The sequence below is a fragment of the Scyliorhinus torazame genome, chromosome 21 (genome assembly GCF_047496885.1).
Source record: "Scyliorhinus torazame isolate Kashiwa2021f chromosome 21, sScyTor2.1, whole genome shotgun sequence".
Classification (NCBI taxonomy): Eukaryota; Metazoa; Chordata; class Chondrichthyes; order Carcharhiniformes; family Scyliorhinidae; genus Scyliorhinus; species Scyliorhinus torazame.
The window spans coordinates 109,906,299-109,978,387 of NC_092727.1; positions in this window are offsets into that span (position 1 = coordinate 109,906,299).

A 72,089-nucleotide genomic window follows, 5' to 3' on the forward strand; every position below is an offset into this window, starting at 1 on the left:
GTGGTCTGTTGTAAAATGAAAAAGAGAGCAGCCACGGGTCTCAAAGAGCCGGGCTTGCCTTCAGAAATCCTTTTCAAAAACTAAAGCTACAAAGGACCATCTCTGTTATTCAGGTGACTTTATTGAGAGAGTTTGGGTTGAATGTTTTTTCTACAGTGGAAAACAGAAGTAAGGTTTGTCATGCAACAACAAATTGGCTCTTTGGTTCCGATGCCTGTTTATATCGCCACCTGATTTTACATTCATTGTCTTCAACCGAGCATAGAATCGAGCCAGCTGTAAATCAGGGGTCCGACCAGAACCAGGACCAGCCTCATCGGGTGACTTAGGCTTAAATCACAGCTTCAATCAAAGTAAAGTTACACATTGCGCCATGTTGAGCAGAAAGGCTAATTTGACAATCCAGCAGAGAAATCAGCAAACCTGATTTATAGTCATGCATCCAATCTCCAGGCATTACAACGAGGAACAATGAAGTGGGAAATGCTGTTAAGCAGGTGTGTTATATGACTTCTAAATTGGCTCTTTGGGGATAGGTTGCTTGTTGGTGATGATTTGGACCCTTTCAGACATATAAACGACTCATTCTTTTTTACACTCAGTCATCTTCCCCCTGCCTCATTGCTTGCTCTTTCCCTACCACAGTAGAATAAAGGAAACGGTACAAACAGGCAATGCTATTGGAACACCACAGGGGGATTTAAAAGTTGAACCAGTTCATGTTACATAAGGATGGAGATATAACAATAAGAGACAGCTGAAATAATCTGCAGAGTTGAAAAGACAAGATAATTGAGGCATCCTCGTTATAGTTTGAATTGAAAAAGTTAGTGCTCCTGGCAGAGACCCTAACTCTATTAGATAATAGGGTACTAAGGTCAGCACACCCAATTAACAGCACTTCCTGTTTCATGGTTAGACATTTTTGATGCCTTGAGATTAGATGTACAATTGTCTAATTTACCTTTATGAACCAGGACAAATAACTGCTAAATATGCATCTGTATCACTACTAAAATCTGATTTGTTCCTGAAGGATAAGGATCACTCCCATATTGGGAGTTATGGCCTTGCTTGCCTCAAACCCTTTGAGCAGGTGCCATTTTAGTAGCATTCCAGAATTTCTTTAATCAGAATTTGCATCTACATGCAGGTCAGTTTTTTTAGAACATCAGCTATCTTCCATTTATTTCTTACTGGAGGATGTTTGCATTATACCTGGATTCCTGTGGAAAATGTTTGTCATTAAATTGCGTGTAGCTCCCTCAAAACAGCAGTGAGTCATCATTTTGTAGCGATGCTAATTTGAGTGTAAATTCATGTCAGAATTCAAAAAGCATTAAAAAAATATATACCAGCTTATTACTGGATGGAAGCATGAGATTAGTTACAACTGTTCTCCAATAACTATTGCTACAGGTAGCCCTGCATTGCCAACAACTCTCCTTATTCCCCGATACAACACAGCCCACATTGTACCTTGTAACCCCTTGCCTTTGATGTTAGCACTGGTGATTTTTCACCATTCTTTCTCAATCATGAAGGATAAAAGGGTCAAGTATTTTCTCTTAAATAGATGCTAGTAAAAAAACAGCGCCAGTTCTGCTTAACTGCTTTTTTTGCTAAAGGAGATAAATGGGTACAATATGAAGGAATGAAAACCATAATTGTATCTATCTCACAGGGAGAAACATTTTACAAGTTTGTCTTCATGGTGCTTCATGGACATTCAGTAGGAATAAGGTTGTCAACTCTCTAGGGGAGACAGTGGCAGTATCACTGGATTAGCAATCCAGGAGCCCAGGGTAATGATCTGGGGGACTTAAAATTCAATTAACCAATCTTGGATATAAAGCTAGTCACAGGGATCGCGACCATGAAGTTATCACCACTTGTCATAAAAGGCACGCCCTTTAGGGAAGAAAATCTGCCTTCTTTGCTTGATCTGGCCGGCATGCGACTCCAAACCCACAACACTGTGGTTAACTCTAAACTGCCCTCTGAAATGGCCTAGCAAGCCATTCAGTTCAAGGCCAATTAGGGATGAGCAACAAATGCTGGCCTTGTCAATGACACCCACTTCCAAAAAGGAGTAAAACAAAGCAGCGTCTCTTGCCAACACAAGATTGTCATGTTGGGTGTTCACTCAGCACATGGTGTATGTCTGAGTGGTGTGCTCTGAGCCATCTCCTGGTAGAATGAGCAGGAACTGTGGTGTTCCCTGTTTTATAGTGCGTGTGCTCTCACTGGTGATTGGCTGTGATGTTGTGTGTGTGTTGGTTGGTCCAACTACCTGTCCATCAGTGTGTGTGTGATTGCACCATGATATGTTATTGTGGATATCATGACAAAGATGGCCACTGATACTTATCTGCACCTATGCAATTTTCCGCAAAAAGAAAAATTCATCCTCCTAAATTAATCTCCTGAAACTGCTGCAAGCTACTAAAGCAAAAAGTAATTTGATGATCTGAATCATGTTGAAAAAAAAATTGGTTTCAAACTCGGGTTTCAAAAGCAAGCGAAAAAAAGGCCTTCAAGGTCATGATGGTTAACACAGGGATGGGAGTCATAAATAGTAATCAGAATCGCTGCAGGACATGAATCACGAGTAGAGATATGGAAGTAACGGCAAAGTGGATGGAAAAAGTAAAATATCTTGGTGTTATCAGTTATTATCGCTCTAATGAACAAAATTGTCCTCTTCATGCACGGTTGCTTAGGGCTACGAATCTCCAGAGCACCTTGATTACAATGAAACAAGGATGTTCATTTAAATCCTGGAGTTTAATTATGGATTGGAAAATTTTAAAACAGGCACGAGTATCTGTTTATTAATGATTAGGTCTGGAAACATGGCCCTATTACCCAACCATAATTCAATTTTTAAAAATTTGTCTGGTCCCAGTTTATTAGATTGAGAAGCCAAGTTTAGATTGTAGTTATAAAAAGTTGCTTTTGTTCATTTTGATGAAAATGTTTTAATAAATATAGCTGGAATTCTCCAGCTATCCTGTTCCACGGAAGTGCACTCCCGCCTGTGAGTTTCCCGATGACGTGGGGTGGCTTCAATGGAGATCCATTGACAAGGGATGGGAGGAGTGAATCTCGCGCCAGTGAACGGCGCGCCGCCAAGAAACATGTGGCTGGGGGACCAGAGAATCCAGCCCTTACATGCAGTTGTGTTGGTGCAATGTAAACACCATTTTTAGTTTGTTGTAAAAAAGGTTGTGGTAGAAAATAGCTGTGGAAAGATTCTGACATTAAATTGAACACAGGTTTTAAATGTAAAGGGCGTTGATTATAATTTCAAAAAGGGAAGAGCTGATAAGAATCTAGAAATTAGGCAGCTGGGGGACCGCAGAATCCAGACCAGTATTTTTGTGCCAAATAGGACACTATAGGCGGGATTCTCCGGAATCGGCACGATGGCCCGACGCTGGCGTCAAAAACGGCGTGAACACTCCGGCGTCAGGCCGACCGGAAGTAGCGGGATCCTCCGCACTTCCGGGGCTTGGATGGACGCCGAAGGGACTGCGCGAGTCTGCACATGTGCCAAAGGGCCCGCGTGATCCCGTGCATGTGCGGAACGCCGCCATAGTCTGCTACATGCACAGGGGGGTGTCTTCTCCGCGCTGGCCATGGCGGAGCCCTATAGGGTCGGTGCGGAAGGAAGGGACTGCCCCCATGGCACAGGCCCGCCCGCAGTTCGGTGGCCCCGATCCCGGGCCAGACCACAGTGGGGGACCCACCCGGGGTCGGATCACCCCGCGCCCCCCAGAGGACTGCCCCAGCTGACCATGTCTAATCCACGCCGGTGGGACTGGCCAGAAACTGACGGCCGCTCGGCCCATCGGGGCCCGGAGAATTGCCGGGGGGCCACTGCCAATGGCCCCCGACCGGCGTGAACCTCGCACCCGCCCACAAACCAGCGCTGGAGAATACGGCAGCCGGCGTCGGGGCGGGATTCCCCGTCGCTCCCCGGGGGATTCTCCGACCTGGCGGGGGGTCTGGGAATCCCACCCTATTTAGGGGACATTTGAACATTAATGATGCCCCTTAAGATTAACGCTGCTCTTGTATTTATGCATTTGTGGAAAGGTGACTGTCATTCCTGGTTGTAAAGATTGACCTGAAAAGAGTGAGTGATGACGGACAGTCTAAAAGGTTGTGGATTTCGGGTTATTAGTTCACCATGTGAATGTCACATACGGGCTCTGACATGAACAGGGAGGCACGGAACATGGCGGGACCCCCAGCAGCACATGAAGAACTCAGCAACGTCGGAGAAATGCAACAATTGGGGAAGATTCCTGCCTGACAGTTGAACAGATTTGCTGCCCGGCCATCCATTGGAGAGTGTCATGAGAATGTCGCTTTAAGAAATGGTTAGCTGCTCATGTTACTGCAGTAATGTCAGAGTGTGGGTGGAGCTGAGCTCCGGTTCTGCTTTTTAGTTTCACTTTGAGAAAAAGCTTGGGTGTGTCTGGGTTTTCCAGTGAGCTGCAGCTCAAGTTAAACAAAGAGCTGTCCTGTTGATCTCTGCCATCCAATGACTATCTCTGGATCATTTGGTGAATTCAGAATTATAAATGCTCTCCATAGTGAATGTGAACCTAATGTGCTCCTATTTAAAGGTTTGTTACGTCTTTTGGATGTTAAAAGGACAGCTTAAAGGATTACTTAGTGTTGTATTCTTTGGGGGTTATCTTTGAATTAATGGTTGTTAAGATATTCACTGTTTGTTTTAAAAAGGTTAACTTGAGTTCATAGAATAAACATTGTTTTTTTTAACAAACAATTTTATTGAGGTATTTTTTGGCATTGTAAACAGTTACAGATAACAGAAATGTGCAAACATCAATATAAAACCAATACTTCAATCAAACCATACTGCACATGCCCGCTCCTCTCCCCTAGACACCACCCGCCTATTTATCCCTCCTACTCTACTCTAATCTCTCCCCTCCCCCCCCCTCTTCCTCCCCCCCCCTCCCCCCCTGCTGACGTTCACTCTCCCGCGAAGAGTCGATGAATGGTTGCCACCTTCGGGCGAAGCCAGTACAGATGCCCTCAAGGCGAACGTAATTTTTTCCATACCCAGAAGACTTGACATGTCCGAAAGCCATAGTTCGGACTTCGGGCGGTTTTGAGTCCCTCCATGCCAGCAGTATTCACCGCCAGGCTATCAGGGAAGCAAAGGCCAGAACATCTGCCTCTTTCTCCCCCTGGACTCCCGGGTCTTCTGAAACTTGCCACCCCTGGACTCATCACCACCCTTGTTTTCAGCACCCGGGACATGACCCCCGCAAATCCCTCCAGTACCCCCTAAGTTTAGGACATGCCCAAAACATGTGAACATGGTTCGCTGGTCCTCCCGCGCATCGAGCGCACTTGTCCTCTACCCAAAAGAATTTGCTCACCCGAGCTACCGTCATGTGGGCCCGGTGAACGACCTTAATTGAATCAGGCCGAGCCTGGCACATGCTGCGGTTGAGTTTACCCTACTCAGAGCTTCCGCCCACAGCCCGTCCTCCATCTCCCCGCCAAACTCCTCCTCCCATTTGAGTTTCAGTTCCTCTGTCTGGGACTCTTCCCCCTTCATGAGCACCTTGTAGATATCCGGGACTCTACCCTCTCCTCATTCTCCTCTAGAGACTATTCTGTCCTGGATCCCTATTGGCGGGAGGCGTGGGAAGGATGGACCTGTCTGCGTACAAAGTCCCGCACCTGTAAGTACCTAAAGTCATTTCCCCTTACCAGCCCAAATTTATCCTCCAAGCCCCTCAAACTCGCAAAGCTCCCCTCCAGGAACATATCGCCCACCCTTCCCATCCCCACCCGCCGCCATGTTCGAAACCCTCCATCCATGTACCCGGGGGCGAATCGATGGTTATCACATATTGGAGCCCAGACAGATGCACCCACCACCCCCACATGCCTCCTCCACTGGCCCCATATCCGCAGGGCCGCCCCCACTACCGGGCTGGTGGAGTACCTGGCCGGCAACAGCGGTAGGGGAGCCGTGACCAGGGCTGCCAAACTGGTGCCCCTGCACGAAGCCGCCTCCAATCGCTCCCAGATAGCCCCCGTACCCACCATCCACTTCCTTATCATGGCTATGTTAGCCGCCCAGTATTTGTTGATCAGACCCGGCAATGCCAGTCCCCCCTCGCTGCGGCTCCTTTCAACCTTCGCCTACTTCACCTGCGGGGATTTTCCCGCCCAGACAAAGCTCATGATAATTTTGCCAGTCATTTTGAAGAAGGACCGTGGGATAAAGATCGGGAGGCACTGGAAGATGAACAGAAATCTAGCGAGGATTGTCATCTTTACAGTCTGCACCCTCCCCGCCAGGGACAGCGGGAGTGCATCCCATCTCCGAAACTCCCTCTTCATTTGTTCCACCACCCTAGTCAAATTTAACTTATGCAACCTGCCCAGTCTCGTGGCACCTGTATCCCCAAGTACCGGAAACTTTCCTCCACCAGCCAAAATGGCAGCTCCTTCAGCCTGTTCTCCTGGCCCCTTGCCTGCACCACAAACATCTCACTCTTGGCCATATTTAATTTGTGCCCTGAGAACCGGCCAAACTTCCTCAATGTTTCCAGTATATTTTCCATCCCGGCCATTGGGTCTGACACGTACAGGAGCAGGTCGTCCGCATAGAGAGAGACCCTATGTTCCACCCCCCCCCCCCCCCCACCCCCACCCCACCCCCCCCCTAGTCATTCCCTTCCATCCCTTCGCAGCTCTCAACGCCATCGCCAATGACTCTATGGCCAGCGCGAACAGCAATGGGGAGAGTGGGCACCCCTGTCTGGTCCCGCGGTGTAGTCTGAAATAATCTGACATTATCCTGTTCGTCCTACGCTAGCTTTTAGGGCCTGGTACAATAGTCTGACCCAATTAACTAGTCCCTCCCCGAACCCAAACCGTCCAAGCACCTCCCACAAATAGCCCCACTCCACCCGGTCGAAGGCCTTCTCAGCGTCCATTGCCACCACTACCTCCACCTCCTTGCCTGTCGGGGGCATCATAATCACATTAAGCAATCTTTTCAAGTTAGCTGTCAGCTGCCTGCCTTTCACAAACCCTGTCTGATCGTCCCCAATCACCTCCGGTACGCAGTCCTCAATTCTAATCGCCAGGACTTTGGCCAGGAGCTTGGCATCCACATTGATCAGGGAAATTGGCCTGTATGACCCGCAGGATTCCGGGTCCTTGTCCCGCTTCAGTTTCAGCGAGATGGTGGCTTGCGACATCGTCGGTGGCAGGGTCCCTCGCCTCATTAAAAACCCTTGTCAGGACCTGTCCCACTATCTCCAGAGCTTCTTGTAAAACTCTACTGGGTATCCATCCGGTCCCGGGGCTTTCCCCGACTGCATGGCCTTTAGGCCCCCCCAATACCTCCTCCGCTCTAATCGGGGCCCCCAGCCCGTCCACTAGTCCCCTGCCTGCTTTTGGGAAGGTTAGTCCATCCAAGAACCTTTTCATCTCCTCCGGCTCTTCCGGGGGTTCTGAAGTGTACAGCTTACTATAGAAGTCCCGAAATACCTTATTCAGTCCTGCCAGGTCCTCCACTCTGCTCCCCTCCCATCAACCACTACTTATTTCCCTGGCCGCCTCCCTCTTCCTGAGTTGCTGCACTAACAATCTGCTGGCCTTCTCCCCATGCTCATACACCACTCCCCTCGCCTTCCTAAGTTGTTCCACGGCCCTACTCGTGGATAGCACCCCCTGTTCCGCCTGCAATCTCCGTCTCTCCCTGAGTAGGTCCTCCCCCGGGGGACCCCGCATGCTCTTCGTCTATCCGGTGAATTTCCCTAACCAATCTGTCCATTTCTGCTCTGTCCGCCCTGACCCTGTGAGCCCGAATTGAGATCAAGCTCCCCCCTCACTACTGCCTCCTTCAGCACCTCCCACAGGACGCTGCTGAAACCTCCCCCGTATCGTTCACCTGCAAGTAATTTTGCATAGACTTCCGAAGTCTCTCACATATCCCCTCCTCCGACAACAGTCCTACGTCTAACCTCCATTGCGGGCGTTGGTAATTCGCCCCCCCGACCTGCAGGTCCACCAGTGCGGGGCATGGCCCGAGATAGTGATTGCCGAGTATTCCGTATTCTTTACCTCCCCTACACAGTCCCTGCTCACAATAAAAATCCTAGAATATACTTTATGAACATGCGAATAAAACGAGTAGCCCCTTCCCGTCGGCTGTCTGGCTCTCCATGGGTCCACAGCCCCCATTTGCTCCATGAACCCTTTCAGCTCCCTTGCCATTGCTGGGAGCCTACCCGTTCTGGGACATGACTGGTCCAGCCCCGGATCAAGGACCTATTAAACTCCCCCCCATTATCAACTTATGTGAGTCTAGGTCCGGGATCTTCCCCAGCACTCTTTTGATCAAGTCAACGTCGTCCCAGTTCGGTGCATATATGTTCACCAGCACCCCTCATCTTCCCCTCCAGCTTGCCCCTTACCATAAGGAATCTGCCCCCGCCGTCTGCGACTACGCCCTCCGCCTCAAATTGAAGCCGCTTATTGATCATAATTGCTACCCCCCTGGACTTAGAATCCAAGTCCGAGTGGAAGACCTGGCTGATCCAGCCCTTCCTTAGCCTAGTCTGGTCAGACACTTTCAGGTGTGTCTCCTGCAACATAACTACGTCCACCTTTAGAGCCCGCAAATGCACGAACACACGTGCCCTTTTAACTGGCCCATTTAGTCCCCCGACATTCCAGGTGATCAGCCTGGTTGGGGGCATACCCCCCCCCCCCCCCCCCCCCCCCCGCCGCCTGTCAGCCATAACCTTTCTTGGGCCCGCCCCCGGCCCATGCGCCGTGCCATTCCTGGCTCGCCTCTTGGCTGCCTCCATCCCCGACCTTCCTTTCCATTATCTACTTCAGAACCCCCCCACTGTCAGCAAAATAACTCCCCCCCCCTCCCCCCCCCCCCCCCCACCTGACTCCCTTGACTAGCCAATCTGCTAGCCCGGTGACTCATCGCTCCGGCGCCCACTTGTCTCACTCCCATTGTTTCCCCGACCTCATCTCCCCACTCCCCAGCACACCGTCCCCCACTCCGACCCAACTGGAGCAGTCTCACTGAGATGGGAAAGATCAAACTAGATGTAAACATCAAACAGCAACGCGAGGCTGCTCCAGGTACAACACAGTTCCAGCTGTTTACACAGGAAAGTGTTAACCCACGTCCCTTACTGAGCACCATAAAAATATATATAACACCGCAATAACCCAGTACCCGTACATACCCCCATCGAAACAAACATAAAAACCATAGACATAAATGAAACAAAAGCCCCCAACCAACATCTTTAATCCCCATTGCTGACCGGCCACCCTTTTGTTACCATACAGGCTCCAGCGGTCTCGGAGAGCCCAACAAAAGGTACCCACCACAACAGAAAAAAACATAAAAGAAGAGAAAAAAAACACAGCAGAAAAAAGGAAAAAGACCATTCGAGAGGGGAGGGGGGTTACCCTCCCCCCACATCCCCCACAGGCAAAAACTGCCCACAAAAAATACACCTGAAGGCACCTTTAAAGCAGTAAACAGGCGACCTGCAGTCCAGGCACAGTAGGCATCCCTTCAACCAGTAATTCGCGGACCCTAGCTTGCATCCGTGGGTCCTTTTTTCGAGACCAGCCCCTGATCCCTCACAAAGTCCATTGCTTCTTCGGGCTCGGAGAAGTAGTGGTGTCGGCCCTGATGCGTAACCCAAAGACGGGCAGACCCAAAGGGGGAGCAGACCAAACATCACGTGCTTTTTGAACAACATCTCCTTAACTTGTTTAAAGGCTGCTCGCCGCCTGGCCACCTCCCGGCTTAGGTCCTGGTAAATGCAGAACACTGTTATTCCACGTGCTGCTCTTAGCGCTCTTTGCCCACTGCAACACCCGCTCCTTCTCCACAAACCTGTGGAACCTGATCACCATCGGACGGGGGGGGGGGGGGGGGGGGGTGGGGGGGGGGGGGGCGCGGACGCACCTGTCTCACCTGTACTCTGTGTGCCCCCACCAGCTCCGGCGGTCGCGGACAGGCTTCAGCCCCCATCAGCTGCATCAACAGGTCCACCACGAACACTGTGGCATCAGCTCCCTCCACCCCCTCCGGGAGGCCGATGATCCTCAGATTTTGTGTACGGGACTATTTTCCAGCTCCTCTACTCTGTCCAGCAGTCTTCTCTGTCTCTCCTTCAACCCGTCGACTTCTAGCGCAGCAATCGTCTGCACGTCCGCCTGCTCCTCCACCGCCTCCCCCAGCTCCTTAACTTTTTCGTCCTGGGCATCCAGTCTCTGGTTCAGCTGATCCACTGCCTTCTGAAGTGGGTTCAAGTTATCCCGCTTCAACGACTCAAAACTGCTCTTTATCACCTGCAGTATGTTTTGCAGCGCCTGCTGGATGGCCGGGTCCGAGGTTACGCAGGTCCGCCATCTTTTCTCCCGGGTCAGCTTCCCCTGCACCTTGCCTTTGTCCCTTCCTCTCCCGTTTGCGCTGCTTTCTGCTCTCCCGCAGTTCCATGCAGCTCTGCTCGCTCCTTAGCCCCCCGTGGCCGTCCTTTCACAGCCCCGCAAAACCAGGGAACCAGGTCCTCAAATCCCGCCGGAGTGAGCGCCCCCGAATGTGCAGCTCACTCACTCATTGCCGCCACCGGAAGTTAGAATAAACATTGTTTAGTTTTTTTAAAAATACTGGTCCGTTTCTGCTGTACCATTCCTGTAGAGTGAGACGTGTGCACCCCATACCACAATCTATTAAAAGTTGTGGATCAGGTGAACTCCATGATACACTTTGGGATTCTCTAAACCCTGCCCATAACAATTGGGGGCTCATCCAGGCTAAAAATCTATCTATTGGATTGGCTTAGTGAACTTAAAGACAGTGAGGGGTGAGCATATTGTGGTTGCTTTTCAGGTGTGGTATTTTAGTTTAAGTGGGGAGTGTGTTGTGGGCAATGGCTCTTTCAGAGGCTCAGAAATTTTTGGGGGTGGAGACGGTCACACGCAGTACCTTACGGACAGAGACTAAAAGCAGACTGTTAGATTTGGCAAAAACATTGCAGTTAACATTACCTGACAAAATGCGAAAAGATGAGGTGATTATGGCAGTGGTTAAGCATTTAAAGTTGCCTGAGATACAGTTTGACTCATTGGAAATGGCAAAAATTCAGTTACAAATTAAACAAATGGAACATGAGAAAGAAAGAATAGCCCTAGCAGAACAAAAAGAAAAAGAAAGGGAGATACAGATCAGGGAAAAAGATAAAGAGGGAGAGTTTGAACTTCAGAAAATGGCCATGAAACATGACAGTCAGTTAAAATTGGCAGATGTAAAGGGAAACGTAGAGTTGGATGATAGTGATAAGGATAGTAAGAAAGAACGTCATAGTCAAAGGCATGGTGGGGATCTATTTAAATATGTCCAAGGATTGCCAAGGTTTGACGAGAAGGAGGTAGAAGCCTTTTTCATTTAATTTGAGAAGGTAGCTAAACAAATGAAATGGCCACAGGACATGTGGGTATTACTGATTTAAACAAAGCTGGTAGGTAGGGCTAATGAAGTGTTTGCATCACTACCGGAGGAGGTATCTGGGACGTATGAGGAGGTGAACAAAATCCATCTTAGGTGCATATGAACTAGTGCCGAAAGCTTACAGACAAAGGTTTAGAAATTTAAGGAAAGAATTTGGTCAAACATACATGGAGTTTGAAAGGCTCAAACAGAGTAATTTTGATAGGTGGATAAGGGCTTTGAAAATAGACCAAACATATGAAGCTCTCAGAGAAATTATACTTTTGGAGGAGTTTAAAAATTCAATTCCAAATGTAGTGAGAACTCATGTGGAAGAGCAGAGGGTTAAAACTGCGAGAGTAGCAGCAGAAATGGCAGATGATTATGAATTAGTTCATAAATCAAAGCTTGGTTTCCGACATCAGTTTCAGCGTGTGAGGGATAGAAACTGGGTACATGAGAAATATTCAAGTGGTAAAGGTAAAGCTGATCTGATGGGAGATAATAAGGAGAGTGTGCCTCAGATTAAAAAAGAAATCCAGGGAGGTGGAAAAGAAATGAAAAGTTTCAAATGTTTTCACTGTAATAAACTAGGCCATGCAAAGTCACAGTGTTGGTGGTTGAAGAAAAGCACTGGGAAGGCTGATGTGGTAAAACAGGATAAGACAGTGGGGTTTGTTAAACTGGTAAAGGAAAGCCCAAGGGAAGCGAAGGAGGTGCAAAAGATTGTACAGACTGTTCAAGAGGTGATTGATAAGAAGGTGCCAGATGTCTTTAAAGAATTTACTTGTGTGGGTAAAGTTTACTCATGTGTATCAGGAGGAGCAGGTAAAGAAGATGAGGAGTTATGTAGGTTGGGAAGAATGTTGCCAAAACGGGGTAATATGTGGAATTCAGAGTGAGAGGAGTAGCGTTCCATTATATAAGGTAAGCTTGGAAAGTCCAGTGAAGAGTGGTGAAGTGGTAATAGGAGTAATAGAGAAACTATCTTGTCCAGGAATACAGTTTATCTTGGGTAATGATATAGCTGGATCGCAAGTGGGTGTGATGCCTACTGTGGTTGGTAAGCCAGTGGAAAATCCGACAACTGAAATGTTGAAGGATGAATATCCTGGGATTTTTCCGGATTGTGTAGTAACAAGGTCGCAAAGTCACAAGAGGAGAAATCAAAGAGTGAAGATGAAGTTGAAGTGCAATTATCAGAAACGATTTTTGATCAGATGGTTGAAAAGAACAAGAACAGGTGGAGGATGAGGCAGATATTTTTAGTTCAGGAAAATTAGCGGAGTTACAACAGAAAGATATAAAAATAAAATGGATGTATCAGAAAGCATATACGGAAGAGGAATCTGAGTGCATCCCAGAGTGTTATTACCATAAAAGGGATGTCTTGATGAGAAAATGGAGACCTTTACATATGCAGGCGGATGAAAAGTGGGCGGACGTTCATCAAGTAGTATTGCCGGTAGGGTATAGAAAGGCGGTGTTGCGAGTTCCACATGAGGTACCAGTGGGAGATCATTTGGGGATAAGGAAAACTCAAGCTTAAATCCAGAAACATTTTTATTGGCCTGGACTACATAAAGATGTAGTTAAATTTTGTCAATCATGTCACACATGTCAAGTGATAGGGAAACCTCAAGCAGTGATAAAACCAGCGTCCTAAATACCCATTCCAGCATTTGTGGAACCTTTTACAAGGGTCCTAATTGATTGTGTAGGACCGCTTCCTAAAACAAAAAGTGGGAATCAATATCTTTTGACTATAATGGATGTGTCTACTAGGTTACCAGAGGCCATTCCAGTACGTAATATTACAGCTAAAAAGATTGTGGAGGAGTTACTTAAATTCTTTACTAGATATGGACTACCCACAGAAATACAATCGGATCAAGGATTAAATTTTACCTCAAGGTTATTCAAAGAAGTTATGGATAGCTTAGGAATAAAACAATTTAAATCAACTGCGTACCATCTAGAATCACAGCGAGCGTTAGAAAGGTGGCATCAGACATTAAAGACAATGTTGAGGGCTTATTGTCAAGATTATCCAGAGGATTGGATAAAGGAATTCCATTCGTACTGTTTGCAATTAGGGATGCACCTAATGAGTCAATCAAATTAAGTCCTTTTGAACTAATTTTTGGTCATGAGGTAAGAGGACCACTTAAATTGATTAAGGAAAAATTGGTGGGTGAGAAATCAGAAATTACATTATTGGATTACGTGTCAAATTTTAGGGAATGATTAAATAGAGTGGGTGAATTGGCTCGGCAACATTTAAAAGTTGCACAAAATGTGATGAAACAGGTTGCGGACAAGAAAGTCAAAGTTTGTAGTTTTGCCAGTGGAGATAAAGTTTTAGTGTTATTACCAGTGGTAGGTGAGCCTTTACAAGCTAGGTTTAGTGGACCATATCAGATTGAAAGGAAATTAAGTGAGGTGAATTATGTGGTAAATCACCAGATAGAAGGAAGACTCACCGAGTGTATCATGTGAATATGCTTGAAAGGTACTTTGAAAGGGAAGGAGAGAAAAAGGAGGAGGTTTTAATGATTCTAACTCAAAGTGACGAACCAAATCCAGATGACTGTGAATTTGACATACCTCAAGTTAAATTGGAAAATGAGGATGTTCTTAGAAATTGGGATAAATTGTTGAGTTAACTTCCAGAGGAAAAACGAACTGACCTGAAAGAGTTATTGATATCACATGGGCAAGTTTGTGGAGATAAATTGGGACGTACTAAAATGGCTATACATGATGTAGATGTGGGAAATGCTGTTCCAATCAAACAACATCCATATAGACTTAATCCTTTAACATTGGCACAGGTTAACAAAGCGTTTGAGAGTATGCTTAAAATGGCATAATTGAAGTGGGTTGCAGCCAATGGAGCTCACCCATAGTGATGGTACCTGAACCAGACGGTACCCAATGGTTGTGTGTGAACTATAGGAATCCTTTGTGAGCAGGATAAAGAGTCCCGCATGGTATGTTGCCTGCCCGGTGCTAGGGTGCGGGACATCTATGACCGGCTTGAAAGGATACTGGAGAGGGAGGGGGAGGATCCAGTTGTTGTGGTCCATGTCGGTACCAACAACATAGGCAAGTCTAGGAAAGAGGACCTGTTTAGAGATTATAAAGAGCTAGGATTCAAATTAAAAAACAGGTCCTCAAGGGTCATAATCTCCGGATTACTGCCCGAGCCACGTGCAAATTGGCATAGGGAGGCAAGAATAAGGGAAGTTAACACGTGGCTGAAAGAGTGGTGTGGGAAAGAGGGGTTCCTTTTCATGGGACACTGGCATCAGTTTTGGGACAGGGGGGACATATACCGTTGGGATGGTCTCCACCTGAACCGAGCTGGGACCAGTGTTCTGGCGAAAAGAATAAATAGGGTGGTCAATAGGACTTTAAACTAAAGATTGGGGGGGGAAGGGAAAGTCAGGGAACCAAGAGGTGAAGTAATCAGTGGGAAGCGTAGCTGCTTAGGAATACAAAAAAGCACGAAAAGACAAAACTCAGGAGAGGTTACGATAGTCCCCATCCCACAAAATATGACACAGTGTATGGAAAGGCTCAGTAAACCAAGGTCCACCACACTAAGAAAACAAAAAGGGACGGTCAATAGAGAATTAAAGGTGCTATATTTAAATGCGCGCAGTGTACGGAACAAGGTAGATGAGCTTGTGACTGGCAGGTATGATGTGGTAGGCATCACAGAGACATGGTTGCAGGGGGTTCAGGACTGGCATTTAAACAGACTCACAACCTATCGAAAAGACAGGGAGGTGGGCAGAGGGGGCGGGGTTGTCTTGTTAATTAGGAATGAAATTAAATCAATAGCACTAAATGACATAGGGTCAGATGATGTGGAGTCTGTGTGGGTAGAGTTGAGGAACCACAAAGGCAAAAAAACCATAATGGGAGTTATGTACAGGCCTCCTAACAGTGGTCAGGACCGGGGGCACAAAATGCACCACGAAATAGAAAGTGCATGTCAGAAAGGCAAGGTCACAGTGATCATGGGGGACTTCAATATGCAGGTGGACTGGGTAAATAATGCTGCCAGTGGACCCAAGGAAAGGGAATTCATTGAATATTTACAGGAGGGCTTTACATGGAGCCCATGAGGGAACAGGCCATTCTGGACTTAGTGTTATGTAATGAGCCAGACTTGATTAAAGATCTTAAAGTAAGGGAGCACTTAGGAGGCAGTGATCATAATATGGTAGAATTCAATCTCCAATTTGAAAGAAAGAAGGTAGAATCAGATGTAAAGGTGTTACAGTTAAATAAAGGTAACTACAGGGGCATGAGGGAGGAACTGACGAAAATCGACTGGGAGCAGAGCCTAGTGGGAAAGACAGTAGAACAGCAATGGCAGGAGTTTCTGGGAGTAATTGAGGACACAGTGCAGAGGTTCATCCCAAAGAAAAGAAAGGTTATCAGAGGGGGGATTAGGCAGCCATGGCTGACAAAGGAAGTTAGGGAATGCATCAAAGCAAAAGAGAAAGCCTATAATGTGGCAAAGAGTAGTGGGAAGTCAGAAGATTGGGAAGGCTACAAAAACAAACAGAGGATAACAAAGAGAGAAATAAGGAAAGAGAGGATCAAATATGAAGGTAGGCGAGCCAGTAACATTAGGAATGATAGTAAAAGTTTCTTTAAATACATTAAAAACAAACGGGAGGCAAAAGTTGACATTGGGGCGCTCCAAAATGACGCTGGTAAATTTTGTGATGGGAGACAAGGAAATAGCTGAGGAACTAAATAAGTACTTTGCGTCAGTCTTCACAGTAGAAGACATGAGTAATATCCCACCAATTCCGGAGAGTCAGGGGGCAGAGTTGAATATGGTAACCATCACAAAGGAGAAAGTGCTAGAGAAACTAAGAGGTCTAAAAATTGATAAATCTCCGGGCCCAGATGGACTACATCCTAGAGTTCTAAAGGAGATAGCTGAAGAAATAGTGGAGGCGTTAGTTATGATCTTTCAAAAGTCACTGGAGTCCGGGAAAGTCCCAGAGAATTGGAAAATCGCTGTTGTAACTCCCCTGTTCAAGAAGGGAACAAGGAAAAAGATGGAAAATTATAGGCCAATTAGCCTAACCTCGATTGTTGGCAAGATTCTAGAATCCATTGTTAAGGATGAGATTTCTAAATTCTTGGAAGTGCAGGGTCAGATTAGGACAAGTCAGCATGGATTTAGTAAGAGGAGGTCGTGCCTGACAAACCTGTTAGAGTTCTTTGAAGAGATAACAAATAGGTTAGACCAAGGAGAGCCAATGGATGTTATCTATCTTGACTTCCAAAAGGCCTTTGATAAGGTGCCTCACGGGAGACTGCTGAGTAAAATAAGGGCCCATGGTATTCGAGGCAAGGTACTAACATGGATTGACAATTGGCTGTCAGGCAGAAGGCAGAGAGTTGGGATAAAAGGTTCTTTTTCGGAATGGCAACCGGCGACGAGTGGTGTCCCGCAGGGTTCAGTGTTGGGGCCACAGCTGTTCTCTTTATATATTAACGATCTAGATGACGGGACTGGGGGCATTCTGGCTAAGTTTGCCGATGATACAAAGATAGGTGGAGGGGCAGGTAGTATGGAGGAGGTGGGGAGGCTGCAGAAAGATTTAGACAGTTTAGGAGAGTGGTCCAAGAAATGGCTGATGAAATTCAACGTGGGCAAGTGCGAGGTCTTGCACTTTGGAAAAAAGAATAGAGGCGTGGACTATTTTCTAAACGGTGACAAAATTCATAATGCTGAAGTGCAAAGGGACTTGGGAGTCCTAGTCCAGGATTCTCTAAAGGTAAACTTGCAGGTTGAGTCCGTAATTAAGAAAGCAAATGCAATGTTGTCATTCATCTCAAGAGGCTTGGAATATAAAAGCAGGGATGTACTTCTGAAGCTTTATAAAGCATTAATTAGGCCACATTTAGAATACTGTGAGCAATTTTGGGCCCCACACCTCAGGAAGGACATACTGGCACTGGAGCGGGTCCAGCGGAGATTCACACGGATGATCCCAGGAATGGTAGGCCTAACATACGATGAACGTCTGAGGATCCTGGGATTATATTCATTGGAGTTTAGGAGGTTGAGGGGAGATCTAATAGAAACTTACAAGATAATGAATGGCTTAGATAGGGTGGATGTAGGGAAGTTGTTTCCATTAGCAGTGGAGACTAGGACCCGGGGGCACAGCCTTAGAATAAAAGGGAGTCACTTTAGAACAGAGATGAGGAGAAATTTCTTCAGCCAGAGAGTGGTGGGTCTGTGGAATTCATTGCCACAGAGGGCGGTGGAGGCCGGGACGTTGAGTGTCTTTAAGACAGAAGTTGATAAATTCTTGATTTCTCGAGGAATTAAGGGCTATGGAGAGAGAGCGGGTAAATGGAGTTGAAATCAGCCATGATTGAATGGCGGAGTGGACTCGATGGGCTGAATGGCCTTACTTCCGCTCCTATGTCTTATGGTCTTATGGTCTAATGCAGTTACAAGAACGGACTCTTATCCTATCCCACGTTTGGAGGATTGCATTGAGAAAGTGGGACAGTCTGCTTTTATTTCCAAATTGGATTTACTTAAAGCTTACTGGCAGGTATTTTATCTGAAAGGGCGAAGGAGATTTCAACTTTGTGACTCCAGATGGTATGTACCAATTCAAAGTTATGCTATTTGGCATGGAAAACGCCCCAGCCACATTCCAACGGTTAACTAACAAAGCCGTTTCAGGATTACCCAATTGTGCGGTATACATCGACGATCTGGTAATTTTCAGCCAGAAATGGAAAGCCCATTTAAAACTTCAGAGGGAGTTATTCGATCGACTTCAGGAGGCGGGTTTGGTGATAAACCTAGCCAAATGTGAATTTGGAAAAGCCCAAGTCACTTTCCTTGGCCATACAATCGGACAGGATCGAATGGTCCCACGGGATGTGAAAACAAAAGTTATTGGGGAGTTTCCAATACCCTCGCACGATGGGGAATAATGCGATTTCTTGGTATGAGTGGATTTTACCGGAAATTTGTACCAATTGTTTGCAGTGTGGTCGCTCCACTGACGGACTTGCTCAAGAAGCGTAACAAATTCCAGTGGACAGCGGAGTGTCAACAGGCATTTGATGGCCTGAAGGCTGTGTTAACCACTGCTCCTGTGTTAGCCATCCCAAATTATACCAAACCATTCAAAGTGGCTGTTGATGCGAGTGATGTGGGTGTAGGTGCGGTGCTTCTACAAGACGACGATGAAGGGCTAGAGCGGCCTGTTGGCTATTTTTCAAAGAAATTGAATTCTCACCAGAAGAAGTATTCAACGATTGAGAAGGAGACTTTGAGTTTGGTGCTGGCTTTGCAACATTTTCACATTTATGTAACCAGCAAGCCGTCTGACACCATTATATATACTGATCATAATCCGTTGACGTTTTTGGAGTGATTCCAGAATAATAATGCAAGGCTGTTTCGCTGGAGTTTATTGTTACAGCCATTTCATTAAAAATAGTACATGTGGCAGGACGGGAAAACGTGATAGCCGATGCTTTGTCACGAATGTGATGAACAGAAGGGTTTCAGTTGGAGGAAGAAGAACAAAAAAAAAATGGACTATTTTGCTACCTGTTTGCGTGTGTTGTTTTTGCAACGATAAAGTATATTTACTGTTTGCATTTCTTAAAGGATGGTGAAAAGGTGAAAAATGAAACCATCTTGAAGTTGATGGTTTATTTCTTTTTCTTGGGGGGAGGTGTCATGAGAATGTCGCTTTAAGAAATGGTTAGCTGCTCATGTTACTGCAGTGATGTGTGGGTGGAGCTGAGCTCTGGTTCTGCTTTTTAGTTTCACTTTGAGCAAAAGCCTTGGGTGTGTTTGGGTTTTCCAGTGAGCTGCAGCTGAAGTTAAACAAAGAGCTGTCCTGTTGATCTCTGCCATCTAAAGACTATCTCTGGATCATTTGGTGAATTCAGAATTATAAATGTTCTCAATAGTGAATGTGAACTAAATTTGCTCCTGTTTAAAGGTTTGTTAAGTCTTTTGGATGTTAAAAGGACAGCTTAAAGGATTACTTCGTGTTGTATTCTTTGGGGGTTATCTTTGAATTAATGGTTGCTAAGATATTCACTGTTTGTTTTAAAACGGTTAACTTGAGTTCATAGAATAAACATTGTTTTAAAAAAATACTGGTCCATTTCTGCTGTACCATTCCTGTAGAGTGAGCCGTGTGCTCCCCATACCACAATCTATTAAAAGTTGTGGGTCAGGTGAACTCCATGATACACTTTGGGATTCTCTAAACCCTGACCCATAACAAGAGACATAAATTGTGGTCGAAGGCCACTACTAGGGACCTGTGGGAAAGTTGCCAAGAGTAGAAGGCGAGGCTATGATTGAGGCTGAGTGGGAGGGGAAAAAAACAACATTGTGAGGCCTGAGGGAAGCACTACCCCCCCCCCCCCCCCACCCCTCTCTTGGCCCACAAGAAGTGCTAAATGTGCTGATTTTCAACACTTCCCTCCAGGACTCAGCACTTCCTGTGTTGGATGTGTTACTGAAAACATTGGGCAGAATTTACCGGCTGTTCACACTGGTGGGATATTCCGGTTCCCCCGACGGCGCACCCGGCGATGAGTGGTGCTGTCAACGGGAAATCCCCTTGACAACGGCAGGACCAGAAGGTCCCGCTGGCGGACCACCTCCGCCGCCGAAAAACATGCGGTGGGTTCCTCGGTAACTCCCGCCCAACATCTTTACCTACATATTTAAAGCTAAGGCTGCTGTATCCGTGACAGTCATATGTTGGGACCAATTGCTTCTGGGGCAATTATAGAGTCCCTGCATGAAACAAAAGCAAGCTACTAATTACTTATATAATTCCTTAATTAAGGAAATGTCCAGTATTCAGGGCTCCCTGTAACGTATCACTGATACTATCTGCCCCCAGAAAGGAACTCAAACATGAAGTCCTCCGGTAATTGTGTAGGGATGAACTTTATTGAACTTAAACTAGTTATTTTGAAGAATACTTCCAAAGCATACTGAAAAATATGTTTTGAAATGTCTTTGACAAGAATGTGGAACATTTCCTTTTCGAATTTATATCAGCTCCTATTCTGCTATAGTCACAGACACAGCAATGTAATTATTATGGGGAACTGACTTTCAGTGTGCTCAAGGGTGAAGATTTGACCATTGAAACAAATTACTATCTTGCTGCAGGGACACTCTCTCTGGAACACATTAAACCTTTGCCCTGCATCATGTGTCTTTCACTAAAAACCCACAGCAACTTTTTTCAATCAGTGCACAATTTGGAGAATAATTCTAGTTCATTCTTGCTTCCATGTCAAAGAGTAAGGGGCGGGATCCTCCGACACCCCCGCTGGGTCGGAGAATTGGCGGGGGCAAAAATCGTGCCGCGCCAGTTGGGGGCCATTAGCAGCGGGCCCCCACCCCCGGCGATTCTCCAGCCCGCGATGGGCCGAGTGGCCGCCCGTTTTCGGCTGGTCCCGCCGGCGTATGTTATGACAGGTACTTACCGGCAGGACCTGGCTCCGCGGGCGGCCTCCAGGGTCCTCGGGGGGGGGGGCTCGGGGGGATCTAGCCCCAGGGGGTGCCCCCATGGTGGCCTGGCCCGCGATCGGAGCCCACCGATCCGCGGGCGGGCCTGTGCCCTGGGGGCACTCTATTCCTCCGCGCCAGCCAGTGTAACGGTCCACGATGGCTGGTGCGGAGATGAATCCCCCTGCGCATGTGCTGGGATGACGGCAACACACGCTGGCGCTCCCGCGCATGTGCCAACTCGCGCCGGCCGGGGGAGGCCTTTCGGCGCCGGTTGGCATGGCGCCAAGCACCTTCCGCGCCGGCCGGCGTGGCGCAAGCCACTCCGCCGCCGGCCTAGCCCCTGAAGGTGCGGAGGATTCCGCACCTTCAGGGCGGCCCAACACCAGAGTGGTTCACGCCACTCCGCGCCAGAGTTGCCCTCCCCGCCGGAATCCGAAGAATCCCGCCCAAGGGGTGAAATTCTCCCCCAACGGCGGGATGCCCGCCGACTGGCGCCAAAGCCGGCGCCAATCAGACGGGCATCGCGCCGGCAAAAAGGTGCGGAAGTCGCCGCATCTTTGGCGGCCTAGCCCCAACATTGAGGGGCTAGGCCGACGCCGGAGGGATTTCCGCCCCGCCAGCTGGCGGAAATGGCGTTTGTTGCCCCGCCAGCTGGCGCGGAAATGCGGCGCATGCGCGGGAGCGTCAGCGGCCGCTGTCAGTTTCCCAGCGCATGCGCGGGAGCGTCAGCGGCCGCTGTCAGTTTCCCGCGCATGCGCAGTGGGGAGAGTCTCTTCCGCCTCCGCCATGGTGGAGGCCGTGGCGGAGGCGGAAGGGAAAGAGTGCCCCCACGGCACAGGCCCGCCCGCGGATCGGTGGGCCCCGATCGCGGGCCAGGCCACCGTGGGGGCACCCCCCGGGGTCAGATCGCCCCGCGCCCCCCCCCAGGACCCCGGAGCCCGCCCACGCCGCCTGGTCCCGCCGGTAAATACCAGGTTTGATTTACGTCGGCGGGACAGGCAATTCCTGGGCGGGACTTCGGCCCATCCGGGCCGGAGAATCCAGCGGGGGGTCCCGCCAACCGGCGCGGCCGGATTCCCGCCCCCGCCCAATCTCCGGGAGCTGAGACTTCGGCGGGGGCGGGGGCGGGATTCACGGCGGCCAACGGCCATTCTCCGACCAGGCGGGGGGTCGGAGAATGACGCCCAAGATCTTTCATTTTTCCTTGTGTGTCTTCAAGGTGACTGAGATCATAGGGGTAATTTTCAGTCCACGTTAGCCATCGGCGAGAACAGCGACATGGGCGCACAATACAGCGAGAGCCGAGAAACGTAATTCTCGCCGGCGAGATTCTGTTTCCGATTTTCCTGGCCTCTCATCAGTGGCATAACGAGAATCCCACCATGAAGGTTGGGAACCTCATGTAAATACATTGCTATCTTATTATCAAACCGTCTGCCAAGACTTCCACCTCTCTGAATATTCATCGGGCGCCTGCATGATGTCACACCAGCACGATTTGCAACAGCCATATGAAAACGATAACCTGGCGACCGCACTTCCGATGGAGTTATCAGAGGAGCACTCAAGTCGCCATCACCCTCCAGAGTACCGATTGGAGAGGGATCTCCAGAGATGATGCAGGGAATCCAGATAAGTTGAACCCGAGGCCTGGGTGGGGAAAGGGATTCGGTCTCGGCATCTCAGGGGAGTGGTCACTCATAGGTCTTTGTGGGTCTTTGTGGCTGTGAGCCTCTAGATTTAAAGAGCTCAGGCGATTGGTGTGCAGGCATTGCTATCTGTAACGTTCTTGCTGGGCTTGTGGCGATATCACCACTGAGGGATTGTCCTTCCAGAATGGCAGCTGGAAAGTGGGTGGGAGCAGGAGAATCCACAGGGTCAGCACTGAGGGTGACTGTGAAAACCCTGGGCGGGATTCAGTGAGATGCCAGGCTGCATAAACAGAGTGAGGGACTCTGACAAGCGGTGGTTCCCAGCAGGGGCGGGGGGGACTGCAGAGGATCTCCACAGATGCTATCTGACCTACTGAGATTGCCCAATATTTTCTGGGGTGGGGTTTCAGATTCTAGCATCCACAGTAATTTGCTTTGATTTTTTTTTAGAAAATATTTTATTAAAGCATTTGTAATTTTCACAGTTTAACACATTAACATCTCTTAAACAACCGCGCGGGCCGACGAACGTAAAGAAAGAAAAAAAAGTAATTTGCTTTTATATCCTATTTGTCGGCAGCCTGTAATTTAAAATACAGAAAATAAATTCCCCATTTAACGTTAAGCACGATTGAAAATCTTCCGCTATGGTTATAAGTTACATGGGGCGGAATTCTCTGACCCTGAGGCTAAGTGTTTCTCGACGGCGTCAACGTGGCCTCAGGATCAGCAATTCTGGCCCCTACAGGGGACCTGCACGGCACTGGAACGACCCTCACCGCTCCAGCTGCTGATCCCGGCATCAACTGGGCGCCGCGGGGTCCGCGCATGCGCTGTGGGACCAGCGCCAACGCGCGCATGTGCAGTGGCTCCCTTCTCCGCGCCGGCCCCGACGCAACATGGCGCAGGGTTAAAGGGGCCGGCGCAGAAGAAAGGAGGCCCCCAGCCCGAGAGGCTGGCCCGCCGATCGGTGGGCCCCGATCGAGCGCTAGGCCACAACGAAGGCCCCCCCCCGGTCGAACCTCCCCTCCCCCCCGCCACAGGCCGCCCCCGGACCCTTCCACGCTGAGGTGCAGCCGGCTAAGAGCAGGTTAGAACGGCGCCGGCGGGACTCGGGTTTTCTGTTACGGCCGCTCGGCTCATCCCGGGCGGAGAATCGCCGGGAGGTTGCCCTGTAGAGTGGCCTCCGGCCAGCGCCGCGCTGGCGCCAATGGCGCCGATTCTCCTCTCTGCGGAGAATTGCGTTGGGGCAGCGTGCCGCGATTCGCGCCGGTCGTGCCGATGCTCTGGCCCGGCCCCGGGCTGAGAAAATCGTGCCCACTGTCTCTTTAGTGGACAGGATGATGAAAAGCTAATCTCTTCTCCCATTTACTTGCTTCCATTTTCCTTTCCCAGCTGGGGATCTCTAATCCCAGAACTACATTTCACTGCAAGGGTTACACAGGAGATTCTAGTTCTTCAGCTAAAACCAAGCACCAGCTTCCTTTAAATCTTCATGAACTCAGTCTCTTCAATCTGAAGAAGAGTTTCCACCAGCATTCTGTGTGGTGACAATTGGGGTCAGCATTTTCTGTGTCACAGAGAAGACGTTCATGTCTCATGGGGCGTCATTCTCCGCCGGTGGGAGTCTCCGTTTTGCCGGCGCCCGGGGGTTTCCCGACGGCGTGGGGCTGCCCCACAATGGGAAACCCCATTGACCGGCCGGTGTTACGGAGACTCCCGCCGGCCGGTCGGGGCAGAAATGTGGCGGGGCGGGTAGGAGAATTTCGCCCATGATCTGTGTGGCTCAGATGACTCCAGATTGACTTATATCCACCAGTTTCAGAGGTGTCTCAAAAACCCTGTCACTGCTCTAGTGTTACAGTAGCAGTTGGCTGCAGAAGGCTTCGGTTAAGGGTCACTGTTAAGACCTGTAGGACGAATCATCTTTCATCCAAAATGTGCTATTCCTGTTCAGGGATTGGTTAATATAAGTGCCCCTTGATGATTCTTTGCCATTCAGCTCAATCATGGCTGATTTCTACTTCAAATCCATCAATCCATCTTTATATCCCTTAGTCGCTTATTTGAAATATCACTGGGAAAAATCTTTTAAGAATTGTGTTTTAATCTTGTGTTTTACTGCAAAAGTACTAGTGTAAAAAGTGTCATGATCATATGACTTGTGCATGTGTGATATTAATCTTTAATTTAATATTCTGGTAAAATATATATTGAACTGCTTTAAAAGGACTTGTAAAAAGCAAGCACAGACACTGACTTAAGATAGCTGCCACATGCCACCTGATATTCAGTATTACAAGTTGGTCAATTTCTGAAAGGTTCCAATGTGCAATACAATTAAGATCTGATAAGAAATACTATGGCATTTCACACCCACTGATGTCAAGAATTATTTCAAAGATTTATTGAAACTGTACTGGAACTCGTTATCTATATTTCTCGAATGCTACTTTGCAAATAGAGAAAAAAAGGCAACTGGCACAATGGCTATATAGAAGCTGTTGTTCCTATCTCATCAAAATAGAGGATGGATCATTCAAGAATTAATGGCTGGGACATTAAATAAAGTAATCACCTATAGACCATGAGAATACCCAGGGCTGTGCAGACAAAAGCTAATTAACGTTGTTTTAAAATCATTATGGGGAGAGAGGTCATGTAGTCAGAATAATCAGCTTGGCAGGTCTTTTAGTGCAACATCCAAGCTTCTCAAAACAAGAGTCTGGAAGAAATCTGCCAATGAAGCAGCAAGACCATGATCGCCGGCAGCGGACCTCGGCCCATGGGTTACCCGGCAACGTGGAGTGGCTTCAATGGAAAATCCCACTGACGAGCGGTGCGCCACCAAGAAACACATGGCTGGGGGTCCTGAGAAGCCAACCCCATATCTCTCGTCTCTGTGTCTTTGTTTTTCTCTCTCTCCCTCCCTCTCTCTCGCTCTCGCTCTCTCTGTTACATTTTTGGAGGTTACAAAATTCCATTGGAAAAAATGTCTCCAGAAGTTGCAATTTAGGTCAGCCTCAACTCCAGCGGAAATTTCAAGACTTTGGGCAGCACGGTAGCATTGTGGATAGCACAATTGCTTCACAGCTCCAGGGTCCCAGGTTCGATTCCGGCTTGGGTCACTGTCTGTGCGGAGTCTGCACATCCTCCCCGTGTGTGCGTGGGTTTCCACCGGGTGCTCCGGTTTCTTCCCACAGTCCAAAGATGTGCAGGTTAGGTGGATTGGCCATGATAAATTGCCCTTAGTGTCCAAAATTGCCCTTAGCGTTGGGTGGGGTTGTTGGGTTGTGGGGATAGGGTGGAGGTGTTGACCTTGGGTAGGGTGCTCTTTTCAAGAGCTGGTGCAGACTCGATGGGCTGAATGGCCTCCTTCTCCACTGTAAATTCTATGAAATCTATGAAGACCATCATCAAAAAATTGTGCTTCAGCCACTGATACCAGTGAAGGGCTCAAACAGTGAACTCTCTATTTTTAAAAAACTTTCATCAGTGAATTTTAATTTGGCCAAAAAGTAACCTCCTGCTGTGGAAATTCTAATTGTGCATGCTTGTGTATCTGTGGGTGTGTACATATAGGGTGCGATTCTCCCAGCCCCGCGCCAGACCGGAGAATCGCCGCAACCGCGCCACGCCGCCCCGGTGCCAGCGCACGATTCTCCGAGGTGCAGAGAATCGGCGCCATTTGCGCCAGCGCGTTTGGTGCGGTGCGGCACCGGTCGCGGGCCGCTGACTCTCCGGCCCTAATGGGCCGAGCGGCCGCGCGGAAACGGCAGAGCCCCGCCGGCGCCGTTCACCCCTGGTCGCTGCCGGCGGGAGCTCTGCGCGAAGGGTCGGGAGGCGGCCTGTGGGGCCGGGAAAAGCGGTCCCTCACCGGGGGGGGGAGTCTCCGATGGGGTCTGGCCCACGATCGGGGCTCACCGATCGGCGGGCCATCATCTCTTCCCCCGGGCCTACTTTGTTCCGCTTCCAGCGCCAGAACCCCCGTGCCATGTTGCGTCGGGGCCGGAGCACTGAAGAAGTCCGCCGTGCATGCGCGGGTTGGCATGGTGCCCATTTGGCACCGGTAAGGGAAGCTGGAGCGGCATGAACCGCTCCAGCGCCATGGGGCCAAAATCGGTAGTCCCCATGCCCGTTTCACGCCGTCGTGAAACGCAACAGCGTTCACAACGGCGCGAACACTTAGTCTCCATTTTGGAAAATCGCGCCCATAGTGTGCGTGTGTGTGTTGCGAAGGTCGGGACATGGGTTTACATTTTGAAAATATCTTTAAATATTTACCTGGGTGGGTCGTTTGCTCAGATAAAAATTAGCCTGTTTTGTTTAAACCCAAGAATGCTGACTTCTTTATAGTCAGCATGTAAATGGTTAAGCACAGAGACTGAATTGATACACTGAAAAATAAGTGTTGCAATCAATCAAGGAAAATAAAGGGCAAGTCCTGACATGTGTCCTCCCTGGTCGGAACAATTGACAATTGATAAAAAGAGGCATAATTGAATTTGAGTTTGCAACAACCCGAGCTGCATCAGCAAGAGACAGTGAGCGAGGACATGGTTTCACGGTGTAATACTGAAATATGACACATGATGTATAAAGAGAAAGTGAATAGCTTGGATGATTTAATCCGATGAACAGTTACAAAACTTATTTCAAGTGAAACACCAAATTGATCATAAAATCAATATAGCTTCATCTTTATGATGTATGTGGTGAGGCGCAGCAGCATGGTCTTTGTGCTGCAAAGAAGCCTATCAATACAAAGAACAGTAGCACAAAGCAGTGCTATGGAAGAAACTCCCAAACTACATGACCACGGTTAGCTCATTGCTACTAAAATGCAACAAAACTTTTCATTGAAGTAGTAAATGGCACTGGGTAACAATAACATCAAGAACAGCAACTTGCACTTCTATAGCGCCTTTAGGATCGTAAAATGTCCCAAAGTGTTTCCCAAGAGTGTTACCAAGCAAAATTTGACATTGAGCCACAAAAATAGGTTTAGGGCAGCTGACCATAAGCTTGGCTAGAGGGGTGTTTGTTTTTCATTCATGGGATATGGCGTCGTTGGCAAGGCCAGCATTTATTGCCCATCCCTAATTTCTCTTGCGAAGGTGATGGTGAGCTGTCATCTTGAACACGGCAGCCATGTGACATCGGTACACCCACAGTGCTGTTAGGGATGGAGTTCCAGGATTTTGACTCCGCGATAGTGAAAGAACGACGATATATTTAAAGAGAATCTTAAAAAGGAGGGGAGAGAGATAGAGTGAGATAGAGTGGATGCAATGTTTCAGGAGCAGATTTGAGAACTGAGGAGTGTAGAAAGCCAAGGGTACAGTCATCATTGGTGGAGCAATTATAGTCACAGTTTCCCAAGGGTCCAGAATTAGAGGGATATTGTCATCTCAAATGTTGTGGGGCTAGAGGAGATTACATAGACAGGGAGGGGTGCGACGATGGAAGAATTTGAAAACATCGATGAGAATTCTAAAAATTGAGGCATTGTCAGACAGCGAGCTGAAGTAGGTTAGAGAGCACAACGAATGAAACATTCAGTGATATCCAGGAAAGAAAATACCTGTTTGGAGGAATATGGTTGAGAGGGCGTTTTGGTTGGTGGTGCTGTTGCTGGGATCCCTTTTGTTAAATTAAGGGCATGATCTACCAGTCGCGTTGCACCCGAAAAGCTGTGACGCGGTACAACATGATCGATAGATGCCGGGAGATGCCACTTGCGGGATCTACCCGGCTCGCCATGCCTCGCGAGGTCTAACGATCACTTTCTGGCAAATCTGCATATTAGAGTGAGACAGCTAGTTTCACTCTAATATGTGCTCCTGATGTCTAATCAACGCGGGGGATCTAACCCGCTCACTTTGGAGATTTTGGGTGAGTGTTGTTCAGTTCAGGTCTCCACAAATGGGGACAAAACAAAACACCACTTGTGGAGGTCGCCTAGGGGATTGGAGGCCCTCAGGTGCATGTCCTCTGGCAGTGTGGTACGCTGGGACTTCTGGTGCCACCTGGGCCTGGCAGTGCCACCTGGGTGCCACCCTGGCAGGGGCACTGCCAGGGTGCCAAGTTAGCATTTTCTGTGTGGCGATGATCAACCTGAGGACCCACTTATAGTGAGTTCTGGTCTCCACAAACGGGGATTAGACTGAACGGCACTTGTGGGGGTCTCCCAGGGAATTGGAGGTCCCCAGGTGCATGCCCTCTGGGTAGGGTGGTGCACAGCTGTTGCCTCCTGGGTGCCAGCCTAGCACTGGCAGGGGGCAGTGCCAGGGTACCAAGTTGGCATTTCTGCGCGGTGATGATCGGGCTGGGGACCCCCTTATAGTGAGTTGAGACTTGGGTGGGGGGGGGGAGATTTGTGGATCTAGCCAGGGGCTCGAGAGTTCGGGATGCCATTTAAAAATGGCATCCTGATCTCTCGCTGCACTGAGGAGTTCTGTCAAGTGGAGCTCCTCAGTGCAGAAAACGGGGCTATGTGCGGCCTCGCTGGGAGGTTTCCCCACTGAGATTCCGATCTATCCGGATGGGCGTTAGATAGCGGGGTGTTTCTCAGTGCCCAAAGGAAACACCCGGCTAATCTCGTGCTATGGGACTCTGTCCCCAAGGAAAATATTTTTTATGTTACCCTTTTCAAATAAAAAAAATATTATTTTAAGGTATTGTGAAATTACTATTGTGAAAGCAAGAGGAAGATTGCATAATAAAAATAGAAAATGCTGGAAAATCTTAGCAGGTCTGACAGCATCTGTGAAGAGAGAAACACGGCTAATAGGCTGAATTTTATGGCCCCTTGCCAGGTGTTCTTTTGGCAGTGGGCATGGACAAGATGGGCCGAAGGGTCTCCTTCTGTGCTGTAATGTTTATACGGTTCAATGGGGGCAAGTAAAATACAAGGGGTCGTTAGCCCACCAATTTCTCGCTCACTCCCCAGGCTGTCCCCATTAATAAGGGGGTAGGCGGTTGCCAAAATCGGCCGTCTGCCTACCATATGTTAAAAAAATAAAATAATTAAGGGTTGATTGAGCTTGCTTACAAGCCATTTGACCTCAACGTCACACTGCCATACCATCAGATGCGCATCTGAGCCCGATACCCGGGCAGTGTGCACGACGCCTTCATCCTGGCACACTGGATGGTTCCTGGCCTCTTCGAGGCCCACCCTGGCTGGGAGGTTGCCTCCTGGGTTACAGTGGCTATCCACTGATGTGGCTGATGATGCCTATTCGGAGGGCACAGACCAAAGCTGAGACCCGCTACAACAACTCCCATGCAGCAATCAGGGTTGTGAACGAGCGGTGCTTTGACATCCTGAAGATGCAGTTCAGGTGCCTGGGCCGCTCTGGAGGGTCCCTCCAATGGTGGGTCGCCCGCCTATATTTCTTCTCCCCAATGTATAGGAGACTGAACAGTAAATAAATTGGAGGAAGTACAAGTAAATTGCTGCTTCACCAGAGGATTACATGGTCTGAAAAAGGTACAATCAATTGAACTTGAATGTCACATGGTACATTTGACATACTGTACGTTACAGTACTATCAACGTACTGTTACTGTCAGTGTTGTTCTAGCAACAAAAATACTTGCCCCAGGATTTCTGACACAATTAAAATGGAATTTGTCTGATTTGTAACCATGCATTCTGGTTCCCCAGCTTTCCTGAAAGAAAAGGTAGTTACATTTCTCCAGTGGAATTTCAGCGAATGCCCATTAGGAAGATCCCAGGAAGCACACACCAGGAAATGGCCACAAAAACAGAAAATGCTGGACAATCTCAGCAGGTCTGACAGCATCTGTGGAGAGAGAACGGAGCTCACGTTTCGAGGCTGGATGATTCTTCATCAAAGGTAGAGAGAACTGGAAAGAGGATGAGATAGCTGGCTGTACCAGAGGAACAGGAAGAGGCCATTTATGCCATTGAGCCTGTCCTGCCCTTCAACCGGATCATTGCTGATCTGTGGCCTAACTCCATATAACTGGAAGAGAATTGGAGACGGCACAGTGGCACAGTGGTTAGCACTGTTGCTTCACAACGCCAGGGCCCCAGGTTCGATTCCCGACTCGGGTCATTGTCTGTGCGGAGTCTGCATGCTCTCCCGTGTCTGCGTGGGTTTCCTCCGGGTGCTCTGGTATCCCCCCACATGTCCCAAAAGATGTGCTGTTAGGTCATTTGGACATTCGGAATTCTCCCTCAGTGTACCCGAACAGGCGCTGGAATGTGGCGACTAGGGGCTTTTCACAAAAATCTATCTCGGATTTAAAATTAACAACTGTTCTGGTTTTAACTGCTGTTTGTGGGAGAGAGTTCCAAGCTTATACCACCCTGTGCGTGAAGAAGTGCTTCCTAACATTTCCCCTGAACGGCATGGCCCTAATGTTTAGAGCAGGGAAGCCGAGGATCACAGAATCATCCTAAGAAATCCAAGAGGAGCCAGAGCCCATGAGTTGACTGATAAACATACACACGGGTTTTGATTCAGAGGGCTGTGTTCATTGGGCCTGATTACGAGTGTAAAATTAACACACTGACGCGTTCTTCTGCTAGAATGATGTTGCTGCTGCAAATAAATTAAGCTTCCAATCAATCGGAACAAGTGAACAAGAAAAAGCAAATTATTTAGCCTTTCTCAGTGTGCCTATTGTCTCCACCAGGGAGAAATTAGAGGGAAAACACCATCAACGTGCAAACCTTGTTTCAGGCTAGTTATTTGGAGGATAATCCCCAGGAAGCTCGTGAGGAGTTTTGAAAAAAAAGGAGAAAACCGTCAACTGAAAATGAATTCAAATTCAATTTTCTCACTGCGACAAATTAATGGGTATCGACCCAGATACCTTAGTCTGCATTCATTTTCTACATTCAGCACTGATGAGAAGGTGTCAAAATACTCAATCATTATGTGCCCCCGTCAGGTATTTTTTTGACTGGGGGCACATAAAATAGGGCAGGTTCCTGCCTCACCATCTTCCCACCCATTCCACATTATGGGGCATGGGAAGGTACCAAAATTAGCAGCCCACCTGCCTGATGTACATAGATAATCAAAGGTCAATTAGGCTTGTTACCAAGCCAACTGACCCTGATAATACATTGCCCACGCCATAAAAGGGTTTGCGAGGAACGTGTGGGAACTCGAGTGGGCAGCCTGATTTTTAAAAATAATTCTTCAAGGGGTGATAAGGAAAGGAGGAATTCTATCTTTGGGGACTTCCCTTTGCGGATCAGGAGATACAACTCTACCCTCCACCCCTAGATAGACCCCCCTGTTCTGCCTACACCTGCTGCCTTCAACCCTTCTCCTGCACCTTCCTCAATATCCTACCCAAACCCGCCCTGCCCAAGACCCCAGACTTACTGTTTCCAGGCATTCATGGGTCTCCTTTTGCGACCTCATTACAGTTCAGAAGCACCCACTAATACGCTCTTGGTTCTGCTGGAACTGATGTACCTGCTGTCAATCAGATTGGCCGACAACTCCAGAGAGCAGGGCTTTCTCCGCAGTGAGTGGTGGATGTCCCACACTGGCCCTATTTAAACCCACCCACAGAGAGTTAGGGCTGCGTGCAGGACAGAGTGGAGCGGAGAGGCTCCCCACCGACTGTACTTTGGGGAGCCAGGGGGTTGGGGAGGGCATGGGCTATCTGCAAGCATCCCCCCCCCAATAGCACACCCACCCTTGGTAATATCAGTCCATGTGATTTCATTCCTCTCAATTAAAGGTGGAACTAAATTTGAGAAAGAACTCGAAAGTCCCTTGCGCATTTCTCTTGGAATTTTTACAAGTTCTTTATTAAACCTTGAGAATATTTATTAATTCAAAGTCTTTGCACATGCAGATGATAACAAAACAGCCTGTCTTAAACACTGGCACTAGTGCCAGACTGTATATTCAGCTTGAGCATCTGTGCTGTCTGCTGCAGAAGTATACAAACTACTTTCCGGGTTCAATACCAAGACACATTATGGTCTTTATGGCCTAGAAATGTTCAGCAATAAATATAATCAACAGCCTCAAATGCAACTTCATACTGTTCACCACATCATGATGCCTTTCCCTATATACATCCTGGTCAAATTACCTTGCAAGACATTTTAGCAGGTAATGCAAATCAGTCTGGAGCCGTCCCTGAGCCAACAGTGCTTTTCATTTCATTGCTGTTTATGGGACTTTGCAAATTGGCTGCTGTTGTTTGCTGAGCTGACAGTGCTGATATTGCCCAAAGTAATTAATTACTTCTGAAGTATCGGAGACATTTGGAAGATGAGCTAAGGCTGTATGCAAAGACAAATTGTGTCTATCTGTAGCAAAGAAGGTTAGGTGGATTGGCCACGCTAAATTGCCCCTTTGTGTCCAAAAGGTTCAATGGGGTTACTGGGATAGGATGGGGGAGCGGTCTAGTGGGGTACTCTTTCGTAGGGTCGGTGCAGACTCGATGGACCGAATGGCATCCTACAGAACTGAAGGGATTCTATGAATTTGATTATGTCAATGTAATCCGGAAATCGTTTTCGCTTCGCTGCTACAATAACTACAAGCTTACCAAAAGAAAGAAAATAATAATGAAATGAACTCGAATTACACAACATCAAAGAAAATAATCATTGTCAATTTTTACAGGAACAACTTGCATTTTTATATCAAAATGCTTCAAGGTGCTTAACAGGAACAATTATCAACCAAAGTTTGATTCGTAAAACAGATGACCAATGTTTGGTAAAAGAGAGAAAGTTCTGGAAAAATTCAGCATGTTTGGTAGCATCTGAGGTACAGAGTTAATGCTTTGAGTTGAATGACTCTTCTTTGACAGATCTGCTGACTTTTTCCACAATTTCTGTTTTTATTTCAGATTTACAGCATCCGCAGTATTTTGATTTTATTTTAGTTTAGTCAATAATATCTTAAAGGAGTGGTATACATGGCATAAGTGGGCGTTCAGACAAACTTTATGTCTTGCAACTGAAATGTAGCTTCTAATTACCTAATATGAACTTGCTTAGAAGTATCTTAGAACAAAGAACAAAGTACAGCACAGGAACAGGCCCTTCGGCCCTCCAAGCCCGTGCCGACCATGCTGCCCGTCTAAACTTCAATCTTCTACACTTCCTGGGTCCATATCCCTCTATTCCCAACCTATTCATGTATTTGTCAAGATGCCCCTTAAATGTCACTATCGTCCCTGCTTCCACCACCTCCTCCAGGCACCCATGTGTAAAATACTTGCCTTGTACATCTCCTCTAAACCTTGCCTCTTGCTCCTTAAACCTATGCCCCCCTAGTAATTGACCCCTCTACCCTGGGAAAAAGCTTCTGACTATCTACTCTGTCTATGCCCCTCATAATTTTGTAGACCTCTATCAAGTCGCCCCTCAACCTCCGTCGTTCCAGTGAGAACATACCGAGTTTATTCAACCGCTCCTCATAGCTAATGCCCTCCATACCAGGCAACATTCTGGTCAATCTCTTCTGCACCCTCTCTGAAGCCTCCACATCCTTCTGGTAGTGTGGCGACCAGAATTGAACACTATACTCCCAGTGTGGCCTAATTGAGGTCCTATACAGCTGCGACATGACTTGCCAATTCTTATACTCAATGCAAATAGGTGGATTGGCCACCATTGGTTATCCCTATGTGCTATGTGCTGGTTATATGCTGTGAATTCCAGAGAACAACGCTAAAATGGTGGCAGTAACCTGGTGAATGGTATGTTATTGAACAGGGATCATCGGCAAAACTAATTGGGTAGGCTATAAACAAATGAGTGCCCTACACTAATCCTTCTGCCATAAATTATTATTGTCTATCCCCTCCAAATGCCAAGTCTTGCTATAATCCTTAATTCACTCCCTAACCCTCTACATGTATATACCTATGAGAGGTGGGAAAGATCATGCCCATTCACACCTTCTCCTTTCAGATTTTGTAAAATTGCTGCTTTTATTCAATAATAGATGGGCAGCACGGTGGCGCAGTGGGTTAGCCCTGCTGCCTCACGGCGCCGAGGTCACAGGTTCGATACCGGCTCTGGGTCACTGTCCATGTGGTGTTTGCACATTCTCCCCGTGTTTGCGTGGGTTTCACCCCCACAACCCAAAGATGTGCAGGGTTAGTTGGATTGGCCACGCTGAATTGCCAGTTAATTGGAAAAAATGAATTAGGTACTCTAAATTTATTTTCAAAAATAATAGGTTGTGTATAATTAGCAATTTCAAACATCCCACTTGCTAAGTAAAAGGAAAGCTGTTCCCTTTGATGGCTCATTCCCTGTTTCGGCTCCCTGAGGGTGTGCTGTTGGGAAATTGCCAGCCCACAGTGAGTCATAATAGACGATGCACCTTGGGGAATTGTTATTCCCCATTGGCACTGTTGAATCTGTTGCATCACTGGTTGGAGAATCAACTGTTGGATGTTATCCATTACGCAGTCATTTACGGTGTAATTAATGCAATGCTGCTTTCCACCATGACGCTTTGGTCCATAGTCCCAAGCGGTCATGGGTTACTATTGTTGCTCTTTCTAGCTTTATTCTATTTGCTCTGTTTAGGTCACCTTTGCTCATGAGTCGCCAGGTATCTTTATGATACCGCCACGTGGTTCAAGTTTAGGTTATGATTAATAACACAGCACACCGCTTAGTAAGGATTAAAACAACGGTCATTTATTATATACAACAAGCAATATTAATACCCTAATACTACTTTCTATACAATAAACCTATCACTACTGGCCAATACTTAACTTAGGAAGAGCCCACCAGGTCAGGGAAACGAATGGCTTGTCCAATCAAATCTGGCCCGCGGGATTCAAAAGGCTGCTACAGGTCGGTGGCTACGTGTCTCTACCGGATAGCGATCGTTGGATTCAAACTTACTGCTACCGGTGGCTGGTCTTCCCAAGGTCTCGAGCAGGCGAAGATGAGAGAGAGAGAGATCTGAACTTGGACCTTTACTTTTATAGGGCCCAGGGGCTTCCCGCCTCCCGGTGCGGCCCTTGACCCTGAGTCCCAAGTGATTGGATTCTGTCCCCAGTCTCTGGGGTCAATGTGTCCAATGGTGAGGCGATTCCTTGATCGGGGGGTGGTCGCTCACCTGTCTTTGTTTCGGCCACTGCAGGCGCCGACAGGTCTGGCCGGTATTCAATTGCTAATATGTTGCAATTGTTCCCGGGGATAGCCGATTTAACTGTGGATGTCTGAGTTGATTAGGTGTAAACAGTCCTGAATGAAACTGCGGATACCTGGGTTGAAGGGCTGTTGATAGCCCTGAGTATCGATCTGGGCTACGTTCCCAGAGCTGAATATGCAAACCTGTCTGCAGCTGCCTGCCTGTGTCTTCTTGGCTGCTTTTCCCAGCAGTCTTTCGGGTTAGCCATTTTAAACTGGGTTTTGGCCAGATTAATCGGAATGCAGCCATTTTACATGGCAACACTATCCCTTTTGAGGGGGAGAGCTGACCGGTGGTGATTTAACCTGAGGATTACCAAGATCTGCTTCATGAATAACCTCAGCCAGTACGGGAATTGAACCCACGCTGCTGGCCTCGCTCTGCATCACGAACCAACTGTCTAGCCCATTGAGCTAAACCGGCCCCCAAATATGGCAGTGGCACCATGACACTATGGCAGTGCCCCTGCCAACTGGCAATGCCAGCTGGGTGCCATCCTGGCACGCCCAAGGTGCCAAGATAGCATTGCCAGCTGGACTGGGCACTTCCAGGTTGCCAGGCTTGCACTACCAGAGTACCAGGCTGGCATTTTTCCTGCACTGTAGATCAGGCCAGGGGGTGCCCTGTGCGGTTGCAGGGGGATGCGGGGTGGCGGGGGGGGGGGGGGGGGGAATGCTGAAGACCCCCTTATCAGTGAGTTAGGGCTTGGGTGGGGTTTGGGGGTCAAGAGATCGGGACACCATTTAAAAATGGCATCCTGATCTCTCCCACAATGAGGAGTCCCGGTGAGTGGAGCTCTTCAACGCAGAAAATGGGACTAAGTGCGGCCTCGGCCGTGCATTCCCCGCTTAGGCCCCCAATCTCCCCGAATGCCCGTTCAATAACGTGGTGTTTCTCAGTGGTCTAAGTATCGGGAAACACCCAGCTAATTGCGCACACTATCGGACTACCCATTCGGATAGATTGCGTCCAAGAAGTCCATGACCATCTCACCAGGGGCGAGTATTGCCGAGTTAAACCAGTATCTTTGAATAATCACAGACAGTTTGGAGTCTGAAACTATTGCCACGAGTTCATTGAACGACCTAGGAATCTGGTACTGCCGGGTAGGTTAAACCTTTGATGATTCCAGATGTCTGGGACCCGCAGGCGGTCAGAGGGACAACTTTTTGTTGGTCTTCCCCCCAATATACCATTTGTTGGGAAGAAGTATCGCATGCGCTCTGCACAATGATTCCAATCCTCCAGCCTCTCATCGGACGCCTCCAATTTACCGAACTGCGGCATTTTAAACGATACACCGTACCGTACTCAATGGGACCTTCCGGCAGATAGGAGAATCGATGGGCCAATATAATAGCTGTTGGTAATGAAGGTGAATTTATTTGCATATTTACAATTACATATTTAGCACAACATCGCACTCCCAGCGTAGACCTCGCTGGGCAGCTAGATCTGCACAGGCCTGAGTTGGGCCTTCTTTTATCCTCTGCCTTAACAAGCCCCTCCGCACCCTACCTAGGGGTCGGAGGGGCTCATATTCCATGAGTCCCACAGGGAGATCAGCAATTGTTTCCCCATGGTCCTCTTGGGGGTTATAACAATATGAAAATGCTAATGACGATGTTATAATCTGCAAGTAGCCTACAGCGTGGGAACAATTAACTTCCCCGTGGCCCTTGCAGAGTACGAGCTCCCCCATTAAGGGAGCGGGGGACCATATTTAAAGCCGGCCAGTTTAGGCACCGGCTAAAGAGAGAGAGGACCCAGTAGGGAACTACTGGAGCTGTATATAATAGCAATTGTAAAATAAAATAAGTTTGTTTGTTTTGACCTACGCTGGACTCTTCATTGCCATTACAAAAATAAGCAAGGGTCGCGGCACTGTTGCACAGACCTTTCAAAGAGCTGTATGAAATGTTCCACAATCAGCAAAGTCAGAAGTGTCAGCTAATCTACCAATAAATCACGGAGGTTTCAGGTGAGTTTACAGCAACTGTGAGATTTTGCAGCACACTATTAATTAACCAAAAGAGATAAGATTTGCTACAGCAATCAGAATGAGCAAAAAGGCACTGAAAATACATGATGGTTTAGAGGTTGAGACAGATAAAGAGAAAGTCTACCATTTTCTTACCAGGGTGGAACAGTTCTGTTGCAGGGAAACCAATGAAACATACAAATACTATAATTTAAACTGTCCGTTCCTTCGGTATCATGGAATATCACACCTTAGCTATAAAATTATAGGGCTGTACAAAACAGTCTAATTATGGACAGAATTGCTATCGGTGTACAGAGTAATGTGAGTAGAAATGCATTCACAAGAGTCAAAAATGTAAAGCCAATGAAGCAACAGCAAAGTAGGCAAAGGACTCAGAATAAAATGCAATAACTGGTTCTGGAAAAAGAAGTGTGGTAACAAGTTATATGCCAATGCCAATATGCACATAAACGACAGCTAGGTCAGTTTTTAGCTAAATTGCCTGGCTAATTTGTTCCCATTGGAACATATAAGGCTGTATTCTCCACCGGCGGGATTCTCCGTTGCGCTGGCAGCGCAGCGAAGCCCATGGGTTGCCTGACGGTGTGGGGTGGCCACAATGGGAAATTCCATTGGCAGGTGGTGGGAATGGAGAATCCCGCTGCCGACGAGGGCGTGCCGCAGAGGAACCAGCGGCTGACGGAGCGAAGAATCTCGCACAGGCTGTCTGTGTCTACTCCCAGAGAGAAAAAAAACTCTCCCCTGTCACTGGCAACTGCACTTTCAAACTCCCAACTGCTCAGCTTTGACCTTCTGTCGTCCACTGCATTTCATTAACTATCGGATTTGCAGTGATATCATGGTTGTGGCGTAATTCACCAACTGACCACTAGGAGTCTCATTAGTACATAAGTGAATGTTAGAATCAGGTGACCTCAGATGGACTCGGGAGCTGGGAGGAAGGTTGCTTGTGCATGTCCATACTGCTATCTGGGCCTCATGGTAGCACAGTGGTTAGCACAGTTGCTTCACAACTTCAGGGCCCCAGGTTCGATTCCCGGCTTGGGTGGCTGTCTGTGTGGAGTATGCACGTTCTCCCCGTGGTGTCTGCATGGGTTTCCTCCGGGTGCTCCGGTTTCCTCCCACTGACAGGTTAGGTGGATTGGCCATGCTAAATTGCCCTTAGTGTCCAAGAAAGTTAGGTGGGTGGACTGGGTTACGGGGATAAGTTGGAAGTGTGGGCTTAAGTAGGGTGCTCTTTCCAAGGGCTGGTGCAGACTCGATGGGCCGAATGGCCCCCTTCTGCACAGTAAATTCCATGATTCTATCCATCTGTTGTTTTGTATATATTTGGCCCACTGTTTATTTTAATAATTCATTTATAACTTTAGCTACAAGTGTTCTTGCAATATAAATCAGGCCACCCAACAAGAACATTACAAGATCTGCACATTCCTTCCCCTTACTTCCAGTACTGATGCTCTTGTATCCAGTAAAACCTTTACTCTGTACCATCCTGGCTGCTACCCCTGGTATGACCCCTCAACCCACAATCCGAATTTGATACTTCACACAGAGGGTAGCAATGCACATCGGGACTTGGCGGGATTGGCATAAGGAAAGATGACAAAATAAAACATGGGGATTCAAACAGAAGAAAATGATATGAAACACAATACATAACAATTCCACTCTGAATAAATATTGGACAAAATGTCAGTGTGCATTGTTTGATTAAAAGTATTGCTGCACATGAATCTTTGCAATATTAGTTCTTAGATTTGGGCAAACATAATCTTATTCATTGTCTAATTAAACCCTTCTGTGGACAAATGAGCAATCACATGACCTTTTTGTTGAATTGCATTCAGGCCCGAGACTGTTAACTCCTTGTACTATCAAAACCACTTCTATAATTTACCTTCAACAGTTAGCTGCTCCATTCGATTTAATTTGTTCTATTAGAACTGAGCACAGGTCCAAGAAACAATGTTCAGCGTCAATATAATAGAACAATGTGCCTGGGAATGTTCTGTACCTTCCATTTTCTACCCCGTCAGAATTGCAACTTGTTCTGGTACAAAATCATGAGGTCTGGATCTGCTGTAATACTTCACTGCAAGAGTAATTATTCCAGCTGAGGTTACTTGATACTGATAATACATAGAAATGCACATAGAAAATAGAAGCAGGAGGAGGTCATTTGGCCCTTGGAACCTTCTTCACCATTCATTATGATCATGGCTGATCATCAAATTCAGTACCCTGATCCCACCTCCCCCCATGTCCCTTGATCCCTTCAGCCCCAAGAGGTATATCTATTCCTTCTTGAACTTACACAACTTTTTGGCTTCAACTACTTTTTGTGGTCGCGAATTCCACAGATTCATCCCTCGCTAAGTGAAGAAGTTTCTTCTCACCTCAGTCCTAAAAGGTTTACCCTTTATCCTCAAACTATGACCCTCATTCTGGACTCCCCCCACCACCGGGAGCGTTCTTTCTCAATCTACCCGGTCTTCTCCTTTTGGAATTTTGTAAGTTTCTATGAGATCCCCTCTCACTCTTCTAAACTCTGATGAATATAATCCCAACGGACTTGGTCTCTCCTCATGTGACAGTCCCGCCATCCCAGGAGTAGGAAGCCAAGTCAATTTTCTCTTTCATAGCTCAAAGTCACCTACTAACACTCAGATGGTGTTCAGCCATCTGTAAAGCTCAGCTAACTAATTCTTTAGCTTCTTAAGACATCTGGGCTGCAAACTTCCTTCATGTAGCACCACTTCCATCAGGCCATTCATTACTTGTGCTGCATTCATCATTGCAATGGCTGTGTTAAATTCCCTTCATGTCCCCAACATTAGAAACCATACTTTACACATCAAAATCTGCAGATATGACACTAGGATGCCAATGTTGGACAACACAGGTCCTGGCAAGGCCCATAACTTTCAAAAATATATATATTAGAACTGCAAGATGTTCTTTGAAGGGACAACATGTACCCTGATTGCCATTAAAATCTATGAAACTTCTTGGACGGAATGCTCTGTCCCGCCGCACCCATTTTCTGGCACAATGCCTTGCCGCAGCGGGATCCTCCTTCCTGGCAGCCGTCCAAATGGGTTTTCCCATTGTGGGAACCCCCACGCCGTCGGGAAATCCGCGGGCGCGAGTGCGCTGCTGGCTAAGCGGAGGATCCTGCCGACAGAGAATCCAGCCCCGTGTATTGGAAAGTGTTTGCAGTATTTTTGGAGTGAGTGGTTATATTCCACTGTGTTTGCATGATGTCCCTGTCAAAACTGAATGGCTGCAGGTACCTGAAGGCAGTGAGAGGTGGGTATAAGGCTGACAGCAGTGCAAGATTAGTGAGGGTGAGGTGCAGTATCTGGTTGTTAGGCCTGTACCGTGAGTGCCTGGAAGTGGCGGTGATTGAGAGATTGGGATGTGGTGCATTGAGCAGCATGAGAAGTTGGCGGTGGAATGGGTAGGCGATATATAAAAATGTATTCACTGCTATTGACCACCCGTATAGAATACCAGGACCAAGGGTCCAGATTCCACAGAGTCGACTTTCCTGGCCGCCATTCTACTTTCACTCCGTTCTGCAGTTGGTCTTCAAGGGTTTCTGGTCTTCTCCGGTGAACAATGACCCTTCTCTCCTGCCCACCTGCACCATTAGTGTCTCCAGTGATACCTCCATCAGTGTGAATCCCTTCATGTGCTCTAGCATGTGAGAACTTCCATTGCAGCAATTTTTTAAAACTTTCACTTGAAGAGGAAGCCTACCTTCAGGATGTGCAGATTAGGTGGATTGGCCATGCTAAACTGTCCCTTAGTGTCCAAAGCTTATGTGGGGTTACGGGGATAGGGCGGGTGGAGCAGGGGGTGGGGGGCCTAAGTAGGGTGCTCTTTCGGATGTGTTGAATTCACAGAAGCAGCCACACGGGAAATGTTGGGAATGAAAGATTTATTTGCAGAGGTATGAAAAATTATGTACACAGGTCTCCGAAGGTACTAGCTGCCCCCTGGCTCACACTCGCTCTGGGTTTTTAAAGTCTGGTTTCCTCTCCCGTTGACCAGGGGGCTCCATGGCCTAGCGGGAAGATTGTACTCCACGAGACTCAAGGAGAACCTAACCGGCCCAGCCCCATGGGTCTCGTGTAGGTTACAACAGGAGGGTCAGTGCAGATTTGATGGGCCGAATGGCCTCCTTCTGCACTGTAGGGATTCTATGATTCTAAGATAAAGCAGGCTTCCTGTACCATGTGATGGGCAAACAGTACTGCCAGTACCTCCCGTCGTATGTAGAGCGTGCCAACAGCATTGAGAAGACCAGACCAGAGCTGGAGGCATCGGTAAAGGCGCTAAAATCATGCAGACGAGTCTGGTAGACTGTGTCTTACCCACCTCGATTTGAATAGGTGTGGGCATGCCACCAAACATCGCCTCATGCCTATAAATAAAGGCAATGAATTTTGTCACATGATATGAAATGCAAGCCAGACACTTTCGGACTCGCTGTTGAATTCAACTCGATCCTATGAGGAAAGGTTCGTTACTTTCAGGAAAATGTCCCTTCGGTGTGGCACACCCTGCATTTGTCCTGTGTCGCTTAAATCTGCTTCGACACTTGGTGAGCTCTCTGTTTAAAATACTTACACTGTATTTCCGATGAAACATGTGGTGCAAACAAAGTCTCTGGAGTGAGATAATTAGAAAACATTGTGATTAATTGTCCAGCATAATGAATAATTAATCAGCAACCTAGCTGAATCACAGAAGCTAATTATCACGTAAGTGGAAACTGATTATTAAGTGCAAAGTAATAAAAGGATAATTGCTCCCCACTGTAATTTTTCAATGTTTAGCTGTTTGCATTAAAGTGACAGTATCAGGAATTACTCAAGTTAGTATCAGGAATTACTCAAGTTATCAGAGGGCATGGATGTAAGTGACATTTACCATTTTATAAAATCCATGAGTGTCAGTTAAAACAGGTCATGTACTGTGGAGGCAGGGTTTAAATATTTTATATCACGTTTGTCCCATCAATGGAAGTTCATATGACGAGAAGGTGAATTTTCATCTTCAGCGCTGATAGATGGACACTGATAGGATGCCACAAATTCCTAACATGCATTCATAGCACCTGAAAGTCTGCCCAGGTGGGGCATCCGAAATCCAGCATCCTCAGGACCGACAGTGTGCTAGGTTTGAGATTTTCTTGGATTTTGGACATCGGGATGTGCTGAAGCGATTGTCAACCAGAAACTATGGGCGGGATTCTCCAACCCCCTGCCGGGTTGGAGAATCGCCGGCGGGCAGCGTGAATCCCGCCCCGCCGCTCCGACACCGGCTGCCGAATTCTCCGGAGCCGGTTTTCGGGCGGGGGCAAGGAACACGCCGCGCCGGTCGGGGGCCGTTGGCAGAGGCACCCCCCCCGGCAATTCTCCGGGCCCCGAAGGGCCGAGGGGCCGCCAGAGTTCGGCCAGTCCCGCCGGCGTGAAATAGACATGGTTCATCACCGCGGGACCTGACTTGTAGACCGGCGAGGTGAGTCCTCGGGGAGGGTGTGGGAGGATTCGGCCCCGGGGGGGGGGGGCCCCCATGGTGGCCTGGCCCGTGATTGGGTCCGGCAATCTGCGGGCGGGCCTGTGCCGTGGGGGCACTCTTTCCTTCCGCACCAGCCTCTGTACGGCTCCACCATGGCCGGCGCGGAGAAGAACCCCCCTGTGCATGCGCAGGACCACGCCAGGGGTTCTGCACATGTGCCAACTCGCGCCGGCCCTTTGGCGCCGGCCTAGCCCCCGGAAGTGTGGAGGATTCCGCACCTTCCGGTCCGCCCGACGCCAGAGTGGTTCGCGCCGCTCTTGGCGCTGGGCCATCCGACCAGTTGCGGGAGAATCCCGCCCTATATCGTACACCTTTCATCAAGCCAAACTGACTTACCATAAGCATGAGCCTTGAGAACAAAGTGTTCCTCAAGCCGACCCAAACCAATTTGACTGGTTATCCAAGCGCGCTTTATGGAATAAAAAATTGGAAACAATTGACTCAAAACTCTTCCAAAGAGAGGAACTTCACAGAGCAGATTGTCATTCCGCTCCTACATTCTAGGCTAACAGTGAGCTCCGCATTTCAGAACTAAACTGTTGCAGCTGTATAGAACCTTAGTGAGGCCACACTTGGAGTATAGTGTTCAATTCTGGTTGCCACACTACCAGAAGGATGTGGAGGCTTTAGAGAGGGCGCAGAAGAGATTTACCAGGATGTTGCCTGGTATGAAGAGCATTAACTATGAGGAGCAGTTGAATAAACTCGGTTTGTTCTCACTGGAACGCCGGAGGTTGAGGGGGCGACCTGATAGAGGTCTACAAAATTATGAGGGGCATAGACAGAGTGGATAGTCAGGGGCTTTTCCCCACGGTAGAGGGGTCAATTACTTGGGGGCATAGGTTTAAGGTGCGAGGGGCAAGGTTTAGAGTAGATGTACGAGGCAAGTTTTTTACACAGAGGGCAGTGGGTGCCTGGAACTCGCTGCCGGAGGAGGTGGTGGAAGCAGGGACGATAGTGACATTTAAGGGGCATCTTGACAAATATATGAATAGGATGGGAATAGAGGGATGCAAACCCAGGAAGTGTAGAAGACTGTAGTTTAGTCGGGCAGCATGGTCGGTACCGGCTTGAAGGGCCGAAGGGCCTGTTCCTGTGCTGTACTTTTCTTTGTTCTTTGTTCTAAACATCCAATCCCAGCTTCTTTGTTTTTGCAAAAATATACTTTAATCATAAAATATCTGAAAGAACATGACAAACATTTCAAAATGGCCAGCACACAAAGTGCAATAATATTCAGGTTCTCTACACACATCACATTGCGCACTTCAATACAGTCAAAGAAACATTACAGACATTTCAGAATGGCCTTTACAAATGGTGCAAAGGCGTTTTAGTTGTCTACCTAGAACAAGTTGCACTCTGAGATGCTTCGATACAATTGTGATACAAGGAGTATTCACCGGATACATTCAGTGTGAGTCATACAGCCCCGATGGGGTTTGGCACGGCCGAGACCCGATGGAGGACAATGTGCGGGTCATCCAACAGACACGCATCCCACAAGGTCAGACCGAGTAGAACTCTTGTTTAGGGCTTTGCAATCTTTATGGGAAATTCATCCCCAACTTTGCCACGCTGCTCAGCCCGCTCCACCAACTGTCGATAAAAGGGCGCCAGTGGGATTGGGGTCACCTGCACCAGAAGGCATTCAAGGAGGTGAAACAACTATTGTCCTCTGGGAAGCTACTCACACATTGATTTGATCCGATTTGATTTATTGTCACATGTACCGAAGTACAGTGAAAAGTATTTTTCTGCGGCCAAGGGAATGCACACAGTACGTACATAGTAGACAAAAAAAGAATAATCAACTGAGAACATTGACAAATGGTACATTGACAAACAGTGATTGGTTACAGTGCGGAACAAGGGGTCAAACAAATACATGAGCAAGAGCAGCATAGGAAATCGTGAATAGTGTTCTTACAGGGAACAGAGGGAGAGTTGTTGAGGAGTCTAGCAGCTGTGGGTAAGAAGCTGTTCCTATGTCTGGTTGTGTGGGTCTTCAGACTTCTGTATCTTCTGCCTGAAGGAAGGGTCTGGAAGAAGACAAAGCCTGGGTGGGAGGGGTCTCTGACAATGCTGTCAGAGGTGTAGACAAAATCAATAACAATAAGCTTGTGTCATGCGTTGGGCTGACTTCACCACACTCTGCAGTTTCTTGGGATCTTGGACTGAGCCATACCAGGCTGTGATGCAGTCGGATAGGATGCTCTCTATGGCACATCTGTAGAAGTTTGTGAGGGTCGATGCAAACCTGCAAATTTCTTTAGCTTTCGTAGCAAGTAGAGACGTTGTTGGGCTTTCTTGACAGTTTCATCAACGTGAGTGGACCAGGACAGACTATTGGTGATGGAGACCTCCAGGAACCTAAAGCTATCGACCATCTCCACTTCGGAGCCATTGATGTAAACGGTGGGGGTGGGGGGGGGGTGGGGGGGGGGGGATGGGGACGTGTTACGCTTCCTGAAGTCAATGATAAGTTCCTTGGTCTTTCCGACATTTAGAGAGAGATTGTTTTTGGTACACCATGCAACCAAGTGATTTATCTTCATTCCATTTTGACCCTGCAAAGCCGCTTCTCCTCACGTGCGATGCTTCTCCTTATGGCGTACGGGCCGTCCTTGCACACCGAATGCCCGATGGATCGGAATGGGCGATCGATTTCATATCCCCCAAACTTATCGACACAGAGTGTAACTATACACAAATCGAGAAGCAGGGCCTGGCTGTCGTTTTCCGGAGTTTGCACATTCCACCAATACGTTTACGGCCATGCGTTTACAGTTTACACTGATCACTAACCTTTATTCGGACTGTTCAAAGAAGATCATGTGACTTCCCCGAACGCATCCGTCAGGGTCCAACGATGGGCTTTGCTCTTGGCCTCCTATGACTATACGTTGGAACACCGCCCAGGCACACGGGATCCCGCACGCCGATATGTTGAGCCGCCTTCCTCTGTCCACGAGGCCGCAGGCACCCGCCTCAGCCGAGGAGGTTATCACGGCCCTCCATTTCAAGGACACTGTCGGTCATGGTGGCTCACATCAGAGAGTGGACCCAGATGGACCCACAGTTGTCCTGGGTCCGACACATGATTCAATATTCAGCCCAGCACCAGGCCTTGCCCAACAACTTGAGGGCCTACACTACCGAGCTTAGAGTGAAGGCCGGCGTCTTATTTTGGGTGGCCGTCCTGGAACATGGCCACAGCCGCTGATGCAGGACCTCCACAGTGAACACTTGGGGGTGTCGAAAATGAGGATGCTCACCCAGAATTATATCTGGTGGCCTGGAATCGATTTTGAGATTGAAAAGGCGGCCCAGCACTGCAGGCCTTGCCAAGAACACCAGAAAGCTCTGCCAGATGCACCAAACCATCCATGGGAGTGGCCAAGAAGCCCGTGGTCCCGCGTCCACATCGACTTCACCGGCCCATTTTAGGACGCAGAATTCCTGATTATGGACGCCCACTCAAAGTGGCTCGAGGGCCACAAAATGCAGGCCACAGCCATGAGAGCGATCACGGATCAGTTACGATACACCTTCAGCACGCATGGAATCCCTGAAGTGCTGGTGTCTGATGATGGCACCGCTTTCACCAGTGGGGAGTTCAAGACGTTCGTGGCATCGAATGGCATCCGCCATGTGCAGACCGCCCCGTATCAGCCAGCCTCAAACAGTTTGGCCGAGAGGGTGGGCCAAGCATTCAAACGCTATGAAGAAACTAACCGCAGGTTCCTGGGAGACGCAACTGGCCCAGTTCCTGTTCAGCTACTGGACAACTCTGGAGTGGCACCAGCGGAGCTACTGATGGGGCGTCGCCTCAGCTTGGTCCCCCTGGACATCCCCCGAGTCATCTGCAGGCAGGACTGCTCGGAGGTGGATGCTGGACGGCGCATGTCGATGCGCAGTTTCAAGCCTGAGGACGATGTCTATGCTAGGAATTTAGCTGCCGGTGGCACGTGGATCCTGGGCGTGGTGCTTAGACCGACTGGTCTGGTCTCTTATTCATTCCGGGTGCAGGGGAAGAAAGCTAGCCGCCACTTGGACAACTTCCGCGGCCACACTCCGGAACCACCGGAGCCTGCTCGGGATGCGCCAGTCCCAAATCTCCGCAGATCTCAGCTGCACATCTGAGTCTTCCCTCCAGATTCTCAGGCATTCTGTGCACAGAGAATTTGGGGCCGTAGTTTTCGCCGTCACTCTGATGGAGCAGGGCCTGGTAGAGCGAGCTCCACAGAGATCAGGGCGTCATCTTTAAGAGCGCCCCGATCTGTGTCAGAAATAAACTCATCCCCCACCCCCCACACCCAATGGGCAAGGGGAATCCCTCCCACAAAACCTCCCCTCCTCCGCTCCATGCCCCATACAGGCATCAAGGCAACAAGCGTCAACTCTCCCTGCCCCCAATGCACACACAAGGGGTACATCCCCCAGTGGGACACTCAAGATGAGCCTGTCCTGGCAGTGCCACCTGGGCAGTGCCAGGGGACAGTGCCAGTGCACTACCTGGACATGTTCCTCCCCCACAGGGCTACTCTTAACTTTTTGCCCCCAGCGTGTCCCCCTCGACTGCTTCACATTCCTGAAAACCTGTTGTAAACCTCACCGACGTGAGGTCACGTTGGCAAGATATGAATAATCAGTGAGGAGGGAACATATATTTAGATCTATGATAATTTATTGAAATGAGGTCCTGCAAGTGGTGTGGAGAATTGGAATATGAGATCTCCCCGGTGAAAATCTCATTTCCCGGCCCTGGCCAAACGTTGGGCCCGGGGCCCGCCATTTACATTGACGGTTAACACGGGCTCAACATCACCCTCCTTACCCTTAACTTTTGCTTTTGCGAGGTTGAAAGCCACAATTGATATTTTTCATGATGATACAGTCTTGTTCATTAAAATGCACTGTCTATATGTTGCATGCAAACACCCACCCCTTTAGTTCCCTGCACTGCACAGTTCGAATCACCAGATTCTGCATGAATAAAGCCTGATAAGTTCCTTATGCCATTAGGGAGCTGATGAGACAGACAAGAACCTTCTCGAAAGGAAGCACTTTGCATTTCACTGTAATCATATGTGGATTAACACACTCAACTTTAATAACCTCAGCACTTATCAGCACATAGAATTAATTACACAGTGAGAAGTCAATTAAGAGGGAGCACTTATTTTGTGCTCGCCAATCTCAACATTGAATGTTAGCCTCTTCAAAATTCAATTTTTGCACAGACAAGAAGTGGCTGATCTTTGAATTATTCAGCAGTATGACTACAAGCATAACTCCTTAATTACTGAATTACTTTTTAGTCTGTGTCAAGACAACAGGGGCGAAATTCTCCGTTATCGGCGGAAAGTCCGCCGATCGGCGCAAAAAACGGCGCAAATCCCACTTGCGTCACGTCATAAAAATGGGACGATAGTCTCCGGCCCGAAATGGGCTAGCAGCGACGTAACGGGATCCGCGCTTGCGCAGTGGTTCACGCCATGCAGCGTCATACGCGCTGCACGGCATGACGGCTCATAAGGCCGCGCTGCTCCGCCCCAACCGACCGGAACACCCGACCGCAACACCCGACTGGATGGCTGGCCGTCGCTCAGCCCCGAGGTTCGAGTCACGCGATGTGGAGGCGCTCCTGGACGCGGTGGAGCAGAGGAGGGACGCCCTGCATCCCGGGCACGGCCGCAGAGTTGCCCCACGCCACAGCCGGCGTCTGTGGAGGGAAGTGGCAGAGGCCGTAACCGCTGTGACCCTGACACCACGGACAGGCACCCAGTGCCACAAGAAGGTGAACGACCTCGTCAGAGCAGGCAGGGTGAGCCTCCCCCATATCCCCCCCTCCCCCATATCCTCCCTCCCCCATATCCCCCCCTCCCCATATCCCCCCCTCCCCCATATCCCCCCTCCCCCATATCCCCCATATCCCCCTCCCCATGTCCCCCCCTCCCCCATATCCCCCCTCCCCCATATCCCCCATATCCCCCCTCCCCATATCCCCCCTCCCCCATATCCCCCCTCCCCCATATCCCCCCTCCCCCATATCCCCCTCCCCCATATCCCCCATATCCCCCCTCTCCCATATCCCCCCTCCCCCATATCCCCCCTCCCCCATATCCCCCATATCCCCCCTCCCCCATATCCCCCATATCCCCAAGTGAATCCAGCCCTAACCTTAACCTCTGCAATGCACGCGCAACCGATGGCGTGCATTCATATACCTGCCTAACACTGTTGCCTTTTACCCCTGCCACCACCCCCACCCCCCCACAGGAGAAGCGCGCACACAACAATAGGGAGCATGTGAGGACTGGAGGAGGGCCCGCTGATGAGAGGCCACTGACCGTACACGAGGAAAGGGCCCTGTAACTGGCTGGCGGACCTGAGGACCGGGAGGTTGCTGATACAGAGGTCGGGGGCCAACCAGCAAGTGAGCCACCGACAGCCCGTCCCCATATCCCCCCTCCCCTATATCCCCCTCCCCCGTATCACCTGATCACTGCCTGATGTCTAACCATGCATGCTTCATTGTGTATCGCAGGACCAAACGTCCAGGCACCCATCCCCGCAGATGCACACCGCCCGCAGGATGCCCCTCGGAGACCACAGGAGGCGGAGAGACCCGCACCCTCCAGCATGCGACCCCCGCAGGATGCCCCTCGGAGACCACGGGAGACGGAGAGACCCGGATCCTCCAGCATGCGACGCCCGCAGGATGCCCCTCGGAGATCACGGGAGACGGAGAGACCCGGACCCTCCAGCATGCGACGCCCGCAGGATGCCCCTCGCACACCACGGGAGACGGAGAGACCCGGACCCTCCAGCATGCGACGCCCGCAGGATGCCCCTCGCACACCACGGGAGACGGAGAGACCTGGAGCAACAGGGAGACGACACCCCCGTCACGTGCGGGAGCGACCACCCAGCGATGAGGGGGGCAGCCACAGGCCCCCGTCACATCCGAGCCAGGAAACCACTACCCAGGACACCACTACCCAGGACACCACTACCCAGGACACCACTACCCAGGACACCACTATCCGGGACACCCCTACCCGGGACAGCACTACCCAGGACACCCCTACCCGGGAAGACGAAATACCGGACAGTGACTCAGAGTGGATGGGTGGAGACGAACCCCCACCCCAAAGTGCCATGGGCTCAGAGTGGGACGAAGAGCACGACACAACGCCACTGCTGTCACCAACACCCTCCACCATCGCAGAAACACTCACCACGGTTGGGCACTTTAGTGATGAGGCGTCTGGTACACTCACTGGTGCGCACAACACAGCCGTCCCGGTACAGCAGGTGGAGGTAGGAGCAGCAGAGGAGCCGGGCGGTCGGAGGGCAGCCCAGCCCAAGCGAACATCTGCCGCCCAGATGGATCCCGGGTTCCTGCAGTTACCACACCCACAAATAGATCCGATGCAACCACCGACCCGGAGACGAGCGAAGAGGGTGACGGGCGGCTTGCGGCGGCTGCGGTCGCAGGTGGAGGAGTCCACCCGCGTCCAGGAGCTGGGAGTGGTCCCGGTCATGCGTGCCACCCAGGCTGACACCGCACGGGTGGCGTCCGCGGTGGAGGCAATGGTTGCGACGGTATCAGACGTGGGGAACGGTTTGCGAGGCCTGGGGCCTTCCGTGCAGGCGGCGTCTGTGGGCCAGGAAATGGCTGCCCTCTCACAGGAGGCCATGAGCCAGTGCCAGCGCCAGATGGCAGAGGCGCTCAACGCCAAGCCCAGTCTCAGCAGGCCATGGCTCAGTCTCTGCAGGCCATGGCCCAGTCTCTGCAGGCCATGGCCCAGTCTCAGCAGGCCATCGCTGAGGGCATCGGCGCCAGTGGCCATGTGCGAGCCGGCGTCGCACTGTCACAGACAGGGTTTGCCAACACCCTGGGCTCCATGGCTGCAAACCTGCAGACCCCTGTCGATACCAGCACGGGCCTCCAGGACTGGCAGCGCCAGATGTCGGGGGGGCGTCGGATGACCAGTCCGTTCGCATCCCCCACCCATGTAGAGGCCTGGGGGCCATCGGGCACCCCGAGGGAGGAGGAGGTGGTGTAGTCCGTCCCGGCTCCCTCTGTAGGGGAGGTCCCGGTACACCGCGACACCTCGGACTCCCCCCCTTCCGTCCCAGGCGCATCGGGTGGGCAACGGGCAGGACAGGCTGGCAGCTCGCCATCCCAGTCGCCCGGGCCGCAGCCTGGCCCATCTAGGCCAGGACGCCCCAGGAAACGGCCGCCAAAGGGATCCAGTGTCAGAGGGCAGGAATCACAGGAGTCCACCTCCAGTTCTGCTGTACCGCCTGGGGAACCACGTAGACGTAGTCAAAGGGCCCGTAAGGCCAAACAATTAGACACTGAGTAAGTTGGCACGGGTGCAGGGCACAGATGGGTTTTAGGGGCTAGGGCACGTGCAGGAACTCCTTTGGTTATTAAAGTCAATGTTACACCTACCGAAGCTGCCTTTGTGCTCTGTCCAAAGTGTGCGGGCGTGTCATGTACGTTGAGCGCAAGTGTGTGTGTGAGGGGTGGTCTTACCTCAGCCCCAGGTGAGTCTGCCCCCTTCCCCCTGGGCCGCCATCAACATACCCCGGGCAGAGGACGGGACCGTGCGCTGCAGTGTCACAGCCGCATGCAGGGATGGTCCGGGTGGATGGTGGTACTGTGGCCATGGGTCAGACATAGTCCAACGATGTAGAGCCAGGAGCTCATCGCAGGGCGGGTTGTCATCATCCTCCATGGCCTGCGATAGACACGCGTCCACAACTGTGTGAGCCCGGCCCGTTGTGCCGCCGGTGGATAGGCAATGGGGGGGGGGGCTGGTGTGCATGCGGGTGGGGTGGGTGGGGTTGGGGAGGGGGGTGAGGGTGCTGGGTGGGTGGATGGGTGGGGGGTGTGGGTGGTCGGCTGTTGCCATGGTGTGCGGTCTGTGGCCATACTACCCGATTCCCACGCCCATCTAGTCAGTGAAGCGGGCGGCTATCAGCCCGTCCTGTGACCGCTGGGCCAGCCGGTAACGGTGGACAGCCACCCGCCTGTGTCTACCCCGTCTGCCCTGACCATTGCCCCCATCCCCCTCATCTGGGGAGGACTGGGCCTCTTCCTGCTGCTCCTCCACTCCGCCCTCCTCTGCCTGCGGCACATCGCCCCTCTGCTGGGCTATGTTGTGCAGGACGCAGCACACCACAATGATGCGGCCGACCCTATCTGACCGATACTGGAGGGCGCCCCCAGAGAGGTCCAGGCACCTGAAACGCATCTTCAGCATGCCAAAGCACCTCTCGATCATTCCCCTTGTCGCTACATGGGCATCATTGTAGCGGTTCTCCGCCTCATTGCGTGGCCTCCGTATAGGCGTCATTATCCACGATCGCAATGGGTAGCCCCTGTCGCCCAGCAACCAGCCCCTCAGCCGGGGATGGCGTCCCTCGTACATGCCGGGGATGGATGACCGCGACAACACGAATGAGTCGTGTACACTGCCTGGGTGACGGGCGCAGACGTGCAGGATCATCATGCGGTGGTCGCAGACCACCTGTACGTTTATCGAGTAGGTCCCCTTCCTATTAGTGAACACGGCCCTGTTATCTGCAGGTGGCCGCACGGCGACGTGCATCCCATCGATCGCGCCCTGGACCATGGGGAACCCAGCCACAGCAGAGAAGCCCACGGCCCGGGCATCTTGGCTGGCCCGGTCCACGGGGAAGCGGATGTAGCGGTGCGCCATGGCATAAAGGGCATCTGTCACTGCCCGGATGCACCGGTGCACCGATGTCTGCGATATGCCGGACAGGTCCCCACTCGGTGCCTGGAATGACCCCGTTGCATAAAAGTTCAGGGCCACCGTCACCTTGATGGACACGGGGAGAGGGTGTCCCCCGCCAGTGCCACGCGGTGACAGGTGTGCCAGCAGGTGGCAGATGTGTGCCACGGTTTCCCGGCTCATCCGGAGTCTCGTCCTGCATTCCCGGTCCGTGAGGTCCTGGTATGACTGCCGGGGCCGGTACACACGGGGCGCCCTCGGGTGCCTCCGTTGCCGTGGGGCCGCGACGTCCTCCTCCCCCTGTCGGTCAGATGTCCCTCCAGCCTGGGCGGCTGCCGCCTGCCCCTCTGCGGCAGCCTGCGCCGCCTCTCTGGCACGCTCCTCCTACTCCTCCTCCTCCTCCTCCTCATCCAGGGCAACATAGACATGAGCGGCTGCCACCACGGCGGCCAACATCGCTGGATGATCTGTAAACATGACGGCCTGGTGGGGGGGAGGGGAACGACGACATGTCATCATTGCCCATATCCCCTCCTCCCCCCAGCCAGGTGGCATGGACCGCATGGGTCCAACTGTTGGAGGCTGGCACCTGGCCAGGTGGACCAACTCATTTGCCCTCCCATCACCCTCCCCGGCACGGACCCCCTCCCCAACCTCCACCCCAGCACAGACCCCCTCCCCAACCTCCACCCCAGCACGGACCCCCTCCAACCCCCAACCTCCACCCCAGCACGGACCCCCCCCCAACCTCCATCCCGGCACGGACCCCCTCCCCAACCTCCACCCCAGCACGGACCCCCCCCAACCTCCACCCCAGCACGGAACCCCCCCCCAACCTCCACCCCGGCATGGACCACCTCCAACCCCCAACCTCCACCCCGGCACGGACCCCGTCCCCAACCTCCACCCCAGCACGGACCCCCTCCCCAACCTCCACCCCAGCACGGACCCCCCCCCCAACCTCCACCCCGGCACGGACCCCCTCCCCAACCTCCACCCCAGCACAGACCCCCTCCCCAACCTCCACCCCAGCACGGACCCCCCCCCCCCCAACCTCCACCCCGGCACGGACCCCCTCCCCAACATCCACCCCAGCACGGACCCCCTCCCCAACCTCCACCCCGGCACCGACCCCCTCCCCAACCTCCACCCCAGCACGGACCCCCTCCCCAACCTCCACCCCAGCACGGACCCCCCCCCAACCTCCACCCCAGCACGGACCCCCCCCCAACCTCCACCCCAGCACGGACCCCCCCCAACCTCCACCCCGGCACGGACCCCCTCCAACCCCCAACCTCCACCCCAGCACGGACCCCCTCCCGGCACTCCCCCGGAGCCCAGCCTACTCTAACCACCCCCCCCCCCCCCCGCCGCACACACACACACACCCAAGCCGAGACACACCTCTCCTCACGCAATCAGTCTGCGGCCACGCCATTTCCTGCCCAGAGCCAACCCCCCAGGCCGTCACTCACCTCCTTGCTGGTCGGCGTGAGCCTGGAGCACCGGGTCACGCCGATGAAAAGGAGGTTTAATTCACGTCGACGTGAACGGTCATCACGTCGACGGGACTTCGGCCCATCCGGAAGGGAGAATATCGGCAGGCCGAAAATCGGCTGCCTTGCGCAGACCCGTGACATTCTCCGCGGCAGCGGCGCCATTAACGCCCCGCCGACTTTTCTCCCTTCGGAGACTTCGGCGGGGGCGGGATTCACGGCGGCCAACGGCCATTCTCCGACCCGGCGGGGGGTCGGAGAATGACGCCCCAGGTTTTCGATCAGGTGGTACCACTCAAAGAATTGACTGCACTCACATAAAAATATTAATGGCTGAGAAAGGAATCCAGGAGCTCCAGGGCTTTCTAGATATGGAGGTGACACTCCATATGGCGTTGGACACTCCCCCAATCAGGCAAACAAACCTCCCCTAAGTGTAGAGCCTCTGGGACTCGAGCAACGTTGGGGCGAGACCCGTTGGCCAAGGGCCTCTGTAGCCCGGTAAGATGTCTCCTCTGAGCTCCACGAGGAGGACTCACAGTGGTGCGACACCTGTGGTCGAAGGATCCGTGGGGACTGGGGGACACCTGAAGCCAGGGCTTTACACCTGGCGCAACCTGATGAGGACGAGTGCATACAACTAAATTGCATTGCCACAACAAGAATAGCCCCCATGAAAATCACCGCCGAGGTTAATGTCCACCTGCCTGAAATGGAAATTGGCACAGCAGCTGCTGTCTCGGTCATAGGACAGCAGACGTACCAGAAAGCCTGGATCTGATGGACAATAAGGCGCTTTTGGCAAAGTACACAGGGGAATTGTTGGCCATCAGGGGAAAGACGATGACTCCCGGTGCCTTCGGGCAGCAACCCATCTGCCACTCATAGTAGGACGAGGACCCGGACCCAGTCTGTTGGGCCGCAGCTGGCTGCAGAGGCTCCACCTGGACTGGTCGCAGAGTTTCAAGATGGGTACTGGGGGATTGTACGAGATCCAAAGGAAATACCCGGATGTTTTCCAGGATGGTCTGGGGAAAATGAAGGGAGCTGAGGGCAAAATCTACGTAGATCCTGAAGCCCAATCAAAGTATTTTACCGTCTGCCCTGTTGCCTGTGCCCTATTGGCGAAGGTGGACCACGAAGCCTAGGAATTATTCATCCCGTGCAGTGTGCAGAGTGGGCAGCGACTGTAGTCCTGCTGCTGAAGCCGGATAAAACCATATGCCTGTGTGGCGATTACAAGTTGATGGTGAACAAGGCCTCTCGGTTGGACAGGTACCCAATGCCACACATGGAGGATCTCTATGTGAAATTGGCTGGAGGGCCCTCGTTTCAAAATTAGACATGAGTCATGCATACCTCCAATTGGAGCTGGATGCGACATCCAGGAGTTGGAGCTGGATGCGGCATCCAGGAGTTGGAGCTGGATGCGGCATCCAGGAGTTAGGTGACCATCAATACCCAGAGGGGTCTTTATAAATACACTCAACTTCCATTCGAGGTATCGTCTGCCTGTGCGATTTTTCAGTGGGTGATGAAAGTTCAAGGCCTTCCAAAGGTAGCCGTTTACTTGGATGATGTCCCGATCACCAGAGACACCGAAAAGGAGCACCTGAACAATTTAGAGGAAGTCCTCTGTCGATTCTCTGATGTAGGGGTCCACCTAAAAGGGGATGATGTGTTGGGTGTTCTGGATCACAAACAGGTCACCAACACTGGAAGTGGTGCAACTCTATTTTATTATAAGGTTAACTATATTAACATACTTGAACTGTGGGTAAATGCAATACCAGCTTTAACTGTTGACCCTTGCCTAGTCCTATCCAAGTGATGCACTCAGCACATGGTGAATGTCTGTGTTGCAGGCTGTGAGCTCTGTGCTCCGAGCTGGCTGCTACTAGAATGAGCAGGAACTCTCCTGTCCCCTGTCTTTATAGTGCGTGTGCTCTCACTGATGATTGGCTGCGGTGTTGTGTATGCTGATTGGTCCCACTGCATGTCCATCAGTGTGTGTGTGTGTCTGCACCATGATATACTGGTGTATATTATGACAGGGGACAAGTGTGTATTTCACGCACAAGAGGTCACATCCACAGGGTGTCCAGGACATAGAATGGTTTGCACCTGATGGAGCCATCAAACGGGCTCCCACGCCTGAGAATACACCCGAACTCCAGTCGTTCCTCAGGCTCGTAAATCATTCCGGCAAATTCATCCCAAACTTGGCAACCATTCTGGCACTGCTACATGCTCTCCCAGAAAACACCAGGACTGGGCAGTGTGGGCGCCACAAAGAAGAGGCGTTTGCCAAGGTAAAATGACAGGTGCCGTCCTCTAGGCTGCTGAGGCACTATGTCCCTTCCCGGCCACTCCTAAACTTGTGTGTGTCTCCCCATATGGCATTGGGGCAGTGTTATCCCACCGGATTGACAATGGGATGGAGAGGTCTATGCATCAAGGACTTTGGCCGATGCAGAGCGTAGATGCGCTCAGATCGAAAAGACCGCCATCTTTGCGGTCAAGAGGTTCCACCAATATGTTTATTGGTGGCATTTTACAATCATAACAGACCACAAACCATTGCTCAGCCTGTTCAAGGAGGACAAGGCAATCCCTCCAGTCGCGTCAGCCTGGATGTAGAGTTGGGCGCTGTATTGGCTGCATATGAGTCTGTGTTCGAGTATGGCCTGGGCACGCAAATTGCACACGCGATTGCCATAAGCTGACTCCCATTGCTGACACCCCCCCTTCCCTCCCCCCGCCATCTCCCATCTCCACGCGTGCCAGACAAAGTTGTGTTGGCTTTGAATTTTATGGACAACTTGCCAGTCACAGCCTCGCAGATTCATGAGTGGATGCAAAAGGACCTGACCTTAGCAAAGTTATACCACATCGCCCTGCACATGGGACAGCAGGAAAGATTGCCTGAGGAGCTGTGGGTTGTAGCAACCACACAACAAGGACTTAACATGGAGAACGGCATTCTCCTGTGGGCAACCCGTACTCTGGTCCTGAGCCGAGGGAGGAAAGCCATCTTGCAGGACCTGCACACTGGACACCCTGGAGTGCCCAAGATGAAGATGCTCATCAAGAGCTACGTCTGATGGCCGGGACTTGATGGCGGCATAAAGAGGTTGGTGTAGTAATGGGTTGCATGTCAGGAGCATCAAAAGCTCCCACCAGCAGCATCCCTTCGTCCCTGGCAGTGGCCAGGCTGACCCTGGGCACGGCTGCATGCTGACTTCACCGGACCTTTCCAAGGGCCGATGTTCCTGCTAATCGTTAACACCCAATCAAAATAGTTACACATGTACTAGATTCCATCCACTACTTTGAGGGCTACCATTGAGAAGTTACACCATTCGTTTCGTATCCATGTCATCCCAGAGGTGCCTCTTTTACTAGTGAGGAATTCTCGCCCTTCATGACGTCGCACAGTGTAAAACACATTCAGACTGCCCCGTACCACCCTCTTCAAACAGCCTGCTTGAGCGGGCGGTACAGATCTTTAAGAGAGGCCACAGGATTCATGGAGACAAAGTGGGCGGTGTTCCTATTCAGCTCTCAGACCACACCACATTAATGACGGGGGTGGCGCCGGCGGAATTGCTAATGGGCCGAAGATTGAGGACCTGCCTTAGCCTGACATTCCCTGATGTTGGTGGGAAATTGGAATGAAGACATGGTCTCCAGAAACAATACCACAGCCGAAGGACGCGGGACAGAGGTTTCCAGCCAGGGGACATGGTATACATTCGGAACTTCGGAAACGGTGCCGAGTGACTACCGAGGACCATAGTGGAGAAAATCTTATCTGGGGAAAACCAAGGAGCGGACAGTGCAAAAGCACATGGGCCACCTTAAAGGAAGGAAGCCCATACTAGGACCATCCCCACCGGATGAATCAGCCCTCCATCCATTCTGCTTGTCACCCAGGAGCCAAGAGGCTATACTCCCCAAGGGCCAGGACACAGATGCGCGAAGCAGAAGACTCAGGGTCAGATATGGAGACAGAAGCGTCTATAGTCTCTGATGACAGTTTAAAAAAATAAATTTAGAGTACCCAATTAATTTTTTTCCAATTAATGGGCAATTTAGCGTGGCCAATTCACCTACCCAACACATCTTTTGGGTTGTGGGGGAGAAACCCACGCAGACGTGGGGAGAATGTGCAAACTCCACACGGACAGTAACCCAGGGCCGGGATTTGAACCCAGGTCCTCAGCGCTGCAGTCCCAGTGCTAACCACTGCACCACATGCCGCCCACTCTGCCGACAGTTTGACCAGAGAGCGGCCATCGACCGATGATCGGCGTGAAAGCTATGCTCCCCAATGCATTGCACGCCACCGCCCCCCCCCCCCCCCCCCCACCCCACGACCCAGCTCTTCAACCGCTGGATGCGCAACCCCAGGCGAAGCGACGACGGAGGCCTCTTCCACTCCCTATGACAGTGGAACATACGGCCTTCGGCAGGGAGGGGTCTATTAACCCCCACGAGACCCATGGGGACAACTTGATTGATCTCGCCATGGGGCTCATGGAATACAAGTTCCCCCACTGAGGTGCGCAGATCTAATAGCGGGGATCGTTAAAATAGACCTCTAAAGGCCGACTGTGATGCGAACCAGCATCTTCGTATTGTCCCGGCTGGGACCGGATGTACTACCCACTGCTTGGCGGCCTTGCATTTATTTGCTAAATAAACCACTGCATTTAAATCCTTTTCGGGACTCCTCTGATTATAATAGAAGTCAAAAAGTGTTAGGTTGAAGTTAAGACAAGTAGAAATGAAAGTTCCAGTTGTGAAATGTATTCATCCAGTTAGAATGTGATGGATTTCCCTCTGGAAAAAATGCTGAAATTAAAGACTTCAAAAGCTACTTGCAACAATTTGAACATAAAGAGGAATCAGGAAAAAGAATTAAAGTTCTAGAGCTTCAATTAAAACAAGAAGATGAAATGACTGACAGATGCCTGAAATAAAATCTTCAAAAATTTACAAAATGAAGTTGAAGAAGGAGGAGAACTTAATGAGACAATGGAGAATAAGTTGAACTCCATAGCTAGAACATAAGAACAAATCCAGTGAAAAACTGAATCGGGACAATAAGAGCTTGAAGAAGGCAAGGTTGGCAATGATAAATTAACTGAATAGTAAAAAAAAACATTGAAATTGACAGCAGAATCAGCAAGTCATCCAGAGAAAGAAGCTGAGATTACGTGCCAGAACAGGGGGCGAAATTCTCCGGAAACTGGCACCCAAAACGGCGCAAATCAGTCGGGCATCGCGCCGCCCCAAAGGTGCGGAATGCTCCGCACCTTTGGGGGCCGAGCCCCAACCTTAAGGGGCTAGGCCGGCGCCGTAGGAATTTCCGCCCCGCCAGCTGGCGGAAAAGGCCTTTGGTGCCCCGCCAGCTGGCGTGGAAATAACATCTCCGGGCGGCGCATGCGTGGGAGCGTCAGCGGCCGCCGACGGCATTCCCGCGCATGCGCAGTGGAGGGAGTCTCTTCCGCCTCCGCCATGGTGGAGACCGTGGCGAAGGCAGAAGGAAAAGAGTGCCCCCACGGCACAGGCCCGCCCGCGGATCGGTGGGCCCCGATCGCGGGCCAGGCCACTGTGGGGGCCCCCCCCGGGGCCAGATCGCCCCGCGCGCCCCACAGGGCCCCGGAGCCCGCCCGCACAGCCTTGTCCCGCCGGTAAGGTAGGTGGTTTAATCTACGCCGGCGGGACAGGCATTTTAGCGGCGGGACCTCGGCCCATCCGGGCCGGAGAATCACGCGGGGGGGCCTGCCAACCGGCGCGGCCCGATTCCCGTCCCCGCCGAATATCCGGTGCCGGAGAATTCGGCAACCGGCGGGGGCGGGATTCATGCCAGCCCCAGGCGATTCTCCGACCCGGCGGGGGGTCGGAGAATCTCGCCCAAGGTTGCTGAAATGGTCACGCGAGTGGAAAAGCACAGAATCAATATGATAAAATGGTCGATGAAAAAGATGCCAAATTGAAGTGCTGGAAAGAGAAGTAGCTTTGTCACATGATCTAAGCAGCAGAAACAGAGCACCACAGTCATTTCTTCACATGTGACTGACTGAGAAAAAACTGTCAAGACATAAGACTGTGTTGTATTGAGATGATATGTGCCTGAGTGCATTATTGTGGAAGGCGCACGGACCGCGCAAGGGTCAACGTGGGACTGGAGAGTGGCACTGCCCACAGTGTGACGTGTCTAGTCACATGGTCAGAGAACATTTCAGGGCAGAACTCTCTCAGAAAGGTTCAGTGGGCATGTTTTACGCCATCGCTGCAGTGGGGCCTGATAGGGCTAGCGAGGACGATGAGGCCAGCTCCACAGAGATCAGAACGCAATTTAAAAACAGCACGCTGAGCACTACAGAAAATAACGCACCTCGCCCTGCATCGAGGACTCTTCCCCGTCCCCCCTCACCCACCCCCTCCCCCACCACCACCATCATCCATCAGGGGCTCGCCCAGAATCAGCATTGGGGCTCCTCACCCCAACCAAAAAAACATGGACTCCAACCCCAATGGGGCACCCCAGAGGGTACACACCTGGCAGTTCCCCCAGCACAGTTTGGAATTGCCAGGATGGCCCTGCCAGGTTGGCACTGCAAACTTAAAATGTATTCAAATGAGATTCCTGCCCTTACTTGGCGAAAGGTTTGTTACATCAATGGTATGGGTGTGGAAAATTGGAACAAGCTTGCCAGCGAGGGACAGGACCTCCCCTGCCCCCCTGTGCAGACTGTGAGGCCGGGGCTAAAGACACAAGTGAGAATCCTCAACACATCCAGCCATGCCACAAGCCTCACGTGACCTTTCTCTGATCAGCGTTCCCTGTCACACACTAATGCCATCTCCCTTCCATTGCAGGTTAATCAGCAAACCAGCCCAGACCATCCCCTGAATACTATGGACCCGAGCAGCTCCATGGCAGGCACCTCGGAAAGCAGCATTAAGGTGGCATCACACCTGTCACCCGCACCCTCCACCAGTGCAGATCGTTGCACCTCTGTGAGATGAAGTGGTCGGCAGGCTTCTGGGTGAGTCACAGTTGAGCGCCTGACAACTGGAGGATCCACAGCAGGTGGAGGTGGGGATGTCCCAGGGATTCTGCACCCGGAGAGATGCCAGTGCCCAGGACTCTGCTGGCCCCAGACTGATGACTTGTCTCTGGGTCCAGTCGTCCCAGAGGTGATGGAACAGCAATGGCAGAGCCACGAGCATCAGGAAGTGATGACAGCGTCCCTCCTTGGACAGCAAAGGCCAATTGGAGGAGTCCCATCAACTTATGCTGAGGAGATGAAGGCAGCACTCTGACGCAACGAGGCCAACACTGCGAGGGTGGCGTCCGCAGTGGAGACCTTGGTGCAGGACGTGCACTCCATGGCAGGGGTCGTCTGCTCCATGGTTCAGGTCATGACCTCCAAGGCTCTTGGCATGAACTTCATGGTACAAGTCTTCAGATACATGGTGCAGGCACTGGTGAGAATCCATGAGTGTCAGCACCAGAGGCACAGCAGGGCTTCTGGACCTTACTCCAGCTGTCTCTCCATCAAATGGACCAGCCCAGGATGCCCCGGACACCCAATGGGAAGAGGAACGGGGGGTGGGGGGCTGGCTTGTTAAATATATTATAATGTATGAAAATTAGGTTCTGGACATTCCGTTTTTCTGGTTCCGCCACCAATGAGGGGTCTGGAAAATCGGAACATGCCATCTCGCCAGCAGGAATCACGTTTTCTGATTCTCGCTGAATTTGGCACCCGCATCGCTGTTCTAACTGACAGTTAACACCAGCTCAAAATCGCCCCCTTTTTTGGTGCACAGTTGAATGTTCTAATTCACATTTCTCTCATGTGTCGGGCATTATCCTCAGTGAATACTCACTCAGCTTCAAATTACAATTCAGATGAAAAGGGAGAACATTCAGAGATAACTATTTCAAAGGAGATTTGAAACCTGTCCCCAAATGTGAATTTAGGTATAATTCAGTTAAATTGGTCTATTTGTCCCAACTTGCGTAGTTCAGTGTCAAATGTTGCCTTATAATGTTCCTGTGAAGCATCTTTGGACATTTCATTATGTTCAAGGTGCTATATAAATGCAAATTGTTGCAGTTTGTATGAGCCGGTTGAATTAAAGAAACATCGGGCGTCATTCTCCACCGGCGGGAGTCTCCGTTTTGCCGGCGCCCGGGGGTTTCCCGACGGCGTGGGGCTGCCCCACAATGGGAAACCCCATTGACCGGCCGGTGTTATGGAGACCCCCGCTGGCCGGTCGGGGCAGAAATGTGGCGGGGCGGGTAGGAGAATTTCGCCCATCATCTTCATGGAAAGCTGCATAATGCATGACGTACAAGTGGCAGGGTAATCCATTTTAGTGGAATGATATTATGTTGCATATTGATAATCATTTCTAAATAGATTTTCATGAAGTGTATTCCTCTTCTTGGGACTCTGGGTAATCCGATGGGGATCCCGGGCGTCATTCTCCGCCGGCGGGAGTCTCCGTTTTGCCGGCGCCCGGGGGTTTCCCGACGGCGTGGGGCTGCCCCACAATGGGAAACCCCATTGACCGGCCGGTGTAACGGAGCATCCCGCCGGCGGGTCGGGGCAGGAATGTGGCGGGGCGGGTAGGAGAATTCTGCTCCCCATGTCTGGACTGCTGCTTCCAGTCCTGGGTCTATACTGTTGAAGTGTCCTTCTCACTTTGAACTGCTCTGCCTGACAACTGATTAGCAGGTCAGATAGCTCATTGAAGATTCAATCCAGAAACACTTTCCCTTTCCTGGTAGGTGAATTGGACATTCTGAATTCTCCCTCAGCGCACCTGAACAGGTACCGGAGTGTGGTGACTAGGGGATTTTAACTGTAACTTCATTGCAGTAAACCTACTTGTGACACTAATAAAGATTGTTATTATTATTATTACTTCTGCTCCCTCAGCCCTCTGCTTTTAAAACTGCTACTTTTTGAAGTGTCTGAGCCTTCCTAGAAAGTCCACAACACTTTGGAATCCCCGAAGTGTTTGAATTAATTCAAATTCACAGTGCAGTACCATTAACTAGCCTTTGATTGACAGCTTAACGGACTAAACACAGCAGCAAAGAGATTTGTTTATTTATCTTGCCTTTCAAGCTTGAAGCTTGAATGCATCCGAAGTACCCTCTATTGATCCTCCCATCTTGTTCTGATTGACAGCTAGTGGCCACTTCAACAATGAAAGCACTTAGCATTGTTGAAGGGGCCAGCAGCCTGAGATCACCGTTCCAAGAGTGATCTTCAGATTTCCCAGAGCTGGAAGGGGCAGGACAGACATGAGACCCCCACCTTGGGGGGAGGATCCCAGGGTCAATCCCTGACCCAAAGCCTGAACTCACCCAATCCCCAGGGCCCTTTAGGAACTCTCTCTTTGCAGCCTGGCAGCAGCAGAGGAGAACATCAGCAATGGTCTAACATCCTAATCCTCCCTTGGTGTCCAGCATGACAAGTTAGGATGTCATTGCCAGGGTGTCATTCCCATGGTGCCCAGGGGCAGTGCATCATTTGCAAAGTCAGGGGCCGGGGATTTAAAGGAGGAGGGGGGTTTGTGGGGTTTGGGGAGCTGAATCCACAGAATCCATTGAATCCCTACAGTGTAGGAGGGGCCCATTCGGCCTATCAAGTCTGCACTGACCCTCCGAAAGAGGATTTTACAGAGGTCCACTCCCATACCCTATCCCTGTAACCCTGCACATTGATCATGGCCAATGCATCTAACCTGCACATCTCCAGACTGTGGGAAGAAACCAGAGCACCTCAAGGAAACCCACGCAGATATTGGAAGAACGTGCACACTCGACACAGTCACACAAGGTCAGAGTTGTCGCAGTGAGGCAGCAGCGATAACCACTGTGCCACTGTTATAGGGTGGCTAAAGGGGGGAGGGGGAGAGGCTGTGGGGGGTGGCGAAAGGGAATCGGGGGTGTCGGGGGGGGGGTTGGGTCACCCTCATGCATGCATGGTGGGGTGGGGGGTGGGGGGGGTGACCCATTATTCCCTCGGTGGGGAGAGGGTTCCCCTCCTTGATGAGGGATTGGGGGTGCTTCCCTTGTCAGTAGGGGGTCAATATTTGCATTGTCGGGGGGAGGGGGCCTGTCTCTGGACGCTGGGAATAAAGAGCCCGTTCAAAATGACAACCAGAGACCAGTAACTGCTGTGAAACCGGCGTGATCGCTGCTATGCACAATCTAGCACAGCAAAGGTCTGTGAATACCACCTTGGTAATGCTCCTAGTGCCATTGGGACAGAGTCTCGATTCTCCGCTGAACCAGTCTGTGAACCAGAATATTTCTCACTTACGATTCGATGGGCGGGAATCTTACCAGAATTTGGCAAAGTGTCAGTCTCAGACTGAAAGCTGGTGTGTCGTTCACCAGTTGCACAGACCAGTTTTCTCTCCAGCTTTTGAGTCTCTTTAAAGAAAAAAATGAATGGGTGTGGCTTATGCCATCACTCCGATGAGGCGGGGCCTGCTAGAGCCAGCAACCGGCTCCACAGAGATGGGAGAGCCCTCTTTAAAGTGCGCTCTGATCAGCACTGAGGCGTAAAGCCCCCATCATGGAATTAATGGAGGGCTCTCCCAACCCACCCCCGCCAATCATCACCGGCATTCCATTCCATCCCCCATTACCTCTCGCCCCCCCTCCCCCCATGGAAGTTTTGCTGGCAATCGTCCCCCCTCCTACTCAGTGCCCGCTCTAGCCCCCCCCCCCCCCCCCCACCACACAAATTGACCCCACCCCCATGGGATTCCCACCGGGGCCCCCCACCTCTGGCACTGGCCCCTGCCAGGTTGGTGCTGTGCCAACATGGCAGTGTCTTAAACTGGTGGTGCCAAACTGGCAATACCAGTCTGACTATGCAACTGTGCCAGGGGACAGTGCCAGTGCAATGCCCAGGCATGTTCCTCTCCACCCCCCCCCCCCCGCCCCCACCCCACAAGGTCTATACTTAACTCTGTGCCCCCAGAGGGATCCCGTCGACTGATTTTCATTTGGCCAACCCTGTTGTAAATCTCGTCAACGTATGAATATTTAATGAGAAGGGATCAAATAGCATCTATGCAAGGCATCTATAAACAGTTGAGAACTTTAGCCTCCATATACTGTCAGGTTTGGCTCAGTTGAAATGTTAAAAGTCCAAATCCTACAAACAAACCCCTCCAATCTGCCCACTTCCGGTTTCAATGGAGATGAATGGGGGCCACACAATGAAACTACTCCTGGGAATAAATGGATATTAAATATTATTATGATACTGTGGGTTAACCCTGACGTGCCAAGTTTTCCAGGTCTTGGGAAACCTGACAGTCAAAGGGAGGTGAGGACAGTTGGATCTAGAAGGTAAGTGCCTCTCCATTTACTAGCTAGATATAGATTACCTGCCCGCTCCCCCTGATTACACCTTAGACTCTCTGACCTCCTCAAGCCTGTGGCCTCTCATTCCCTTCTCTCTGTTTCCTAGCTGTGATTCGATGCTAAAGGTCTATTCGCCTGACAGTCAACCAGCTGATTGTAGCTCGGAAACAGAGATTCAAAGTGACTAATCATACGTATCATTCTTCGGGCTTTCCTGATGTCTTTCCTGGCCGAGCCCGCAACCCTCCCAGTCCTGACTACTACCCCCACGCACCAAACCTGATAGACGAGCTCAAGTCATTTTCATATTTCAAGATAGAAATGGAAATGGAAATCGCTTATTGTCACAAGTAGGCTTCAAATGAAGTTACTGTGAAAAGCCCCTAGTCGCCACATTCCGGCGCCTGTTCGGGGAGGCTGGTACGGGAATTGAACCGCGCTGCTGGCCTGCCTTGGTCTGCTTTAAAAGCCAGCTATTTAGCTCACTGTGCTAAACCAGCCCCTAATATATATCACCAGATATATCACCAGGAATGATTCCCGGCCCCTGTGTATTGAAAATTTATTCAGAACACAGTCATAGATTATCATAGAATTTACAGTGCAGAAGGAGGCCATTCGGCCCATCGAGTCTGCACCGGCTCTTGGAAAGAGCACCCTACCCAAGGTCAACACCTCCACCCTATCCCCATAACCCACTAACCCCACCCAACACTAAGGGCAATTTTGGACACTAAGGGCAATTTATCATGGCCAATCCACTTAACCTGCACATCTTTGGACTGTGGGAGGAAACCGGAGCACCCGGGGGAAACCCACGCACACACGGGGAGGATGTGCAGACTCCGCACAGCCAGTGACCCAAGCTGGTATCGAACCTGGGACCCTGGAGGTGTGAAGCAATTGTGCTAATCACAATGCTACCGTGCTGCACAGTGATGGATAACTGCACTTGGAACGATTCTTTGGGAAGAAAGTCCTTACTGCTACTGTTTGGAATTTTGTAAACAGGTTTTGCTACACTATTTACGATGGAAATTATGCATTTCATGGCTATAATAATTAGCTTTTGATATTTACATCAATTAAGTAATTAATTGGCTGTTTGAGAAGTGTTGAGTAACTCTTCAGACATGTGCATCACCGGTATCTCTTCTCATCGAGGTCGCCGTTCATTCATGTCCCAAGGCTCTCATCTTTCATTCGCATACATTCCTGCAATTTCCTTCGTAGATCATAAATTATGTATAAAGATGGAAATTTTCTCTTGAAATAAGACAATCTCTTTATTAAAAGTCAGAGAACCTCGGCAAATGCTACTGTACGAGAGCTGGAGCTCCTGCACACCTCGGGAGACAAAATTCTCAACAACGCTTGGGTCAGGTTCTGTGATCGAAATAACAATGAGGCTAATGGTATATGTTGTTATTTATGAACAAATATTACTGCAAACTCAGCTGAGGAACAGTAGAGCATAGACAGTCACTTTGGGATTTCCAAGTTGTACCACTCTGCCCGAAACAAAATGTCATCTCGCTGTCTGTCTTGCCATTGAAATGCGTCGAGTGGTGTGAAGTTACCACACTTTCATGGTAGATACTAACTAAAGCCGCCACATAAAATAGGTGCTTGTGCGATGTGGCCTTGGCGGCAATTAAAGTCCACTCGTATTTAATTCAGTCTCGTTTCAGACACATAACTATCAGGGATACTTTGTAGAAATGTCTATGAATCTAAATGGTGAAGGAAATCAGACACTTACGTGACACCAAGATCCCCGTAAGTGTTGAAAGAAATCTGTGCTACAAAAATAAAGGGACAAAAGGCGTTTTACACCAGGCATCCTACTGTTTATGTGTTTACAGTACAGCACGGAACTGGAGACTCACCATGATTAACTATCTGCATGAGGAGACCGTCGTTCCTGGTGATGTCAGAAACACTGTGTGTGATGAGACTGTATGATTGAGTAATGACGATGTTCAGCCACTACCTAACACCTACAGTGCCTCGTCAGTGACCATAATATAGCCACAGACATCAGATTTTCTGCATGTGGATCACTCCAGTCAGCCAGCCTCAAAGACATCGAACGCATTCCGTGAACTTGAGGGCAGACAGCAAAATCTTACTTTTGCATAGCTAGCAGTGGGGCAGTGCAACTCACCCAACAACTTTTAGATATTGAATTTTTTTTCCTTGAAACAAATTGCAATTAAGGGGCAATTTAGCGTGGCCAATCCACCTACCCAGCACATCTTTTGGTTGTGGGAGTGAGACCCACGCAGACACGGGGAGAATGTAAAAACTCCAGATGGATAGTGACCCGGGGCTGGGATCGAACCCAGGTCCTCGGCACCATGAGGCAGCAGTGCGAACCACTGCGCCACCATGCCGCCCTGTTAGATATTGAAATTTTACCTGGTGTCCGTCCATGACCGCAGGTTATTGTGCTGTGTACACATGAATAGCAACAATCGTAATTAGCCTCACCTCTAATTGGACAGCAACGTATGACCTTTTCAGTTGGGAAGTTGGGCCAATGTTGAACTTGTGAAGAACACGTAGGACAAGGTCAAAGACCAATGTGCACAATTTGGCACTTGGTTCACTACAAAGTGCAATGTTCTCTTCCCCATGGTTGACAGCTCAGTGGCCACAATGCTGGCTGTCATTATATCCCGTGATCATAGAATTGTCACAGAATTTACAGTGCAGAAGGAGCCCATTCTGCCCATCGAGTGTGCACCAGCCCTTACAAAGAGCACCCTACTGAAGCCCACGTATCTACTCTATCCCCCTAACCCAGTAACCCCCACTTAACATGTCTTGGACACTAAGGGCAATTTAGAATGGCCAATCCACCTAACCTGCACATCTTTGGACTGTGGGAGGAAACCGGAGCACCCGGAGGAAATCCACGCAGACACGGGGAGAACATGCAGACTTCGCACAGACAGTAACCTAACCTGGGGCCCTGGAGCTGTGAATCAACTGTGCTAACCACTATGCTACCATGCTGCCCACTATGCTACCGTGCTGATGATCGAAGTTTTCAACTCTTTAATGTTTCCTCCCCAATAACGGGCAGTGATTTTCCACAGCAGGACTTCCAATGCCATCTGCAATTGGCTCGATTCCCCTGACATGCGTAGGCTTTTAATTTCTTTTGAATGGCAAGTTGGAAAAAGTATGAGCTGTAGGAATTTACATTCTTTTTGTTGCCCATGTCATAGCAACAACACTGCGGAGATCAGAAAACCAGCAAAGTAAACAAATGCTTGCATTTATAAACTTATTTGCACTATGTCACACAAGAATTAGCGGACAAAAACATACTGACCCACAGCAATGATATACATACAGATTACACATTTTAATGGACTTCAAGAACCGTTACAGAGCCAACTTCCTAGTCATATCAGCCAGGTCTATGTCAGACAACAAACTCTACTGGCAGCCTGCTTTGAGTAGTCTTTCGGGAGTCAAAGTCTTCCACTCAACTTACGTGGTGTGATACATCCCTGTTCATGATACCTTTTTTCTTTTAATTAGCAAGGCCCACCTGCCATTCTCTGGCTAAGTAAACATATTGCGAGTGACATGCAGGTATTTTAGATATTATTGGAGATCTTGTATTTGTCGGGAAACAAGAGCATGAAAGGTTGAGATGTTGTGAGATGGAGAAGAGTCTGGACTGAATGGAGAAGTAATTGACAAAATGAAAAAGAGAATAGTTAATCAGATAGCTGCAATTCATACAACATTGGGCGGAGTTTTCCCATCCTGGGACCCCGGTGGGGTTGGCAACGTGATATGTTTCCCGCTGCTGAGGCCAGCGGGAAAATACACGAAATTTTCTGACCCTGACCTCATTAATTATACCAGCAGGGGTTTCACACCGTATTTCATGATGAGGCAGACCTGTTGTGTGAAAACCTTTTTTCCCACATCACATTTGCTTCTTTTGCAAATCACTTGAAATCTTGTCAGAGAATCATAGAATTTACAGTGCAGAAGGAGGCCATTCAGCCCATCGAGTCTGCACCGGCTCTTGGAAAGAGCCCCCTACTTAAACCCACCCTCCACCCTATCCCCGTAATCCAGAAACCCCACTTAATCTTTCAGATACTAAAGGGCAATTTATTATGGCCAATCCGCCTAACGTGCACACCTTTGGACTGTGGGAGGAAATCAGAGCACCCGGAAAACTCCCACGCAGACACGGGGAGGAAGTGCAAGCTCCACATTGACAGAAATTAAACCTGGGACCCTGGAGCTGTGAGGCAGCAGCGCTAACTACTGTGCCACCATGCTGTCCTTGATCCTTCTTGAGTGTTGTTGGAGCAGAACCCATCGAACACTTGACCAGCATTCCATCACATTCCTGACTTGTGCGTTGTTTGTGGTAGATTCAGGAGGTGACCCTTATTATAATTGCTGGAGCTGTGAGGCAGCAGCGCTAACTATTGTGCCATCATTGGTTCATTTTTGTTAATCACAAACTGAATGACTTAATTGTGTACATTTAAGATCATTACTACCATGTGCTTTGTCAATGAACATTTGGTTTATCTTGCTGTTAGATTGTATTTGTTCACAGTTCACGGTGCATTTGGAAGTTTGGAAGTGAAAAACAATTATTAAACTAGTTTGAGAACAATAAGTTCATTAAAATGATTAACACTGAAATAAGAAACTGGAAAAATAAATGATTCCATTTTAAAAGCTTCACATTCAGAATCATTTGGTGCATCAAATGGAGTATACCTTGTTGTCCTTACTGATCTCATAGTAATTATCAATGTCATCTTTTTGTTTTTTTCAACCTGCAAGGGGGTCATACGGTGGTACAGTGGTCAGCACTGCTACCCCACAACACCAGAGATCCAGGTTCAAGTCCGGCCTCGGGTGACAGTCTGTGTGGAGTTTGTACTTTCTCCCCGTGTCTTCATGGGTTGCCTCCTCCAGGTGCTCAGGTTTCCTCCCATGGTCCAAAGATGTGCAGATTAGGTGGATAAATTGCCCCCAGCACCCAAAGACCTGTAGGTTAGGTGGGGTTACAGGGATAAGGTGGGGGAGTGGGCCTAGGTAGGGTGCTCTTTCGAAGGGTTGGTGCAGACACGATGAGCCAAATGGCCTCCGTGTGCTCTGTAGGAATTCTATGATTATAGCTGATCTCCCACAGATGTGGGCTTCATAATCATAAGATCGGCAACATTTCTTGAATAACCTGTGTGTCCAATGATGTCTATGAGCCTGCTGTTTATATATTTTTTCATTTGTTCAAGGAATGTGCGTGTCACTGGGTGGACCAGCATTTATTCCCCATCCTGATTGCCTTTGCACTGAGTGATTTAGTAGGCATTTACTAGTCAACCACATTGCAGTCACATGTAGGCCGGACCAGGTAAAAGTGGCAGAATGTCTTCCCTAAGGGACATTAGTGAACAGATGGATTTTTATGACAATCATCATTAGATTCCAGGGGCGCGATTCTCCGACCCCCCGCCGGGTCGGAGAATCGTCAGGGGCTGGCGTGAATCCCGCCCCCGCCGGTTGCCGAATTCTCCGGCACCGGAGATTCCCGCAGCTAAAATGCCTGTCCCACCGGCGTAGATTAAACCACCTACCTTACCGGCGGGACAAGGCAGCGCGGGCGGGCTCCGGGGTCCTGGGGGGGGCGCGGGGCGATCTGGCCCTGGGGGGGGCCCCCACGGTGGCCTGGCCCGCGATCAGGGCCCACCGATCCGCGGGCGGGCCTGTGCCGTGGGGGCACTCTTTTCCTTCCGCCTTCGCCACGGTCTCCACCATGGCAGAGGCGGAAGAGACTCCCTCCACTGCGCATGCGCGGGAATGCCGTCAGC